This window comes from Castor canadensis, chromosome 14, assembly GCF_047511655.1.
Source record: "Castor canadensis chromosome 14, mCasCan1.hap1v2, whole genome shotgun sequence".
NCBI classification, from domain to species: domain Eukaryota; kingdom Metazoa; phylum Chordata; class Mammalia; order Rodentia; family Castoridae; genus Castor; species Castor canadensis.
Window position 1 is genome coordinate 33922573 of NC_133399.1, and position 72089 is coordinate 33994661.

General features: G+C 36.6%; 5 pseudogenes; 1 reads left to right on the forward strand and 4 right to left on the reverse strand.

Annotated features, from left to right (window-relative positions):
* Positions 1-23736: 23736 nt before the first annotated feature.
* Positions 23737-25484, reverse strand: LOC109679240 (U6 snRNA-associated Sm-like protein LSm5 pseudogene; annotated as a pseudogene).
* A 2224-nt stretch (positions 25485-27708) lies between these two features.
* On the forward strand, positions 27709-28646 carry LOC109679241 (olfactory receptor 7G3-like; annotated as a pseudogene).
* A 5404-nt stretch (positions 28647-34050) lies between these two features.
* On the reverse strand, positions 34051-36033 carry LOC109679242 (N-myc proto-oncogene protein-like; annotated as a pseudogene).
* Positions 36034-50195: 14162 nt separating this feature from the next.
* LOC109679234 (olfactory receptor 7G2-like) lies at positions 50196-51129 on the reverse strand (annotated as a pseudogene).
* A 14973-nt stretch (positions 51130-66102) lies between these two features.
* On the reverse strand, positions 66103-66919 carry LOC109679244 (olfactory receptor 7G2-like; annotated as a pseudogene).
* Positions 66920-72089: the final 5170 nt, after the last annotated feature.

Below are 72089 nucleotides of genomic sequence, written 5' to 3' on the forward strand. Positions count from 1 at the left end.
TTCTGTAATTTTAGAGTTTGAAAATTCATTAGGAATATTATAAAGATAGAAATATTTTAAAAATAGAACAAAGAAACTTCTTGCAATAATTTTAACTGGGGTGAGCAGGGGTTGGATGGGGGAGAGAGGGTGGGAGTGATCTAACTAGTATGTAATATAAGTCTATTTGGAATTGTCACAATGAATGTATCCTAATAAAAAAGTTAATGGTAAAAATGGAAATCACTTTAAGTAACAAAAAATACCCAAAATAAAAAGGGTCTGATAGAGCATCTCTGGTGGTAGAGCACCTGGTTTGCAAGTATGATGTCCCAGTTTCAAACTCAGGTACCACCAAAAAAAAGGTCTTGAAAATTTAGGAATGCGTAATTTTGGAAATCAGGCTTCATAGTGTCCTCCATGAGGTACCCTATTAAAGACATTTTCTTCTCAGTGCCTCCAGGTTGTTGAGCAGATACAAGTATGATAGCTGCATATGTTGTCAGAGACAGTAACCTGAGTGTTCATCCTTTGGTCCACAGACATTTCTTCAAAATCCCAGAGATAACATCTCAGTAATGGCTTTGAATGGTGACCCTCAAAATGATATTTCCACATCTTAATACCCTTGTATTACCAATATGATCACCCACAATTTGAGGGTAAATTGTACTGATTAACACAAGTGGTCTTTGAAGAGAAGTTTATTCCACATTCAGAAGTTGAGTCCTAAATATAATGTCATACATCCTGATAGTGTAGAAAAAGGGAAATTGGTTAATGTAATCACATTTGTCAGTATTACATATATTTGACAAAACACCTAAAATCATACAACCATAATGCATTGTTTATCACCCCTGTAGATACAGATATATGTTTACAATTTGTTACACAAATTTATTTCTTTTTGACATTAATACATTTAAAAGTGATAAATTAATTTTATGTCCGAGGTGTATTTTCATCATCACACTTGTGAATTTCTATCATGTCTACTGATTTGTTTTCAGAGCTCTCTAATGTTAAATAAATTTCTGAAAGTGAAGAGAACTGTAGCTATTTGCTGGTCATGGTCAATAAAACTGAATTAATTTTCTGTTCCTTGTTTCTGGATGAAAATGGAATGTATTTGTACATTTGTGATAATGATTATTATATAAAAGCATATATAGCTTTCTTCACCAATGTCAGAGAGAAATAATTTGTCAAATTCAAACCCATTTCCTCAACCATGTGTCATAAATTTCAGTTTAATGTCTGCTGCTATTTGAGGATATGGAGGATGGCGTAAATTCATCTACCTAGCCATAAGTGAGATTAGTTAAGTTTTTTCTTTATTTTTCTGAAAACTTTAGGTGTTGTAAGTCTATGGCCATGGATCTGGATCTGAACTCTTGAGTTATCTCACATTTCTAAAATAAAGAAAGTCTATGTAGAAGGAAATTAGAAACTACCACCAGTTACAAATATCAAATCAAACTTTATTAAAGACTTAACTATAATACCCAAAGTTCTCAAATATCCATAATTAAATATAGAAGAAATGTTTGCACATTGGCCTGGGCAATCATTTAAAATATGACTGCAAACACAGAGGTTACTGAACAAAAATTTGTAATCTGTTCTACATAAAACTAAAATTCTATTGGTTAGGAAAGTAAGAAATCCACAGAAACAACAGATAAATTATAACATGGAAGGAAATAGTTACAAACTACTCATCTGACCAGGGCTAAATATCCAACATATATAAGGAATATACAAGGTAAGATGTAAAACTCAAATACTTAAATGAAAATGGGCAAATCTTGTTCTTCTTAGCTACTTGGGAGACTTAGATTGGGAGGAACACAGTTCAAGTCCAGTCCAAGAAAAATCATGAAGCTCCTATCTCAACCAATAGCTGGGTGTGGTGGTGTGCACCTGTCACTCCAGCAATGGTGAAAAGTATAAAATAGGAGGAGTGTGGCCCAAACAAGTCAGACCATAAAGTGAGACCCTATCTTGAAAATAACCAAAGAAGAAAGGGCTAAAAGTGTGGCTCTAGTTATAGAGTACCTGCCTAGAAGGTTTGCAATCCAGGGCTCTAATCCCAATACCACCAAAATTTAAATAGAAAGTTTAAATGTACATTTATCAAAATAAGATATAAAAATTGATACTATATAAAACAATATTCAATATCATTCCTTAAGGAAATGAAAACCAAAATCTTGATAAAGAGGTAGGCATGGTGGCACCCTGTTGTTGCAGCTGCTCAGGCAGCGGAGTCAGGAGGGTTGCTTGAATAACCCATTTGGAGGTCAGCATAGGAGGTGTACAAAGATCCTATCCCCAACAAAAATAAATCCAAACCAACACAAAACAAAAATCACAGATTACATATCTTCCCAGTAAGATTAGATGTTACTAAAGGGACAAAAATATGTCAAGTACTATTAAGGATGTAGAGAAATGAAACCTTTATTCAGTGATGGTAATAATATAGGTTAGTATAGCCATTATGGAGAGTAGTAACATTTTTCCTCAGAAAAATAGAACCACCATAGAATCCAGGAATCCAGAATTACAAATGTTTGAGTGCCTACTTAAAGGGTAAAAAAGATCAATATATTGAAAAACAACCAGAGTCCTAAGCTTACTAAAAGATTATTCACAGTAATCAAATATCAACATAGATGTCTACAGGTCCATGAATGAAGGAAGAAATAAATGTGTTGTATAGTTAAAAGACCATAACGTTAACCATAAAAAACATGAAGTCCTGTCATGGGTGATATTATGAACTGGCCTGGAGGACATTTTTTAAGTGAAATCTGTCAGACATAAAATAATGAATAGTATGCTGTCACTCTGAAGAGGAATCTGGGTTGATCTCATAGAAGAGAGACCAGGGAGAATAGTAAAGATGGGTGAGAGGCAATAGTCAGTCAGCAGGTACAACATAATTGTTTGAAAGGGGTCATAATTCTGGTGTTTTAAGGAAAAGTGGAGTGAATGTAATTAGGAGTGGGACAGTGTATATCTCAAAATAGTTGGAAGAGAGAAATGTGAATGGACACATCAAAAAGAAATTATAAAAGATTACGGTGATGGATGTGTTAGATATTCTGTGTCAATCACTTCCCAATGTTCAAAAGAACCATAGAATCATGTTGTGTCACATAAAATACCTAAGTACATTATTTCAATCAAAACTAAATAGATTAACTGAAATGGAACTCTAAGAAGATCTTGGCAAGCAATTTCCATCTAGGTCACAGAGTACTGATTAGCTGAAAAGAAGCACTTTCTTGCCTATGGAGTAGTTTGGCTCCTGTGAACTCACATTTTCATGTTTTTATTTTAGTAAGTGGAATGGTTATCTCTTATTATATGTACTGCTACTGTTCTACTTGTGGTTCATGGAAAATTGATCTTGCTTTATAATCCCATTAATGGTTTTCTATATTTTATTTAATATTTGTTTTGAAGATAATAGGGTAAAAGATCACAATGTGATGTTTTCCTAAATTTACATAATCTATCTAGAAAACTAGAAAACCACATAGAATGAGCCAAACTTATACACATAGGTAAGTACATATGTGAATATATCAAAGTTTTTAATATGAAACATTTTAGATTGAACACCAACATGAATCACCCAACCTATCCAATAAAGATGGCTGAAATCTGTGCAAATATATTGAGTAAATGGGCTCTTCTATATTGTACAGCCTTAGTTGATTTTATAATTGAATGAAAACCTCAATTAAAATATCAGGAATGATAATTCAAACTCATATTCTCAACATTTTAAGGAATCTATTGAAACAATTGAAGAGATGTTTATAAATTGGTAATAATGGCAAGGACAAGATGGTAAACAAGTAGAAGCTTTTGCCATCAGACCAAATGAATGGGTCTGGATACCTAGACATCCAAGATGGGCATTTTTCTTTCTCTCTCTCTGATTTTCTTTTTAGTTCTCTTTTCTCCAAATCTATTCCTTGTAGTCATCCTCCAAGAGCCATGAAACCTTCCTGTTAGTATGCAGTCTTTAACCATTTCTTCTCCTCCCCGTTCCTATCACACATCTCCATTTATACTTCCCTCCTGTCTGCAACTAGAAATACTCTCTAATTCATATTTTCTTCTTTTTCTATTTAGACACCCACAATCTTCCTTCACTCCTTATAAATTTAGTGGATAAAATAGAATGCCAGATCATCTTTTTGATTTGTTTTCCTCATGTTTGTCTTTCTGTTAAATTTTCTTCATTATCTTCCTCATCTCTCCCTCAAGATAATATTAGCTAGATCATTTCTCACTATCCCAGTCCACTTTCTCATTAACCTCTTCTCTTAAGCTCAGGTGCCACCCTTTTCTGTTATTTAAAACTATATACCACATATTAATCACTAGAATTATTCCCCCCTATCTATCTCCCAGTACCACACTTATTACTTTCAGTCATCCTAGATCATGAAAGTAGTGCCAGAAAAACTGGTTACATGCAGAAGGATGAAACTAGATCTCTATCTCTCACCCTGCATGAAAAATTGCCCCGAGTGGATAAAAGATCTTTATATAAGACATGAAACTTTGAGAGTACTATAGCACAAAATAGGGAAAACTGGAAGGTATAAGAAGAGGCAGGTTTTTTTTAGTAGGACCCTAATTGCCCATGAAACAAGAGCAAGAACTGACAAATGGGACTGCATCAAATTAAAACATCCCTGCACATCAAAATAAGAAATTACTAGAATCAAGAGACAACCAACAAACTGGAAGAAGAACTTCACTTTGCTTCAACAAGTAAAGGATTAATATCTAGACTATACAAAGAGCTCAAAAATCTAGAAATCAAAAGAACAATCTAATTATTAAATGTACAAAAGAACTGAAGAGTTTTCAGAAGAAGAAAAACAAATGATTAATGACCACTGGAAGAAATATTCAATATCCTGAGCCACGAAGGAAATTCAAATCAAAACCATACTAAGTTTTCATGATACCCTAGTCATATTGGCCAAACAACTGTAAATATTGGTCAGATATGGAGAAAAGGAACCCTCATAAAATGTTGATGGGAATATAAGCTGATGTAACCACTATGAAAGTCAGCATGGATATTACTCAAAGACTAAAAATAGACACATATTATGACCCCACCATACCTCATGGTCATCTATCCAAAGGAGTATATATTAATATGCAAGAAAATACATGCACACCCATGTGTATAGACTTTATTATGGTGAGGTGCATTCCTTCTATTCCTAATTTTTAAGATTTGTTATTATACAATAATGTTGAATTTCGTCACGTTTTTATCTACATCAATGAGAGACTATGTGACTTTTGTCTTTGAGGATTTGCATATATTAAGCAATCCTTATATTCCTAGAATGAAAACAAGTTGGTCATGGTGTATGAACTTTCAATGTTTTGTTGAATTATTTAATTGAGAATTTTTGTGCCTATGTTAATCAGAGATTGGTCTATAATACTCTATTTTTGTCATGTCCTTGTCTGGTTTTATAATTGTAGTTAAAAAAATCAAGACATTAAAAACTAAACCATGGCAAAAAACAAATGAGCATGAAAATATTCATAATTTTCTAATGCTCCCCAAATGGGAACTTTCTCCCAGGTTTCAAGTCTTTCAGTCCACTAGATGGCAGTGGAAATCAACTCTAGAACAGTGGCAATTCACAGCCTTGTACTCCTTTTCTAGGGGAGTACTTGAAGATCTGAATACATTTTCACTGAAGGCTTCTGAGGTGTGGGCCCTCAACTGACCATTTTTATACTATCTCCCCTATACTTGTAGCTGTTCTCTCTCCCAGTTCCCCAATAATTCATAGTCTGTTGTAGTCTCAGCACAGCCATTTCTAGCATGTCTTCTGTGGTGGCACACCTCTGCTATAGGACAGGAAGTCAAACACAGCATCTCAAGACAAGGATGCATGCCACAACAATTTCATAGATGGAGGTGTGTCTGACAGTAGTATTCTGCCAGTCCTATGGGCTCTATCATTTTTCCCGGTGGGGTTTATATTTAGATGGGCCCAGTGCCTGCATTCCTCCCACCATGTTCTCTGTTGCATTTGAGACTGTGCATTGGATACTCTGCAGTTTCTGTGCACTATGCGATAGTGACTTCTCTGTCCTGTGCCATCTGCCATTGCTTCTTCTCCCTGCTGTAGCCTTTGACCCTGAGGCCAACTATGCTTTGTCTACCCTAGACTACCCACTACTGCTTCTCTGCCATGGCCACATGCCTTGGATTCTCCACTCTAGTCACCCATAGTGGCTTCTCTGCCCAAGGACATATGGCTTCTTTGCCCTGAATGTTGCAGCTTCTAGGTCCCAGATCATGTGAAGCAGGTTAGAATTAAGGAAAATTCGGGAATCTTAGAAAATATGACTTAATTTTGATTTCAGATTGAATCTTTCTCTCTTTCTCTGAGCCTTCTTTTCAATTGCAAATGTATGTAGGTTAGTCACACCTAGCTCAAGGACAAATCAAACCACTCCCAGAAGGCCCAGGAACCACCCTACTCATCAGTTATTGGTTGGGAATCACAAGGTTCTTCCCTACCCATAGATTAGAATAAGTTTTAAAAGCTCCCAGAAAAGAGAAACACACTCTCTTTCCAGCTTCCAAATTGCCTCACCATATCCCATTTTGTAATTCTCTTCACTAACTTTTAATAAACTCCATTTAATTTCATGTGTCCTGCTATGGATTCTTCCATATGGGACACAAAAAATTTGGAAATCTTCTGACCAGAGTCGACACCATTACCAGCCAACATGTGCCCAGCCAACCTAGGAGATAAGGTGAGCATCCAGTCCCTATAATTAAAAGGGTAATTTCCAATCTCTTTTATCATGCTTTTCCCTCTGTCTCTCTGAAACAGTAGCCAAAATAATGAACTGAGCTCTGCCCTCAGAAAATGAAGCTGGGAGGTGCCATTCAATGGGTCCCTGTTGACCAACCATGGGAAGCAGATGTGTCAAAAACCCTACATTTGCCTGCTCTGAACCAGCATGCAGATCACACTCAGGGAACAGGTCATACTAAAATTGTAGTGCCCCACCCCCAATGCACAGGTAGATTATAGCACATCAGCATCTTTCCCCAAATATGCAGCTCAGAGGTGCTGGGATGCACTGCATTATCCTACCTCCATCTTGACCCAGGCATGCAGGGCTCACACACCCCAGGTCTCTGGCACACCAGTGCTGTCACACCCAAGCAACCACTTGGTTCAGGTAAGGCAGACCTACTGTGGTAATGAGTGCTACAGGGCATGCCTTCAATATTCATCCTGGGGCAAGAGGAAAGAATAGGCTGCCCCCCTGAGGCCAGGCCCATCTTTGTCATTCCCTGTCCCACACTTCTGTGCAGAACCTCCACTGAAATTGCTTTTCCCTGGTAACCCAGTCCCAACTATTACTCTTACTCTCCCTGTTCACATGGTATGCAAGGTTTGAAGAAATGCTCATCCCAAGGTCATGTTCCCTATTCTATGGATACATGCCCCAGGCCAACCAGTAAGCAGCTGGCACACTTCACTGATGGAGTTAATGGGGTTAGTAACCAAATTCTAAAGATATTTTCTATGTATATTTTCTTTAAGGAAGTTAAGAAGGGCTGGCAGAGTGGCTTAAATTGTAGAACAACTGCATAGCAAATATGAGACCTTGCGTTCAAATCCCACCTTGTTTGATTTGATTTCCTGTTCTCTTCATTGGGATAATAATTAGGTTAGCCTTGAGCATCAGAAGTCCATTCCAGAATATTCATTCAGGAGTGTAGATATGGCCCTTTGGAAAATGCTTGACTCAAAGACATAGGGTACCTTACCACCTGCTCATGCACAGAGATGTCCACTGTAAGCCAGGTGGAAAGGACCTGCACCTGGAACTTCCTTCATTAAAGAGGAACACCTTGCAGATCTTGGAAGTTCTCTCTCTCTCCATAGAGCAGATTCCCTCTCCTTTCCCCTCTCTCTTTTTGCCATCCAGTATAGAGGAAGCCAACATATTCGGCACTTGGCTGTATCCTAAATACTGGGAGCACTTTGACCCTGCTAACTTAACAAAGAATGACAGAAAGTGTCTTAGTGCCCATAATACTAACTCATATAGGCAGCATGACCTGTATAAAGGAAGATATCTTATCCTTATAACAGATCGCTATTTTGAGCCTATATGTTACATGTAACATGTCTTTGTGTTCCCTCTGAGAACCTTTTGGAGAAACTGTGTGGTCACAGGAAATGCTGCCACCATGATGAAGTTACCACTTGTCAATCCATCTTGCCATTTCCTAAGGATAGGAGACTCATGGGTTATACTATCTTGTCTTTCCCTAGGAAAGTTGTGACTAACCTGCAGTTAGAATTCTCTAAATTGATGAATTAGTTAATGTAGTTTTATACATGTTTTTAATGTATTAATCTGTCAGTGATTGGACATGACCTAGGTGTTTGTTAAGGATCTATTATAAACTACTTAAGACTCTAACTGACTAATCTACTAAAAATAATATCAAAGGGAAGATTCTTTTAAGAGTGCACGCTGAATTAATGTAATGTTTCTGTGTTTCATTGTGTGCATTCTGAGTATGTCTTAGTCTGTCTCCTACCAAAGTACTTGTGGCCACTGAATTTTTACTTCTTTGAGCTCATACATATACATTAAATTGACACTTTTGGCATGCTTAGATGAAAATATCTTTCAGTGTATGTCTTTAGAATGGTTCTTAAACTGCTTTTATTAAGTTCATGTGTAAAACTATTGCCTCAAAATTTATCTAAAGTTCTTATTCTAACTAGGTATAAGTAACTATCGTCTGCTTTGGACTAAGGAAAATTTATAAACAATAATTTTAATCTGTTCCACTCTGTCATGAGTGTAATTTACATTCAACTCTTTTTAAATTAGGTTTATTAACTCCTGTGTTCTTGTAGATTGCTATTATAAAAAGGATAGTTTATTTTTCTTCCTGATCCTTCTATTAAGATATAAGGATTCTAAAAGTGTTTTATTAAAAATAATATCTCAATTTTGGATTTTGTGGAGATTATTTCAAGATACAAATTAAGGCCTTAAACCTTACGAGTTTATAGTAAGTTGACTGTTTTTAAAGTTTACATAAGAAATTTTCTGAGACTAAAATTTGAGGTCAAAGTTAAAGATACTGATATATGTCTAAAAATGGGTTTTCAAGATAACTGACAGGGATTTTTAGTGCTATACATTGTTATAAAAATTACCAAAGGCAAAACAAATGTTTATCCTCCAGATGGAATGATGGGGCCTCAAGTTTTATTGGGGCCTACCAAAAAATGATTAAACCTAAAATACTGGATACTGTATGCCATTAATTCTCAATGACTGAGCCTGTTATCCTTAAGGCTCCAGAGGCAGCATCCTGCTGTATGCCCCAAGCCATCTGTTAATTAACATAGGCAGTCTGGGATGTGATTTCTTATCAACATCTAAGTCAGGGCTCTCAGATATCTGGGCTTCCTAACTTTATGCTTCCTCCCCTAGTTTGTTTCTGTTTCTAATCATTTGAGACATTACTCTTGCTGGCTTATTATTACTATCTTTTCAAAAATGTACTTCTTCCCTCATTCTTCCCACTTTACAAGCTGACTGCAGCCCTAAAACCTGGGATGTGCATGTGCTGCTTGGTTCTTCCCTCACAATCACAAAATCCTGAGCTTTCTGCCCACAACTTCACACCAAATCAAGTGAGGTCCTAGATCACAGGCAAAACTGACCTGTATGCCCTTTGCATCTGTATGCCCTTTTCTTTGAGTCTTCATACATGATAATTTTGGTGGCCTTTGTAAAAGTAATGTCCCAACACACAAATTGAATTCCCATTCCTAGTGTACTAAATGGCATCAATGATAATGAAAATCACCTTATCTTCTAGAAATATATTGTTTCAACTACCCCAAAAGGATACTCTAATAGTGCTTGTACTAGATGGTCCAAAGCACTCTTTTGTATTCTTGCATTGAGAAACGGTTTCTGTATTGGCTCATAGCTTTCATCAGCAAAGTTTTTTGTGATTTGAATTTGATAGTGAATTCTTCTACTGGTTGCAAAATGTCAATATGTTTGTTTTTAACACTCAGCAGGTAGTCTTCCTTTATATTTTTATCTTTTCATGTTATGTGTTGTTTTTGGCATCAATGTGACTCTTTGCCCAGTGTATGATGGATCTAATGTTTTATTGTTTATTGGCAAACATTTCTTAAGTTAAAAAAAAACCTCATTAAACTAAATGAATAAGTACTCTTCATAGCTCATTTGAAATTATTTACATTTCTTGTGCTGTACTTAATCTCCTGCCAGACACAAAAACAAGGTATTTTTCCCATAACACTGAGAAAACTAAGTAAAAATTCTTTTAAATAGTTCTAATAACAGCAGTGCCTTCCATGCATATCAAAATTTTATAAAAACCACTTACAGATTTAAAGGGGTATACTTGTAAACAGCCATAGAACTTTTAACTAAGGTATACTCTATCTAAAAAGGTCTTTGACATTTTTTCTGTTTATGACATTCATATACATATATACAAATGATAAACAATTAAGCACTAAAACAGTGTCTTTTTGGGATTACTGACACTGTCTTCTTTAACATTGGGAAATTTAGGGTTTTTAATTGTCAGTACTATATTGTTAGTACTGTCAACCTGCTACTTAAACTAAACAAAATTCAAGATTTAAACTCTGAAGCTATTACTGGCTCCTTTATATGTAAAGTAAGTTTTATGTTCAAGTATATAAGCCTACCTAAAATGAAGACTTGTGAAAAGACACTGTACCAAGCTGTGTCTTAGTCTTTTTGAAAGTTTGTGTATACATTTCTAATTGTAATATGAGAGGTTTAGTAATACTGCTCACAATTAGAGGCAATTAGTTTGTTATGTTAATTATTAAACTGTTAACCATGGTTATTTTAAGTTTTGTCATTCTGATCCTTCAGGAATATTTATAGACAAACCCATGGAAAAATGCCTCTGAAGAGTACTTATCTGTCAACTGAGTCAGATATTCTTAAGTATTGGGGTCATTTTGCATTTTTAAAATAAAATTTCATAATTGTTGTCTGTTGACACTTTACACCAATTTTAAGATGCCAGTACAACCTCTATGGGACAGACAATAAGACATAATTAAGCCCACCTTAAGAACCATTTTTATAAGTCTCATTATTGCTTAATTGGACCAGAAATTTCATGTTTGAACTCACTTCTGATCTGTTTCCACCGTGGGACAAATCTGACTTTCCTGAAGAAAGCTGCTCCTGGTGAAGAGAGACCAATCTGTGAAACTGACAGAATCTTCAGATGCAGCTGTTCAGAGAAACAGTTTAAAAGGCTACACAAATGATGAGATTTCGTCCAGATCTATTTAGAGTTAATTATGCCAACTCTATAAAGGTAAGCAAAGCTGAGAGACTTTTAAAAAGGGGTTCTTACACATGTGCTATCTGATAGTAAAGCCTTCTAGGCTTCTGGCAAAAGGCAAACTCATGTCTTTGGTCAAGGCCTTCTGTTTCAGCAAAGGCAATACAAGCATTTCTAGTAGCTCCAGATCTTTCCTTTTAATATTCATAATTGTTTACTCTCACTTTTGTACTCTAGTTTCAATGATATCTAACTTCTACTTAGACACCCTATTTTCTTTCTGTACAGGACTGACTGTGATTGATGTTGCCCTCTAATTACAAGCACCTGTCCCCTAATGTAGATATTACCTTAAAGTAATCCTTCATTGCCCACTATAGTGGCACTCCAAACAAAGGGCCATCCAATAGTTTAGGAACAGCTACAATTGTAGAAACCTATAGGAAAATTAAACAGAAAACTCTCTATTACTTTTATAAATGAAAATTTAGATTCTTTATCCTTCCTGCTACTCCTGGCAGGCCTCCTTCTGATGTTTCTATCTATGTTTATTTTCTAAACCAGATTTGTCTCTTCCAGGATAGAGGCCATTAAGACACCAATTATGAGTTAACAGGGCTACTGAACTCTGCAGATGAACCAGATGACCATGAGCAACCTTGATGGTTCCAGACAATAATTCAAAAAACAAGACTCAAATTCTGTCAAAGGAGCCCCAAGGGAAACAAATGGGAGAGACAATGTTCAGTTTGCAGTTTGGTCTGCTGTCCCTGGTCAGCTCAAAGCAGATTCAGAAGGACACCAGCCCCTCAGTAATCTCAAAATGATGTTTTACGGGATATTGTCTCTCAGGTGGAAGTTGAGGCAGTTCAGGATTCTTAGAAAATATGACTTAAGATTGTATTTCAGGTTGAACATTCCTCTCTTTCTCTGAGCCTTCTTTAAAACTGCAGATGTGTGTAGGTTATTCACACCCTTCCACAAAGACAACTCAAACCACCCTCAGCTGACCAAGGGACCACGAATGCTTCTCATCACTCATCAATTATTGGTTGGGAATCACCAGATTCTTCCCTTATCATAGGTAGGCACAAGTTTTAATAGCACCTGGAAAATAGAAAGATGCTGTCTGTTTCCAGCTTACAAATGGACCCACCATGTCTCCATGTCTCCTTTTCTAATTCCATTCCTTAACTTTTTTTGTTGTTTTGTTTTGATTTTTTGCAGTACTGGGGTTTGAACTGAGGGCCTCATACTTGCTAGCCAGGCTCTCTACCACTTGAGCCACTCCACCAGCCCATTCCCTAACTTTTAACAAACTCCATTTATGCACATGTGTCCTGTCCTGGATTCTTCCATGTGAGACACAAGGAATTTGGAAATCTTCTGAACAGAGACTGCACCATTGCCATAAACACATGGACCTGTGTGATTGGCGATTACCATAATGTTTGTGAGATATTTATGGATTCAAACCTAGTTTGCTCCCAGCACCAACCTGCACAGTGGTTTTATAAGAAACCTCTTACCAGGTTTAAGAGTCTTCTGTTAAAATCCTTAAGGGTAATTTACGTGTGGGATCTCATTATTTTCAGATGAATATATTTTGCTTCCTCCTTTCCTAATTGCATCACTTTTTTTTACCTTAATTTATTGCTGAACTAAGATCACAAGAACTATATTTGATAGGAGTGGATATAGTGGATGCTGTTCTCTCATTTTTTATTTTAATGAAAATGCTTCCAGTTTTTCCTCATTCAGTTTTTCTCTACTAAGTATAACATTGGATGTAGAATTTTCATAATCCATTATTATGGGGATGTATGATCCTTTTATTCCTAGTTGCTTTGGTACTTTTATCACATTTACTATTGCATGCTCATGTGCTCCTCCTCTCCCTTCAGTTTCACAGCAAATGTTTTGGCTCAGACTTCTGGAGACACAAGAAAGTGTTTGGATGTCATTTATTAACCATATTTTCTCTCCAGCTGTTCTCTCTCTCTCTCTCTCTCTTTCTCTCTCTCCTTCTTCTCTTGAGTCATGGTCTCTCTAAGTTGTCCATGCTAGCCTCAAACTTTCCATCTGTACCTTGGAGGTAAAAGCTCTTTTATCATTTTTTATTGGTGTATACTAATTGTCTAAAGAAATTTCATTGTACAATTCCCATACATACAGAAAATGTGCTTTGATCAAATTAAACCTTTCTATTACTTTCTTATTTCCCTTTGCATCTTTTTAATTTTAATAAGTGTTGTCATTCTACTGAAATAGAGATTTTCTAGGAAACTGCAATTTCTTTAAAAAGGGTTGGTGTTTTAAAGAGAGCACCTAAAAATGGCCAAATCTCTACTGACAGTGCAGATGCTGGCTCTTGACTGACACGCCACAGAACTGAGGAAGGAGGAGTATGATAATCAATTATCAAGATTATTATCTTTATCCATGAGATCTACAACTGTGCTTTCAACCATATGATGACCAAAAGCATTTAAATCTAGAGCTAAAACACTTGTAATTGCTAGACAGTTGTATGCCTCTTACCTAGCATATCCAATACCCTGATTTTTATCCCAAGTACTGTAAAAATAAAATCATATGTTCTGAAAATCTGTATAATTTTTTTCTTTTAATTATTTCATAACAAATGCTGTACAGTAATGTTTACACAGCATTTATATTATACTAGCTATTATAAGTCATCTATAGATGACAAATTAATGGTAAGATTACCATTAAGACAAATCATATACAAATAATATACTATTTTATATAGGAGGTCTGAGTTCCAGCAGATATTTTTATCTTTAGTGGGTCCATAGAGCAATCCCACCAAAATAACTAGGGATGAATATAAGCCCAAGTTAAATTTCTACAGAACCTGTTTCTTATAAAAATTTTTCACGTATAACAAAATGTTTCATTTTGTTCTGTGATTTTGGTTGATTCTGACAATTTTGAATGAGTTTATTTTAGCATTTTCTCATTAATTGTTTTAGTAGGAGAGTGATTTCCCAAGGCCTTTAGTGTTACACTATTTTCATTTGTTTGTGGTGGTACTGGGGACTGATCTCAGGTCTTGTGCTTGCATTGTGCTATACCACATGAACCATGTCTAAAGTTTTCACTTAGTTATTTTTTAGACAGATCTCACTATGTTGTCCATACAGCTGTGGAAATCTTGGATTCAAGAAAATGTCATTTTTAAGCCTTGCAACTCTCTGGAACTAGAGCTGATTGCTAACATGTGTGGCTCACCATCTCATTACAGAATTTGAACTCCCACCTGCTTACTTTTGCTTTATCCATTGGTAACTGGTGACAATCGGATTGCTGACTTTAACACCACATGTGGACTATCTCCAAAGGATCAAAATCAAGTTTTCACAGTTTTGTGGTAGTTTTTTTTGTACATTGCACAGGTCCTACTACCCATGCCTGGCCAATTATGAACGGCATGATGAAATCTTGTGCCAACAAACTCTGTCCTGTCCGGATACAAATCATCCCATTGTCCAGCCTATCTGTATTGTATATCATACCCATCTATATTTGATTAAATACTGTTGTATCACAGTGCTTGTATTCAAATGATTCTTATTTTGCATAAAAATGTTCAAGATTAGTGATATGCCAACATGCTTCCTTTAAATACAGAGGTGAAAGTTTATTATTACATTATTTGTATAGGAAAGAATATAGTGTATATAAGTTTGGTGCTATCAGCTTTATGCATTCACTTGGCATATTGTAACTTGTCTTTTGCAGTTGGAGGAGATAAGACTACTTAAGCACTGTGTTTTTTGCAAAATGTTACTTTATCACAATATATGTAGATGGACTGTTTCTCCTTATGGCCCACAAATCACAACCTATTCAAGATAGAGTGGAAAAAGAAAGACTCAATGGCAACATGAAGGTCAGAGTCACATGGAATAATTTCCTATTCTCCACATTTCCAATGTGGTATTTCAGTTTATTTGAAGTTATACCTTAAAACAAAGTTTTAAGGTTGATTGAGGCAAATTTACCATCCTTATTTCTTCCACAGTAAGCAAAAGAGTCTCTAAATGTAATTAATTTGAAGAAATTCACAACAGTAACACTAATACTTTTTAAGGAGAAACCTTGAAGTAAATATATTAACAAGTTTAAGTGATGTGCACTAAGTGTTTAGAATGCAAATCAAAATAGAAAATTGTATATTGAATATCTGAAGTGTAAGTCTATGGTGTCTGGCTCCCCTGATTTTAGACCAATGGAGGTGCAGGACACCATGGTCTGCCAATGTGTGGAAAATGATGCTACTCAACTATAATGACAGCAAAGGAGCAAACAAGAACATAGGAATGGACTAGAAACAAGATATTGCTCAATCCAGACACATCATAATCAAAACATTCAGCACACAAAACAAAGAAAAAATATTGAAAGCTGCAGAAGAGAAAAGACAAATCACATATAAGGCAAACCCACTAGAATAACAGCAGAGTTCTCAACTCAGACTCTAAATGCAAGAAGGTCATGGAAAGAAATACTTCAGGCCCTGAAAGAGAGCAACTCTCAATGTAGACTACTCTGTCCAGTAAAACTACCCTTCCTAATTGAAGGAGAAAATAAAACCTTCCACTGCAAGGAAAAGCTAAAGCAATTCAAGATTACCCAGCTAGCAGTACAGATTAAAGGACTTTTACATACAGAAGAAAAAATGTGAGACCAGAAGACTTAAGAAAGAACAAACCCATTTGAGCAAGCAGACCAGTAAACAAGGAATAGGTAAAACTAAACAACAGGGGAATGAAGATGAAACAACAGACACCTCTCAATATTAACTGAATATAAATGACTTCAGTGCCTCAATGAAAAGATATAGAATAGCAAACAGGTCTTAAAAAAACAAGACCCAATCATACGTGGCTTACAAGAGATTCATCTCACTTAAAAAATAAACACTGGCTTAGAGTCAAAAGATATAAAGAGGTTTTCCAAGAAAATGGACCCCATAAAGAGGAAGGAGTAGCTATACTCATATCTGACAAAGTAGACTTCAGACTAAAATCAGACAGAAGAGATAATAAAACATCACTTCTTATTAATAAAGGAACAATTCATCAAGAGTAAATATCAATCCTTAACATACATGCACCAAACACAGGGGTACCCATACACATTAAACAAAATCTAATGGACCTAAAAGCACACATAGACCCTAACATAGTGACAGTGGGAGACCCGAGTACACCACTATCACTAATAGATAGGTCATCCAGGAAAAAGATCAAGAAAAACTTCAGAGCTACTCCACACATAAAACCAAATAAACATGGTAGATATCTAGAGAGTATTTCACCAATCAGGCAATACACATTCTTTTCTGTACTTCATTGAACTTTTTCCAAAGTAGATCATATTTTAGATCTACTTCCAAAGTAGATCACACAAAACCAGTCTCAACAAATTCAAGAAAATTAAAATAACCCCCCCTGCATCATATCAGATCACAATAGAATAAAACTAGACCTGAACAACAAAAGAAACCACAGAAAATATTCAAACACTTGGAGACTGAACAACACAAAGCTAAAAATATCTGGGTGTAACCAAAGAAATACAGGAACAAATCAAAAAATTCCCAGAATTCAATGAAAATGAAAATGCAACCTACCAGAGTCTGTGGGACACAGCAAAGGTTAAAGGGAAAGTTTATAGTTAAAGTGCTATTTATTAAAAAAAAGAACCTCTTATATAAACAACCTAGTGATGCAACTTAAGATACTAGAAAAACAGAAAAAAAGGCCCCAAAACCCAAAACCACCAGAGAGAAATAGTAAAGATTAGGGCTGAGATCAATGAGACAGAGAACAACAACAAAAAGCTATATGAAGAATCAATGAAACAAAAAGTTGGCTCATTGAAAAGATTAATAAGATTGACAACTGCTTAGCTAACAAGACAAAATACAGGACAGAAAAGACTCAAATTAACAAAGTCAAAAATGAAAAAGGAAACATAACCACAAATACTAATAAAATCCAGAAAATCATGAAAGAGTGCTTTGAAAACTTACATTCAAGTAAACTGGAAAATCTAGATGAAATGCAAAATTCCCCAAGCATATTACCAAACAAAATTAAACCAAGAAGATATTAAACACCTTAATAATTCTACAACAATCAATGAAATTGAAGCAGTAATAGTCTGAAGCAGTAATAATCTCCCTTCAAAGAAGAGTCCAGGACCTGATAGATTCACAACTGAATTTTAACAATCCTTTAAAGAACTAACACCAATACTCAAAGTTTTCCAGGAAATAGAAAGGGCTTCATTCTATGAAGCCAGCATTTTAATCATTCCAAATTACAATAAAGATGCAACCAGAAAGGAGAATCATAGACCAATATCTTTAATGAATATAGATACAAATATAGCAAACAGAATTTAGCAGCATGTCAAAAAGATCATACACCATGACCAAGTCAATTTCATTCCGAGTATGCAAGGATGATTCAACATAGGTAAATCCATAAAAGTAATACAGCATATAAACTGAAGCAATGATAAAAATCACCTGATCCTCTCAATAGATCCAGAAAAAGCCTTTGACAAAATCCAACGTGCTTTCATGATAAAAATCTTTGAAGAAACTAGGAATTGAAGGAATGGTCCTCAATATAATAAAGGCCACATGTAACAAATCTAGAGCCAACATCATCCCAAATGAAAAGCAACTGAAACCATTGCCATTAATGTCAGGAATGTGACAGGGATGTCCACTTTCTCTACTTCTAGTCAATATAGCTTTGGAATTCTAAGCCAGACCAATAAGACAAAAGCAAAAATGAAAGGGATGCAAATAGGGATGGAAGAAGTCAAACTACCCCTATTTGCAGATTACATTATCCTATACCTAACAGACCCTAAAAATTCCACAAAAAAGCTACTAGATATCATAAATTAACGTAAAGAAATCAGTAACCTTCCTATGTACTGACAACAAACTGGCTGAGAAAAAAATCAGAGAAATAATATGACTTATAATAATCTCAAAAAAATAAACTACCTAGCAATAAAATTAATGAAGGAAACAAAGACCTTCTTAATAAGAACTGTAAGCTAGTGAAGAGACAAATAGAATAACACATCATAAAATGGAAAGACTTTCCATGCTCGTGGATTGGTAGAACCAACACTGTGAAAGTGGTCATACTTACCAAAAGCAATCTACATGTGTACCACAATCCTTACCAAAATTCCAATGACATCTGCACAGAAATAGAAAAGTCAATCCTGAAATTCACATGGAAACACAAAAAACCTAAAATAGCCAAAGCAATTCTGAGCAAAAAGTCCAATGGTGCACTCATCACAGTATACAACTTCAAACTATACTACAGAACCATAACAGTAAAAATAGCATGGTGTTAGCACAAAATACACAGGAAGACCAATGGATCAGAGCAGAATACCCAGACATAAACCCACGCATTTACAGCCAACTGACCTTCGACAAAGGAGCCCAAAACACATGATGGAGAAAAGCCAGTCTCTTTAACAAATGCTGCTAGAAAACCGTATATCCACATGTGGAAGACAAAAACTAGATGTCTGTCTTTCCCTCTCTACCAAAATCAACTCAAAGTGGATCAAAGACCTTAATATAAGGCCTGAAATGTTAACAAAAAACTGTAGGAATGAATAGGAACTACACGGGTCAGATAAGTGTAGTGAACGTCTTCCTAAACACAATGCAAAAGGCTCAGCATCTGAGAGAAAAAATTAACAAATGGGACTTCATCTAACTAAATTGGTTCTGCACATCAAAGGAAATACACACCAGACTTCAGAGGCAGCCTACAGAATGGGAGAAATTCTTTGCCAGATACTCATCTGATATGGGACTAAAATCAAAAAACTCAACAGCAATAGAATCAATACCCCAATGAAAAATGGGCACATGAATTAAACAGGGAATTCTTAAAGGAAAAGATACAAATGGCTAGTAAACACATGAAGAGGTGTTCAACTTCTTATAAAAGAGGTACAACTCAAAACAACACTTAGATTTCATTTCACTCCAGTTAGAATGCCATAAACAAGGGCAATAACAACATCAAATGTTGGTGAGGATGCAGTAAAACAGGAACACTTATACATTTTGTGGGAATGCAAATTACTATAGCCATTATGGAAAGCAGTGTGGATATTTCTCAGAGAGTTAAAGATAGAACTGACATGTGACCTATTGATACTGCTCCTTGGCATCGACCCAAAGGAATATAAGATAGGCACAATCAAGACACCTGTACACCGATGTTCACTGCAGCACTATTCACAATAGCCAAGCTTTGGAAGCAACTCAGGTGCGCTATGACTGATGAATGGATGAAGAACATGTAGTATATTTTACACAATGGCATATTACTCAGCCATAGGAATAAGACATGTGTTTTGAAAGTAAATGGATGAAATTGGAGGACATCAAGTTAAGTGAACTAAGTCAACCTCAGAAACACAAAGGCTATATGATTTCTCTCATAACTGGAAGATAGATCCAAAGATACATGTAAACACAAAAACAAGCATGATCATATATATACAAACTCAGATGTAGAATATGTTTGAAATACTTAGAACTACTGTATGGAACTAGGAGAAAGAGGGAAATGAAAAGAGAATGATAGAACATTGTATCACATAACATAAGATGTGAAGGTAGAGGATCCAAGGATGTGCACTGAAAGCTGTTGAAAAATTAGTGGTGTGAGGTAAAGGGGTAAGAGAGGGTAATGAGAGAGGTTGAATGGACCAAAGCAAAGTATGTCCACAGTGGACATACTTTGGGACACCCCTTTGAACATCAACTCCTAATAAAAATTTGTAATAAAATACATAAACAAAAATGAAAATATAGTCTATGGGTAGATGCTACATGGTGGAAGAAGCTTGTGTGTGGAAGAAACTGCTCACAACGTTGCAGCCAGGAAGCAAAGAGAAAGAGACTAAGAGGCTTGGGACAAGACATAGCCCCTAGGGCATGCCTTATGGATGCACTCTCTTCAACTAGATTACAACTCCTAAATTCACATAATCTCCAAAATGCCCATAAAATTACAAACCCATCAGTGTATAAGTTTAGATAACTTCAGAGCCCTTATGATCCAATTATGTCTTCAAAACTTCATCTCTGAACAAGGCTGTATTGAGGACCAAACCTTCAACATATAAGCTGTGGGGTATATGTCATATCCAAACTATACAAGTGTTCATGTCTATTTTTCATTCAAACCCTTAGTTGCTCCAGGTAACCAAAACATTGGTGACTTTCACTGGCATCTATTTCCTGTGACAACTTAGCCAGTTCATGAAGGTCCTATAAGACAAAAAATTTTAGAGTCACTGTGGACTTCTTCCATGTTATGGTATCTGCCCTTGAGTCTTTATTTCTTGGGGGCTTTACAGAACAAATCTGCTTACCTGGCCCTTCACTGGTAATGTCTGATTCAGAACAAGATGTAATTTTGTCTAAGAAGAATCTGTCCAGCTCCCTTGAGTATACATCAAATAATGAGATTTACCCGGAGGTAAAAGGAAATGTGGTAGGAAGAGAATAAGACACTGTGTTCTCCTATGGTCAAGGCACCAGTCATGCAGGAGTTCCTACCTTCTGAGATATGTGCATCTAAAGGATTTTTCCTTGGGAAGGAAATCACAGTGCACCCAGGACTAATGAGCACATTTCATAATTGATCATTCAGGGTTAAAGAGACTACAACTGCTCGGCCTATTTAATGGGCAGCCATCCTGAGATCAGTAAAAGCACACATGATCTTCCACGCAGAAATGATACCTCTTGCACAGGAGCTCATTTCCTTCTTGGTCCACCTGTCCTTCCAGGGGAAACATCTGCCATCTTCATCTCTCAATTTCAAGAGAGAAGTTAGAAACACCCTAACTGATGTCTTGAAGGTAAACAGAAGTTTCTTGAAAACTCCTTTACAAATTTGCACTGTTTAATAATCTCTTTCTCTCTTTCCTTCCCTTCCCTTTTTTTATCCTTTCCCTTCTCTTCCTCCTATACTATCTGTTTGTCATTGACATTTTTATTTCTGTTCTTCATTTTCTATCCTCCCTTCTTCCTTCCCTCTCCCTCTCTCCCTTCCTTCTTTCCTTCCTTCCTTCCCTCCTTGAAACCCGTAAAGTAAAAGAATGATCACATGCATTAAGTTGAATGTGAGACTCCAAATTAAGTTTTTGCCCCTTCATGGTATATTTACTTTTTAATCATCTTTCATTATAGTCAGATCATATTCTATCTTCCAAACTGCAGACACTTTATTCATCTGAGTATGAATTAGCCCTTTCAAAAAGTACATAATAATTATCTAGTTTCCTTCATGCTTTTATCTGCCAATGGGGTAGAATTAATTCAGTTTTCAACTTAACCATTTCTGGTCCCAGATTTCATCCTTTGAAACCACGACCATCCTTGATTTTTGGAAATATGTTGGAGAGCTGCAATTATAAGTAGTAGTTGAGCCTTTTTGTAGCACACACAAAGTCCTGAGTTTTATCCCCAGCATCATATATTTAAAATGATGCATACAAATGATTTTTATCTATGGAGTGTAATGGGATGATTCAATACATATGACCATTATGTAAATTTATCTGTATACTTACCCTAAGTATCATCTGATCTTCTTTACATATTTTTGAAATAAGGGAATCAAAGATTACTCCTGAGCTCTCTTTTCATGGCACAGAATACATTTATCTTCACAGTCCTCCTACTGTGCAACTGGAACACTATTGCTTGACTGTGAAGACTCTAAGAGTTAAGAGTCCATGTAGACCCAGTGAGCTCCCTTTCCAGTCCTACTGTGTATTTTAGAACTCCAAATGAAGTAGCAGGAAACACTCTAAAGTAATGCAAAACACCATGAGCAATAAAATACAAAAGGTGAAGTTACATTCCAGATTTAGCCATTTAATTCTGCCAGTCAGATCAACATACTTTAATTTTTTTAAAATTTGTTTTAAAAATAGTAACACACAAAAGCCCTCTTAATTGTTTATTCCCAATCTTGCATTCCCAGGAGTCATGAGTCTTTGGAATTTGGAGACAATCCACCATCCTTGGTTTAATGCTATTATGACATGTAAATATAATATATAAAAATTATAGACAATGCAAATGTCTACTGATAAGTGAATATTTGTTAACATTAGTGCAGACCTGATTGAATCAATATTGGGCACTACAGGAAATGAGGTGTTAAGTCACAAACAAATGTAAATTCTGAATTAAAAATACAGTATGATATCAAGTAAAAGCTTATGGATATGTCATAGCTCACTTTAAGGCCTCAAGGAGATTGATACATGCAACATCCACTATCATAGTTATCCCTGGGGAGAGAAGGATTGTGATTTGAAGAATAAACTGCAAAAATGATGATTTGAACAATTATATTAATTTGTAAAACAGGACTCAAGTATATTACAGTATTTGATTTGATGATGTTGACTCGTGTTTAAGCACTTCATTGCCACTTTTTTGTACATTTCAGGATGCTTCAAATATTGCATTATATCAAGACAAACAGATAATTATTTTAAAGGGTATTTTATTTATAAAATCTTCACACTGCTATTGCTACCATTTTGTAAAATTCTTTTTTCATAATATTTTTAATTTAATTTTATACATATAGAACTATTTTAAAGATTCATTTAGAATGCTAAAACGTTTAGTATAATAGCATGTAATTTTCTCAGAGAAGACCAGGCACCTTTGCATGTCACAGATCTGTATCACAATAGGGAATTCATAATTGGATCAATAACAATCCATGTCTTGTTCAAGTGGCCCATGATTTATAATCACTTATCTTGTTCCAGGTGATGTCAACTCTTGCTCAAGGCCTCAGCTGTGAAAAACAGGTGTTGGGGTATTGTCTCACTGAACTATTCAATAGCACAAATGTGGTGGTGCCATGTTGTCACCCCAACCATGATGCCCTGTTACAGAAATTCTTTAGCTACACTTCCAAGAACAGCAGATAGATCTCATATTGTTACTATATTACAGTTTTCACTTATAAAACTGAAAAGGTGTTTTCTTCAGATTTCAAAGAACAAAGTCTTCTTTTTCCCAGGATAATCAAAATTACTTACAAAAAGGGCATATAATGGATTTTTGAAACATTCCATTTAAAAGGAATCTTCTCTTTATAGTATTTAAATACTAAATTGAAAAACAGAATTCTCTGTTGCTACTACAAAGCAAAAGAGAATTTTAGCATAAGTGAAACATCCATTCATACTTCAGGCCATTCTCCAGGAACCAGTACCATTATATTATCTCCATTTAGCAAAATCTGATCTAATTCACTCATTTTTTCTTCTGGTGTGGTTTCAAACTCTGACATTGCCAATCACCACATTAACAAGTCATTAATTAAATCCTTGAAATGTACTCAAAATTTCTTTGTCATTATGTGAGTTCTTAATCCTATATATTTGTCCATAAGCTCTAGTGTAAGGAACTGTGGGTAGGTAACAACTTTAGATTCCATGGCTACCCCAGAAATGGCCTGAATTATGTCAGTTCTTCATTGCATCTTTTTCTGGTTCCAGGATCTGTTTCTCAGGAATGTGGCTAAGTCATAGGATATAGGAGAGGCTTAGAGCCAGTCCTGAGCTGGTCCATACTGGAATTCTCCAGAGCTCAGTGCTGAGGTTCCATGATCATCTAAATCAAGAAATGAGGTAGCTAAACCAGAAAAATAGTAGCCAGGGTCTTATCTACATCAAACTCTCCACATTATTTTTCTAGCATTATATGTGATACAAGTTGAAGGCATAAATTAAGAAAAAATAAAGTAGAGACAAATGCTAGCGAATTCAATGGGATTTACATTTGTTCTCACAAACTGTAATAAAGGGAAGGTGATACAAGAAGAAAAAGGAACAAGTAGTTCTATCTAGATCATGAGTTTACCCAGGAAACTTAATCATAATGACTCCCAATAAGTACTTATTATTATCAAATAGTCATCCCTATCTTTTTAAACTGCTATTCATATGGTCGAGGAATGATGAACAGAAGTGTGCATGTGTATTTTAGAAATCATCTGTAAGGAAAAGTAAAGATTTTCTATGAATGTTTTATAATATCATCAAAACATAAAGAAAATACTACACAAGATGTTCTGAGGCATTTTTAAATTTTATGGCCCTAAGGAAGAAACGCACGGCTCATGCATGCTAGACAAGCACTCTAACATTGATTTATATCCCCAACCCTGTACTCAGGTTTCATTTGTTCATACTGTGAAAAGTATGCCAAAAACATTGCAATATTTTCAGATTGACTGTTGTTGGGAGAGAAGGAAAGTTGAATGAAATATACCTGGACAATCCAGGTATATTCAACTTTCCTTCTCTCCCAACAAGAGTCAATCTGAAAATATGCCTAAATTGCCTAAATATCAAGGTTAATTGAGACATATTTTCTCTATGACTCTAAAAATAACACACATAAGATGATTGTTATTTCATTTGGTTTGATTATTGACCCCTTATTTATAATTCTCTTTTTCCAAAATTCTGTTAGGGGAAAAGTGCTTCATTTAGCTGCAGAGAAGGGAATTTTAGCCTTCAAAAATGAAGGGAAATTCACAGCAACATACTTTCCCATCTTTCTCTCTCTGTCTTTCTCTCTCTCTCTCTCTCTCTCTCTCTCTCTCTCTGTCTTTCTCTGGTGGAGTAGAACCATTGGGCCTGTATTCATTAAAGACAACCATATTTGAACAAAAATCTCACCCATTAAAGATTAATACAAGACTTCATTTGATCTTAACCACAGATCCTGAAGCTATACCCTGTCTAATCCCATCACCAACTATGCTGTCATCTGATGTGGGTCATCTACACTACCATGACCCAGTGAATGTGCTTGGGATATTGTTCACTAGGAAGTCATTAAAGTATGTCAAAGGAAAAGATGGAACCTAAGAAATGTCATAGGAAGCTGAGTTCTGGGTTGGTGAAGACAGTACCTCATAATGGCTCAATGTACTAGAACTAAGGTCAGGCATTCTGATGCCAAGTCATGGCTCTGTCCCCATTTTCAGTATCTTTATGCAGGTTGCTAAATCACCCAGTGTCCAGTGTCCTCACTGATAAATGAGTGAGAGTGATGCCTTTCCTTCAGGTATTATGAAAGGATTGAAGTACCTAACATTTTAAGTATCTACATTATTGCTTAACATATGATGACAGTTAATATTGCCTTTACATTTTTTACAAGATTGGTTAGTCTAAAGGCAAATGGAAATTTTAGGAGGACTCAATTGTTAAATATGAAAAAGAAGGTAACTTGTGGGCAGGACTTACTACTAATAATGAAGGAAAAACTGGTTCTGGATCTTAAACAGGAAATGCATAAGATGACCATAAAATATCCGTCACATTAGGCCAAGGGAGAAGTGGGAATGCCAGCCTCCTTTCAGAAAGCAGGAGAAGAATTGAGGAGGTTGAAATGGGTAAAGGAAGGACAGTTTGAGAAGATGAAAAACTGCAGTGCAATACATCGAATGTATTTAAAAGTTCTGTTCATCTTTGGATGATTATCAAATACAAACTATTATTTTTATTATGAATTTTAAATAAGTATATAATAATGATATGCTGTAACATATTTATATTACATAATATATTATACAAGACAATAGTAATTAAATATATGTCAATATAATTCTTGACATATAATAATGGCAATTTATCATTACTATTATTTTGCAGAACTAGAGGTTGAATAAAGGACCTGACACATACTGAGCAAGTATTTTACTACTGAGCTACACCCACAACCTTATAATTCCTTATAAGTGATCAAGATGGATTCATCCCTTCTATAGGAAGTCCACCATAAGGTGAACACTTATTTAATTAAGGAAAGTTCCATGTTGGTACATATTTCAACCTGCAAATGAGGAAAGAATCAGAGTGTTGGCATTTTGTATCTCAATAATTAGTGTGCCTGATAATAATTAATAAACAAAGCAAGTAGGACATATGCATTTCCATAAGAAAATATTTAATTATACTAGCCAAATATTGAACTTAAGTCTAATAAAATTTCTACAACAGAAGTTGTAAAAATATTTGTAAAGTGTCACATGGTAAATATTTCAGTCTTTGATCCATATTACTTCTAGACAACTGTTCAACTCTGCTTTTGTAGCATAAAAGCAAGCATAAAAATACATAATGGATGGGCTGTGGCTATTTAATCATTATTTACAAAACAAACATGAGCAGGATTCAGCCCCAAAACTGTTTTCTCAATCTGTATGCAAGAGTATAGAAATAATAATATTGTTATAGACTTATATCCTTAAAGACATAAGGGAAAGGAAAATTGCTATAGTTTGAATATGGAATGCCCCCAAAGGCCCATATTTAAATGGCAAAGTCATCTGCTTAAACTGTTGGGAAATGGCAGAAACTTTAAAAAGGTGGTCCTGATGGAGGTATCCACGGCATTTCAAACCATGCCCTCAAATGGAATTTTGGGATCCTACCCTCTTCCCCTCTTTCATTCTCCAGCTATAATTGGAGAAGTCTTGCTCCGCCATGACTTCCACCCATGATGAGCCCCCAAAAACGAAGACAATGGCACCAACCCATCATGGCCTGGAAACATTAGCCAAAATAACACTTTGTCTTATAAGTTTATTACTCAGGTATTTGCTATAGTGACACAAACCACAATAGCAATAATGTTTCTTTCTATTGTATTTTCTGTAGGTGCCTGTATTTGAAAAAGAACAAGTGGGACATAAAATCTTGGGGACTATAGCTAACAACAATGAATTGTGATGTTTAAATGTCTACAAGACAGGTTCTTTTATTTTATCATGTGGCCTTTTATCTTGCAAACAGCAAATTTTGAACAAAGTATTGATATATGTATCAGGTGGCAGGCAGATAATTACCCTAATTTGATAATTGTACAATGTACCCATGTATGACAGTACAGCATTCTACCTCATAAATATATACAATTATGTGTCAATTAAAATATAAATACAGAAATAATTGGGACAGGGTAGTGGACTGAGGGAGTAAGTGCTGAATGAAATGCAAAGCAAGAATAGGAAAGGAGAGAAAGAAGGATAGGACAGAAAGTGTACCTGCTTTGATTTCACAGCATAGACAGGATTAAGAAGGTTTTCCTAGAGTTATTTCTTATAACCTTAATCTTTTCTGTCAGAGTGATCAACATGAGTCCAGAAAATCTCTCAGACACTACAATATTCCTTCTCCTGGGACTCTCAGAGAATCCAGACCTGTATCCCATCATCTTTGGACTTTTCCTGTCCATGTATGTGGTCACTGTGCTTGGGAACCTGCTCATCATCCTGGCTGTCGGCTCTGATTCCGATCTCCACACTCCCATGTACTTCTTCCTCTGTAACCTGTACTTGGCTGACATCTGTTTCATCTCCACCACAGTCCCAAACATGATTGTGGACATTCAAATTCACAGCAGAGTCATCTCCTATGTAGGATGCCTGACACAGTTATTTATTTACACCATTTTTAGAAATACAGATAATATGCTTCTGACTGTAATGGCCTACAACCAGTTTGTGGCCATCTGTCACCCACTGAGGAGGTACTTTGTCATCAGGAACCTGAATGTCTGTGTGCTCCTGGTTCTTCTATCACTCTTCATTAGTGTCCTGGCTGCCCTGCTTCATTCTTTCATGGCACTGTGGCTGTCCTTCTGCACTGACCTGGTAATTCCCCACTTTCTCTGTGAACTGGTTGATATTCTCAGGCTTGCTTGTTCTGATATCCTCATTAATAATATCCTGGTGTATTTGTTGACCATCTAGTTGGGGATTGCTACCTTCTCTAGCATAATTTTCTCTTACACTCAAATTGTGTCCTCTGTCCTGAAAATTCCATCAGTGGGTGGAAAGCATAAAGTTTTTCCAACTATGGGTCACATTTATTAGTTGTTTCTTTGTTCTATGGGACAGGTTTTGGGGTTTACTTGATTTCTACTGGTACCCACTCCTCCAGGAAAAGTGCCATTGCCTCAGTGATGTAGACCATGGTCACCCCGATGAACCCTTTCATTTACAGCCTGAGAAACAAGGACATGATGAGAGCTGTGTGGAGCCTCATCTCTAGAGTGACACCTTTCCACTGATGCATCAGCTGCTTTGGACTTACACCACTGATGTTGCCAGCCTGAAATAGGTAAAGAGTGATTCAGAAAGCCTGATCAAAGTCCTTGAGTATGTGAGACCAAGGATCATATTTTTAAAGTGACAATTGGAAGATCAGTTCAGACATGTTAAAATTCTACCTGTGCTATACCATAACTATGCTACTATTTACTATTTCAATTCTAAAGACAGAATTGTCACATTAGTTCAAATATAATCATGCAAGAGAATAATAATATTTTTGCCAATGATGGAACATGTATGCAACAGAATTAAAAAAAGATTATAATGATGCTGAAAATTTTGTTGATTAATGATACTGACAGCTGTGGTAATATATGTTTTAGTCTATTAAATGTTTCTGGTGATTATGTAAGCAAATCTACTGTACAAATCTTTGGTACGAAAATATGTATGTAAAATTTTATATACCACAGTGTTGATAATAAATGGTTATTAATGGTTCCTGTACTTAATATACTATATATTTTATTTTATCTTCTTCTTTTTCTTATGGATTTATGCATGATGAATCATCCTTACATCCCTGGAATGAAATGAACTTGTTTATGGTGTATGATCTTTTTCATGTATTAATGAATTCTACTTGCCAGATTTTGGCAAAAATCTTTATGCCTGTATTCATTAAAGATATTGGTCTATAATACTCTTTACTGGTTGCATCTTTGTTGGACTTTAGAATGAATATAATTCTGGCTTCAGTGAATGAGTTTGGTAGTGTTCCTTTCCTTTCTATTTCCTGGAAAATTTTGAGCATTTGAGTTAGTTCTTCTTTAAAATTTTGGTAAAATTCAACTATGAATCCATCAGGTCCTAAACTATTTTTTAAGGAGGCAATTTATTACTGCTTCAATTTCACAAACGTGAAATAAGACTATTTAGACATTTAATACATTCTTTGCTCAATGTTGCTTGATTACATGCATCTAGGAATTTGTTTATTTCATCTACATTTTCCAGTTTACTTGGAAAATGTTTCCAAAGTACTCTGTAATAAGTCTCTGGATTTCATTAGTATTTGTGTTTATGTCCCCTTTTCTTCTCTGATTTTATTAATTTGGGTTTTTCCACTCCTCTGTATTGTCATGTTAGCTAAGGGTTTGTTGTTCATGTTAACCTTATAAGAACCAACTTTTTCTTTCATTGATTCCTTATCTAGTAGTTTGGGCCTTGATCTCATTGATCTCAGCCCAGATCTTTATTATTTCTCCTCATCTGTTGGAATGAGTTTAGTAGTTTCTTGTACTTCTGGGATATTAAGGTGCATCCTTAGTTTATTTATTTGAGAGACTTATGATCTTTAAAGTAGACATTTATAACTATAAACTTTCCCCTTACCACTCAAGACAGAATGAGTTGTCTTGCTTCTACTGGTCACATGCATTCCTTGGTTTTTCCTTTCTTCAAAGTGCATTGTTTCAATACTACTTCTGTTACCATCGTTGCTTCTTTTATCTAGACCAATCTTTCTCTGCCTCCTTCTTACAAAGACAGTTGTAATTTCATCCAGGGTCTACACTATCTGGGAAAATCCTCCCACCTTTATTCATTAATCACAACGGAGAAGGTTTTTTCTGGCATTTTTTGTTGATTTATTTATAATTTTTACAGTTCTGTGGTTTGTACTGGGGTATGAAATGTGGGCCTTGCACTTACTAGGTAAGGGCCCTACCACTTGAGCCATGACCCAAGCTTTTGCTTTATTTTTAATTGAATTTCATTTTTTAAGACAAGGTCTTGCTGTGTAGTCTATGCTGGCTTCAAACTCACCATCCTCCTTCCTCAGACCACCCAAGTCTGGATCTACACAAATTCCACTATGCTCAGCACATTTTGCTTTTTAAACTTACATTCACAGGTTCTGATTTAGGATATTAATGGTCCATGTTCCATTTTTCATCCAAACATACTTCCCAGAATTGATTATGTGCAATTGAATTTTGTTTCTTCTCCACCTATTAAGTTATGTTGGAATCTAACCAAAGCTAATGACTGTATGGACAAATCTGCAGATTATAGGACTTCTTTGATCCTGTGATTGAATCAACATCTTAATAAAGTATGAGAAAACACAGTTTTAAGTAACAGTTCCTTAAAGTGATGGAAACTGTGCACTGAAAGTATTGTGATAGAATTGAAAGAGTAATTGATAAAATGTGAAATAAAGATTAACTGCCCCATCTATAGTTTTTGAACTCAGTATTCATCAAAGAAACTGTATTATAAAATTTTGTGCAAAATGTAAACTGAAATTTATGGTACATACTTGTAATCCTAGTACTTGGAAGGTGGAGGCAAGAGGAACTCGAGATAAAGGACTGTGTGCTACATAGTGAACTTCAGATCAGCCTGAACATAGCAAGACACTGTTTCAAAAAAACCAAGGGCTGGGTATGTAACTCATTAGTAGAACACTTCCAAAGAATATGCAAGGCTCTAGCTTCCATATAAAAAATTGCACCAAAAGTAAAGAGAGTGAGAGAGAGAAAAAGAGAGAGGGAGAGAGAGAGAGGAAGGGAGAGAGAGAGAGAGAGAGTAAAGAAGAAGAAGAAGAGGAGAAATGGAGAGGGGGAGGAGAAAGGGAATCCTACCTGAATAAGAGCAGATTTCTCACAAAAATTCTAACTGTAAGGAGGGATATAAATATTAGGATATAAATATCTCTAATGTATTTGTCAATTTGGAATGCCAAAATTTTGGGCAAGACTAAGGATCCCTGGTTAAAATTTTTAATTCTTTTTTTAATCTATTTGTTACTACATATTAGTGGTATAGGGAGTTTCATTGTGACATTTACATATGTGCTTACAATGTATCTTGATTAGATTAACTCCCTCCACCAATCTCCTTCATATCCCATTCCCCCTTCTTAGAAAAATTTCAACAGGTTTCATTGCTCTATTTTCATACACGTATATTTTCATACATAAGTTTGGATTTGCAATCCCTACTCAGTGATAGTGGTAATTATTTCATGGATCTTTTGTCTATTTTTATGTCTTCTTTTGAAAAATGTCTATTTAAAACTTTCTATTCACCCATTTTGGGTGGCACTGGGGTGAGAACCCAGGGCTTTTGCACTTGCTAGGTAGCATTCTACCACTAATGCCACAGTTACAGCCATTTTTTTTCTAGTTTTGAGAGATGGACTCACTTTTTGCAGAGGCTAGCCTAGACTGGGAACATTCTATTTTTTTTTTACATTTTATTAGCATATATTAGTTGTCACAACTGGTTTCATTTTGACATTTACATAAGTGCACATATTGTATCTTAAGTAGATTCACCTCCTCCATTATTCTCACTCATCCCCCTTCCCTTTTCTTTGAACAATTACAACAAGATTCATTGTTTTATTTTCATACACATATACAAATTACATTGTCCATAGTCACCCTCCTTCACTCTCTCCATTTACCATCCCCTGCTCACTGGTACAAACATCCCAGATAGGACCTGTTTTAGCTTCTTGTCTTCATTTTTAAGTGTGTATTGATTATTTAAGGGGATTTTGCCATGGTATTTCACACATGCATATATTGGGCTTTAATCAGATTACCTCTCTTGGTTACTTTCTCAATTGCCCTGTTCCCCTATTACTCAACAGCTTTTGCTGCATTTTGTTACACTATCTTCATACACAGGTGTAATGTATTTACATATTATTCATTCTATATAACTATTGTTCCCTTTTCCTTTTCCTCTACTGCTTCCCTCTATATCCCTCAGATTAACATACAATTGCAAACATGCTCTCTCACTGTGTATATATCCTTTTTTATGCTTACCATCATCACAGGGATGACAGGTTCAAGCAACCATTCCCAGCTATTGGTTGACATGGGTCTTGCAAATTTTTTGGTCACATAGGCCTTGAATTTCAGTCCTCCCAATCAGCATCCCAAGTAGTTAGGATTACAGGCATGAGCCTCTGTATTGGCCATGTTTAGTGGGTTATTTGGGTTTTAAATCTTCAGTTATATGTTCTTTATATATTCTGGATGTGTAACCCTGAGCAGAGGTAGACTTTGAAACTATTTTCTTTCATCCTGTAATTTGTCTCTTGTTTCTGTTGTTTTCTTTCCCATCTAGAAACATTTTGCTTCATGCAGTCTGTTTTATCAATTTCTGCCTTTATACCCTCTGTGTTTAGGGTCATATCCAAAAGGCATTGCCCAGGACAATGCCTAAAAGATTTCAGCTGTTTCCTTGCACAGATTTCCTTATGTTGGGTCTTACATATAAGGCTTCAACCCATTTTACTTGATATTTATAAGTGGTGATATTTAGTTTCTAGTTTACTTCTATATAAAGTTACTTCAACTGAGGAATATGGAAGAAGTTGAGAGTTCACCACTGCCTAAACCCATGACTTTGTACTTAAAACTCCTGAAAGTTTCAGAAAACCCACAATTAAACAAATAAAGAAGCTAACTTACGGCTCAGCGAATGAATTTATGACATTTTCTATAACACTGAATAGCAACAGCCAGTTAACTGTATTCAAGACTTGAGACATGAATGGTGACTGGTGAGGTCAAGTGTGAACCAGACAAAAATCATGATTATATTAGCCTGAGAAAACTGTGTCATGCAGAGAAATGTGAGTGTGAATGCATAGATCACTGTGAGGAGTTTTGCTATAAAGGGAAGGGAGACTGAGACTAAAGATGGAGCAGGGTAAGAAGCCTGGGGACATTTTTTTATTCAGGGGAAATTCACAAATATTTGAAGTCAGAATATCAGACTATGATTCGGGTTCACCTGTGATATTCCTGGGTAAGAAATACTGAATTGTCAATATGAGCCCACTAATGTCCTTGTTATGTAGCCTCTGTTGATTTTGCTTGTAGCAAATGGCATTGCCCAGGACAATGCCCAAAACATTTCTTCCATGTTTTCTTCTGGAAGTTTCATAGCTCTGAGTTGTACATTTAAGCTTTTGATCCAGTATGATTTGATATTTATATCTGGTGGCATTCAGTTTCTAGTTTCTTTCTAAAGCAAGTTAAGGAGATTGGATTCCTCATGGTCCAGAATGCTAGATTCTTACACCACTACATTTTTCTCAATAGTAAGTAACATAATGAACAGATATGTTTTAATTTGTTTTTTCTCCATCACTTAATTGCTGTTTATTTTCATAAACATGAAGTATTTCAAAGTGCTATAAGATGCAGCACTAAATATATACATTTTGAAGAAATTAAACACAGAACTTTGCATTTACCCAGTTCTATGCACCAAACATGAACAAATACATTAACAGGAAGAAAACAGGCTAGGAAAAAGGCATATATATAGTAAATTTCTTTACAAAAGTTTCTTAGTTCAAAAAGTGATAAAGTAATATCTACTCAAAACTTTCACAACTCATTTTCATACCAAAATATAAGTATCAAATTTAGTTATGTATCAACATCATACTAAAGTATACAGACAGTGTAGGAATTAGTACAGTACATAACAGAGATTAACAATATATCTGTATACAGACATGCTCCTCAAACATTGAGGTATCATTACAGTACTTAGGTGTGAATGTCCAGTCTAATACTGGCCACAAGAGCCACCTCTTCCATTCATTACCCAGGATGTAATGAATGCAAAAGTCGGGTGTGTCAATGGTATTTACAGAAATGTTCCCAGGGGCATCAAATGGCAAAGCCCCTTAAGTGGCTGGCATCCGCTAGAACTTAGGCACCTTTGGAAAAAGGAATGACTCTCCAGTTGTTTGGAAACTCCCAACACGAACAAGGTGACTTCCACAGCCCCAGAGGCTCTCAACTGTCACAAACTTCCACAGCTGTCACAGGAGATGAAGTGGAGAAGCCACCCATCATGAGGCTCTCTCCAAGCTCCTGGCAGAACCCCCTACCCAGATCCAAACTCCACAGGGGACAGATTGGAAAAGTAAACCAACATTCTTAATGTCAACACAATGTTTCAAAAAAAAATCAAAATGTGCAAAGTGGCAGTGACTGTCCATTTGGGAAACGTTTAACAAGTCCAAACGTGTTCGATCCTTTTTAACGACTGCTGTTGTCTGGCCTGCAGTTTTTCCTTTTACAGCAGAAGCTGCTGCTCCTCGGCCTGCAGCTCATGCACGTACTGGGTGGCCTTTTTCAAGATGACCACCTTGGCGGCCTTCTCGTTCTTCACCAGCTCCAGCACTTGGTCCCTGAGCATGAGGAAGCTGGACCGCAGGTCATTGCAGGGCTGGCGCTCCAGAATGTTGTGGTTGAGGTGACGCTCGCTGTCCTCTGAGTCTGAGTTTCAGGGGCTCAGGCTCTTAGCATTTAGGGGGATGACGCTCTTGAGGGGACGAGGGGACACCTCACTCTTGATATTCTTCTGTGGAGGCGCATCCTCGCTCTCCACATAGGACGAGGGCGTGGCGTAGTTGTGCTGCTGGTGGATGGGGACGCTGGACTGTGCACGCCCCAGGCACAGGGCTGCGTTCTGGGTCGCAAGGTGATGGTGAACGTGGTAACAGCCTTGTTGTTGGAGGAGGAACAACGCTTCTCCAAGGTGACCACATCGATTTCCTCTTCTTCGTCTTCCTCCTCGTCCTCATCATCTGAGTCGCTCAGTGTGTCCTCTCCGGAGGTGCTGAGGACCTTGTGGTCACCACCGCTAGCCGGGCGGCCACCTGCGCGTGGAGGGGCAGCCACCGGGGTAGCGCCGGGGCGGTGGCACCGGTTACAGCAGAGCCGGCCGCAGGGTTACGGCAGGAACGACAGGCACAGGCGGCTGCTCGCGCTTGTTCAATGGGAAGGGGAAGACCACGGTGGGGTCCACGCACTCGGCGGCCGGGAGGGCGAGCTTGGCTGGCAAGGCGGCCCCGGAGCGACCGGAACCCGCCGTCGCGCCGTGCGCGCAGCCCGCAGGGCTGGTGACGCCGGCTCCTGGGACCCGGGTGACTGGGAACCCGCGGCGGTGTTGAAGCTTCTCGCTCACGGCGCGCTCCAGCTTTTCGCGGGCGGAGAAGCCGCTCCACATACAGTCCTGCAGATGACCAGGTTGGGGGTGAGGCCGCCCAGTCCCTCCACACCGAACGCGTCCTCCTCGGCCGGGTCGCCCCACAGGTCGGCCTTGGACAGCAGCATCTCGTTGGCCCAGTTCGAGGGCTCCAGGCTGTCCTCTGGGAAGGCGCGGCCGGGGGCAGCGGGGGCGTGGGCAGCAGCTCACACTTCTTCCTGATGTCCTCCCCCAGGGGGGTCGAGTTGGGGCCGCCGAAGTAGAAGTCATCTTCGTCCGGGTAGAAGCAGGGCTGCAGGGTGTCAACTCGAGGTCTGGGTTCTTGCAGATCATTCCAGTCATGGTGGACGCGGTGCAGCTCAGCATCAGCTCGCGCACTGCCGGCGACTGAGCGCTTCTTTCTGCTCCGCTCTTTTTAATATGGGGGGGTGCTTCATTCCCGTGGGGGGCGCGAAGGGCGGGGGCCCGCGCCAATCTCCAACACTCCCCCGGACTGCCGGGGATCCTGAGGCAATGCTGAGCTGGGGTCTCCGGGTGGGCTGTGGGGGCGGGGGCAGTCTGTGCGCGCTTGCACCTGGCTAGCTCTCGCTAGGCTCCAACCCAGTTCCCAGAAGCCCCCTGCATCCACCAAGCCCGTCCAGACAGATGACTGTCACTGGCTGCACTTTGAAGCTTTGGGGATATTGTTAACTCGATATGTTTTAATTTGCCTTGAACACTAACATTATTTCTAGCTTTACAAAGTTTTACACATACTTTTCTGAACATCCTTCCTTTGCTTGGGTTCCATCAATGATGAGCCTCAAAGAGGATTAATTTGGTAATTTTTGTGTACACTCATAAGGTATTCAGTTGTAGATGTAGATGTTAGCATAGCATTTACAAATATATGTTACCATATCTACAGACTAATTTCCACTTGATATTCTAGTTAGGGCCATAAGATTTGCATTCTGTAGTTAATACTACTGTGGGTCAAAGGAGTGGGCGCTCATACAGTGTGAAGTTATTGGTGAGACGTGTTGCACAGGTATCAGACTGACACATGATGCCAGAGGCAGAAATTGGGGTATCATCTCCTGGATTGCTGATATCTAATTTTTCCATGGATTATCCACAATATGTCACTGCAGTGGAAAGAATTGTGGGCTTCAACATATGACCCATTAATTTGTGTTATCCTACATGATAAATGGATGAATGTTTTGGCTAGGAGGTTTGTGGAGGATAACTTTGCCTGGATTATGTGGGTGTGATATGAATCACTTGTTTCTTTATAAGACAAATAGAAGGGGAGAAGACACTAAGAGATTAAGAGATGAAATAGGCAATTGAATCATGGATGAAATTGGAAAGATATAGCAGGTATTTGATTCCCAGGATTTCATCAATTTTGCCTATAAAACTGTCATTTCATATCCCCTATGGAGATAAACCTGCACAAGAATGTATATGCTTGTATTTGGTCTTGGTAAACTTTTAACTTGTTGACTTCTATGTCTTCTTTTTATTTTCATCATTATGCTTCTGAAACCTCATATGGTTGTGCTCATCAATTATTTACTTATATTCAGAATTGATACTTTCATTTTGTGTATGGTGACATTCAAAATAAGGATCCTTTTTGCTGGTGATGAAATTTGGTGTTTTTCTACTACTGTGAAAAAAATGTTAGGATATGTCTATGAAGGAAAGCATAGGCTGCTTTATACTAAAGGTGGAATTATTGTGTATAACAGAGCAGATTATCATATTTGGGTGCTTTTAAAGACTTTTTCTTAGTGGTTGAACACATTTAAATTCTGATTAAATGGTCCTCCACATCACTACCTTAAGATTTTCACTTTCCCTGCCACTCTAACAGGTACAAAATAGCATATAATTAATTTCCATTTCTTTCATCGTGAGGTTTAGATTCATTTCCCATATTTTCCTTGTCTCATCATTACACTTATGATATTTACATTGAGTATCTTATCTGCTTTTCACAAGTTCATCATAGTTTTCATATCATTGCAATAGAGGATTTTTGCATTATATATATATATATATATATATGTATATGTATATATGACCAATTTGTTCTTTAGGGGCATGTCTCCTTTCACATATGCTTATAATACTTAGCTGATGAACATAAATGCTTTATTTTCACATGGTTTAAGTTGTCAGTATTTTCTCTCTTGGTCTTTGTTCAGTAAGTCTTGAAAATGAAATATCTCTTGTCTTGCTGAAGTATTTACTGCCTTTTGCAATTGACACTGAAACCACATGAAATGCATTTGCCTTTAAGGTGAGATGGGAATGGAATACCATATTTTTAATTGCTTAGCACCTTTTATTAAATAACCATCTATGTACACATTGTGAATGTCAATCAAAAACAAAGAAACTGTCCATTTATGTGTTGATTCAACTGTTTTTCTATACGTAGCATTGATGGATGGTTCCTTGCACTAATTTCAAATGTCTTTATGCTTGTAGCTCCTTAGTCATTTAAAAGTATATTTGTGATGGTCACAAAACGCACTAAATGCTTGTTTATTTTTTGTTTGGTTTATAATCACAAATGTACTTTTTACCATACATTATGAGCTTTTCTTTTTCTGATAATTTGCATATTTTATATTAATATTGATAACCAAGATTCTTAATTTCAATCTATGAACTGTATATATGTGTGTTTTATATGAATGCTCCTACTAACCCTACTAACGAGTTGGGGAAACTTAGTAGTGAAAATCTAGAAAGGAAGTGAATTTTTGCTTAAATGATTCCTCCATTTTGATTATAGATAATAAATAAAAAGCCATTGTTTGTACTATGCAAAACCAGGTTAAAGTTAAACCGGGCCCTACATAAAACTAACTGTAAGTTATTACATTTTATAGTACATTTTCTATGATACTATTTGAATTTACAAGAAATATATATATTCATTTATCTATGTCTAGTCCCTATTTTGATTTGAAACATGGTAAAAGTTTCCTGACATTGTTTTCATTACTCTGAAGATACCTAGGGAAAGAGAACTAAAATCCATTGCAGAGGGAAGCTGCATGTATGTGTGAAATACCCTTCTAAGGAGCAAGAACAGACAGAAGTAAAGGGAAAAGGATGTCATCCATTGAAAACTCTTTAGTTCTCCTTGCTTAGTGTGTAGTTACATTACTGATCGACTCCTGAAACTTCAAGTTTCCAAGGTGATTTCTTCTGTTGGGAACTTTTTGAGAGGCAAATGTTTTCTGATGTATATGAAGTCATTCAAGACCAGCATGCCCATTTGTACATAGTACTTATTAACTAATGCTAGTTATAGTCATAGTTCTGAAGATTCATCTTTTTTCTCGTAATTTCTCCCACTTGAAGAGATTTTTTTTTCTACTAACACCTAGTGCCCTAATATTTCTCTGAAAATAAGAAAAATATAGGAAAAACCTCTCCAGATCTCTCTTTTCCAACTTCAGTGTCATTTCTCTTCTCTCTTTGGGAGGTAATATTTTAAAGAGATATTTGTACCCTCACTTATAGCTCCCAATCTGCCATATTTTTCTGAGATGTATCCAACATGTGTTAGGCTTCATTTCCCATTTAGCAGGTTCACATTCACCCTCACCAATCATCAGTCATGTAGGTGTCTTCTCTTCAATTCAACTTTCTGACATCTGCAGATTGATGATCTGCAAAACATCACAAACCCATCCACCAATTCAGGATGAACTTGGTGAAGCTATACCTTGCAGGATTTTTTAAATGGCTCAGGTTTCCAAGTCCACAGTCACGAGTCCAGGCAGTGCTGAACTCTTGACTTCACCCATGTTTCTCAAATTAAGAAGCTGGATCTCCACCATTGGCAATTAAACTCCCCTTAAAACACTGTAGCCTTATTGTGGTTTGGATTTGCATGGAGGGCAGAACAACTCTTGTATGTGTTGCTGGTATCAGTAGGGATGGAGGTGGGGAAAGAGTATAGGTTAGTGGATATGATGCAAACACTTTGTACACATGTATGAAAATGGAAAACTGAGACCTGTTGAAACTATTCCAGGAATAGCAGGACAGGGGATAAAGGAGAATGATGGAGGAGGTGAACTCAACCATGAAATATTTAATATATTGTAATATCTTTTATAAATGTCACAATGTACCCCCAACACAACAATAATAAAAAATTATATATATACAAATATATAAAATTCCTTAGTCTTATTACATGGAAGTAATTTCTTGTTCATGGTGATAATTACATACCATCCCTCTGCCTCTGTAATGTTTTGATTTTTCTCTGTGGTACTTGAAAATCTTTGTCTTACTTTTGCATATTCTACTTCTTTTTGTGATAGTTGAAAAAAATTGTTCCCGTTTTTTAAGCCTATTGACATCTTTGCATATATTGTCTATTGTTCCTGTTTTTCAAAGTTCAGCATGCTAAAATGATTGTAATTTTGTATTGTCATAAACTTCAAATTAGGGCTGGTACGGTGGCTCAGGAAGTAAGAGTGCCTGCCTAGCAAGTGTGAGGCCCTGAGTTCAAACCACAGTGCCACCAAAAAAAAAAAAACCACATATACTTTATATTCTATGACTTTTATATTTTATATTCCATATCTTTTGAATTGTAAATTAATATAGAAAGATATGACATGAGGTAAGTGAACAAACAAATGACAATATTGAATTCCTTAAATAAAAAGTGTTTTTAAATGACTGCTAAAATGAACATCCAACTTCATATATTAAATGATAGCTGAAATTTGATGAGCTCCACTGAGAATTGCCTTACCAGCCTAATACAGTTTTTGTAATTAAGGTAACATCACAATTTGAAATGGGGGGGCCTTTATATTTATTTTGTCTTCAAATCCTGAGACTCTGTCTTTCTTTTGTTCCATTCTGCTGGAGTGGTTTTCAACTGTACTTTTTATTTGACTTCAGGAGCTTTTATTTCCAGGGTTTCATCTAGATTTCTTGAGACCTTCTATACCTTTGTTAAACTACCCTTTCACATCTTGTTTTGCCTTCTTTATTTCATTGTTCTAATATCTTCCTTGGTTTCATTCTGATATTTGTTTGTACCTTCTCTGAGTTCATCTAGTTGCTTCTTTGTCTTTCATCTTTTTCTTTATATTCTTTTGGAATTCATTGAATTGTATTTTTATGTCCTCTTTAAGCTCCTTAACTATTTTTATCATCATTCTTTTGAAGTCAGAAGCTGAGTTTTCATCCCTTTCATTGTCCACCAAATATATTGTGTTATTGTTGATTCTGAGGAGTTGTAGTTCCCTGCCTTCTTCTATTTCCCATGCTTGTATTTTGAGATTTACTCATGTGTTTTTGCATAGTTGGTTTGGGGTTTTAGTCACCTGTACTATTTCCCTTGACTTAATTTCTATTTTTCTAGCTAGACTCATTGTTAGCAAAGTGGATGTAGTGTTTCTGTTCACTGACCTGGGGATATAATTTATTGAACACAAATTCAGTGGCAAACAAGTTATTTACATTATATATATATATATATCATATAAATATATATATATCATATAAATATATATATATATATAATGCTAAGATATATATATATCTGTAAATAGAAAATTGGGGGAAATTAAAGTTGTTTGTATAGTGGTTAAAACTTAGATTTTAAAAGTAATGGGAGTGGAAGAGGACATGAGAAAGAAGGAGGAATTGGGCACAGAAGCAGTGTGAGGTGTGGGGTGTTATAGTGTAATAAGACCCTAATGTGTGTAGAGGTATAGTGAAGTCATTATGAATGAGGATGCTATTGACTGGGATTGCAGAGGGATGGAAAGGATGGGAGCCATGTATAAAATTGGTAAAATAACTACTCATTAAGTGCTTTGTAAGGAAAGTGGGTGGAAGGGTGGAAGAGAAGAGAAAGATAAGGAAGAAAAAAGAAAAAAGGAGAAAGAAAAAGATGGAGTAAATGAAAGTTAGACCAAATTTCAACAAAATGAAAAAATAATTAAAAAGTATTTTTTTCTTTAATGTCTGATTTTTTTCCCTGTTGTGTAGTAGAGTGGGCTTCCCTTATGTTCAATGAGCACATTGGGTGCTCCCCTCCATATTCTGGTTCTCAGGTTTTAGATCAGTTCTCAATTCAGGTGGTATACCTTTAGACAGTGGCTTTCTCTGGATCTCTGTCCCTCCTCAGGACAGATATGATGGGCTGGGTGGCAATTGGAGGTGCCCCTCCTTATTGAGTTGATTTGGGGTATTTCACTCAGGTTGTTTAGTCAGAGGCTCTTCTTGGAAGGCAAGAGGGCAAAATATTCAGCTTTCTTGGAAAAAAACCTTTTCCAAGGTTGTCCAGAATAGATTATAAATACCTATCTCTGGTATCAGAGATCAGTAAGCAAGTGGGCCTGGGCTAAGGACAGCAGTGTGTTGTTTCACAACGACACTTCTTTTTCCTTTTCCCCACAGCCTGAAGATCCCCAGGCACTTGCAGAGCTTCTCTCACAGTCCCATGTGTCAATTTTTAGCACTTGTATGGTCTTTCATGCCTACTCTAGTCCAATAAAAAAAGAAAAGGAAAACAGATAAACAAACCACTCCAGCCAGTGGTGCAGCTGCACTCTCTTGACTGGGGCTGTTCTGCATTTTAAAAATATTTATTTAATGATAAATGCATTAAGAAAATGTGATTTACATTAAGATAGATTTTTATATGTATTGGAGTTTTATTTAGTCATAAGGAAGAATGAAACTATGTTGTTTGAAGGTAAATGGAAGGAATTGGAGGACATAAGTTTAGTGAAATAAGCCAGAGTTAGAAAGACATTGGCCATTTGTTCTCTCTCATATGTGGCAGATAGATCAAAAGATAAAACATATACATGAAAGTAAACATCATATGTACAATATTGTATGTAGAACTTATTTGTAATAATGGAACTACACTATAGCACTTGGGAGAGGAGGAAAAGTTAAAGAGAACGACAGTCGGCAATACTGAAATGCATTATATCTCTGCAGGTAGAGGACATAAAGATGTATTCTAAACAAAACTGCTTTTTATTTCAAGGAGAGCCAAGGACTCTTACAAGTGTTCTGAAACACAAGTTTAGGTTAATCAATGGAAGAGCGTTGCAGTGAGTGTTAATTACCAGACCTAATGAAGAAACCAATGACTTCAAAACACTGCTGTCCCAATTCCAACCAAAACAAGTCTTACATGGGACTGAAGGAACTGACTACAATGATTTTGTGATTTTTTACTTGAAATGTGCCTTTTTTATTTTATGATTTCTTTTCCAGCTCTAAAGAAACATTTTCTTTATCTCTTACTCTAGGCAGAGTAATTACAAAGTTACCTTTACTTAAACCGTTAAAAAGAATAGCAACCTGAAGTATCCTGATTTTAAACCATCAGGTTTTTGTGATAGTACTGTTTTTGTTCCCACTTTATCAAAATCAGCTGTTCAACACACCCAGTGGAACGCTTAGTCTATCTTGCAGAATGCAATGCTTCCCAGTTAGGTATTTAAGTAAAATCAGTTGCAATTTTGTTTGCTAACCTTGGAAAACCAAGAAATATGCTTATGAAAAATGTGATTTGTGGTATTGTTAAATCCTAAAGGCTACATCGTGGTGCTGTCACATAGGAATAACCTGTTAGTTTAGTTTTTCTTTTAAGTTATGTACTGAAAGCCATTGAATAATGGGGGCTGAGTGGGAGGAAAGGTGTAAGATAAAGCAACAGAGGGTGTTACACTAACCAAAGTTAAGTGTATTCACAGCTGGGATACATCAAGAAACCCCTTAAGCATCGAGTTTGGAATTATAAATCAAAGGCAGTCTGTAAAATAGGTACAGGGGTTACAGGTGGGAGAGGAAAGGATAATGAATGAATAAGGTGAGGGAATATGGTTGATGGGCTTCCTATGCATACATGAAATAGAACAATGAAACTCCTTGCAATTGCTTTAAGTGGGGTGGGGAGGGAGATGTGGGGGGAGATAGTAGGGACAATCTAAATAATGTACAATGAAGGGCGATTGGAAATTGGGACATGAATCTCCCCTATACAATGAATATATAATAATGGATATATATAAGTAAATAAATTAAAGGTTTATTTAAAGCTCGATCATTTTAGACATGATCTGCCTATATACTGATGACCTCTTATTTAGCAGTCTATGCAGATCACCTACCCTTGCTGCTCAAATATCAGGTTATCTTTCAGGCTGGGAGAGCCTGGTGTTTTGAGACTATTAGCAAAATGCCATTTTGGAACTCCTCCCACCCAGCTTTCTACAGATAAATGCCATTTTCAAATATTACTCATGCTGGTAAATAGACACTGGCACAGTACAATAATGAGTACTTAGATAGTGCTTTTGCTAATTCCTCACTTAAGTCCACAAATTCATTAAAATCAGAACAAAAGCCTGACAACCCCTCCTTCATTTTCCATCCATCTTCTTCCCTTTAACTTTGGGTCACACATGTACTGAATTCTGCACATAAGTTGTCTGTTAATAACTGGTGATACATAACCTATGTCATCTCCCTTCAAGGCTGAAGACATAGTAGTGACTTGGAGTCACTGAACCCATTTCCTGTCTCAAAAACATGGAGAATTGAAAATAATGAATAACTGGTAAGTTCACACCATGATTGATCCTAAAAATAATGATGAGAATGACAAGACTAGAATTCTCGAAGTTTGACCTTTAATCAGGATAAAAGACGTGCATTTACAAAATTGTATAGGTATTATCTACAATGATATAAAATACACTAGAGTCATATGAAAAAGACAGGTTTTGTGTGTTTTAGTGGTACTGGGAATTGAACTCAGGGCCTTGCACTTGTTAGGCAAGTGCTCTACCACCTGAGCAACACCCACAGTCCTTTTTGCTTTATTTTATTTTATTTCTTTACTTTTTGTTAGCATATGTTAGTTATACAGTGAGGATTAATTGTGACAATTACTTATGTGCTTATAATGTATTTAATTAGATTTTACCCCTCCACCATTCTCCCTCATTCCCCCTGCCCCTTTCCTGAAACATTTCAACAGGTTTCAATATTCTATCTTCATACACATATGGAAAGTACATCGACCATTATTCATCTCATTCACACTCTGTTTTTCCTGTCCCTTCACACTGGTATCCTCCCCTGCACAACACCCATTTTAACTTCCTGTCTTTTGTTGCCCTTTGGTGGTATTAGGGTTTGAACTCAGGATCTCACACTTGCTAGGCAGGTACTCTACCACTTGAGTCACTCCCTCATTTTTATGTTTATATTAATTGTTCAAATGGTTTTTCACCATGGTTTTTCACACATGCATATATTTCACTTTAATCTTTCTCTATAACCCTACTCCATTAATATTCAACAGTTTTCAGTGCATTTTGCAATACCTGTTCATTCATACATGCAATATAGTTCAATATGACTCAGTCTATAATTCTCTTTGCCTCCCCCTAGTACCATCATAAAGACCCACTATTAAATTATATTTTCTCTCATTCTATCTTACTCTCTCTCTCTCCTTGTTTGTCTCTCTATGTATATGTATATAAACATATATACACACACTACACATACATATAAACACATACACATGTATGTATATGCATATATAGTACTAGCTATGATCATATATGCATTTATGTATACATTTATTTTTTACATATAAGTTAGATATATGAAAGAAATGTGACTTTTTGTCTTTCCAAACCTGGCTTAATTTTCTTAGCAGGATAATCTCCAGTTCCATTCATTTACCTGGCAGAGTGGCTCATGTGGAAGAGTGCTTGCCTACTTTGTTTTGCATATAGGGTCTCACATTTTTGCCTGTACCAGCCTGTACTAAATTCCTCATATTTCTCCTTCCCTCACAGCTGGGCTGACAGATACATGAGACCATGTCTAGTTACTGGTAGAGATGGAGTCTCACTAACTTTTTGCCTTGGCTGGCCTAGAATCCTACCCTTCTGAGTAGCTAAGATTACTGGAATGAGCAAACACACTAGGACAAAAAAGAGAGGTTTTTAGGCAGAAATGATCAAACACTGACAATCAAATATTGGCAGCATCATCAATCCAATTTTTGTCTCCATGGTTAATATGCCTACTTTTATTTCTCACTGATTTCTCCCTTACAGTCTGTCTTAGAAGAAATGTGATTATATTTACAACACACCCACATAACCAAGGAAAGCTTTTCTGAAAAATCCCATTTTCCTAACAAACAACATCCACCCAGTTTTTTTTGTAAATAATCACGTGTTAATGGGACCAATTTTAGACATATTCGCAACCTACTACTCAGTCCACTTACAGAAATGTATTCTAAATAATCTGTGGAAGAACCTCATTTTCAATGAGAAAAAAAGAAGGGCCTTTTGTTTTCTTTCTACGAAATCATGTTTGGGTGTGACTCCTGTTTTTTCTTGCAATCATCTGTGAAACTAATGGAGAATCATTGCTAAGTTAGGCTGCCTTTGTACACCTGAATGGAGCTCATCTGCTATTCTGCTATATTCATTACCTCTGGAGTCCCTGAAATGTAACTGACTTCATTACTGATTACACTAATGTTAGGATTTCTTTTCATTATAAGGATTGAAGTCACCTTTGCTGATCAGTTCCAAATATCACTCAATCATTGCAAAGCACTCATATGATCTAGTTACAAAAAATTTTACAAATGATGAACCTGATTATGGTGGATGCTAAAATTGTGTATGGTTTATCAGTAACAGGTCTCAGTGAGCATTACAGGTATGATTGCCCACTTTTTGCTTACATTAGGACTATCACTATGATGAAATTCTCATGACCCTCATCATACAATCACATGGAATGTATTTGCTACATAAGACAAGAAATTTCTTTAAATCTTATCCCCAGTATGTTCACCTTCTCAATTTACTTTCCTCTGAGTTTGTGCCTCCAAAAAATGCTAAATTGCTTGCCTCTGTTTGGGATCAGCTTCTGTGGAACCTGAGCCAACAAATAATGTCAGAGAATCATAAGTGCAACCTCACAGAAATGGACATGCAGCCATGTCAAGTTCAGGCCAAGATACAATGTGCCTGGTCACTACAGTAGTTGTGCATGAAGAAGAATACTGCATTTTAATTCAACAAGGATGCTGTCACTTAGACTTAGCACAGAAACCCAAGTCCTACGCAAATTACACATCACAGAAGAGAAGCTACCCTACTGATTAGTTTCCTCAAGGGTTTCTTCATGTCCCTGTTCTGAAGACTGTAGCAGGAGTTCAGCATTTGGGGGACACTAAATATTTCCTAGGAGAGTAAGTAATTTTGGAACCAATATATAAAAACATGACCTATAAAAAAAACTGAAATATGAGGAACACAGATAGAAAAGGTTTTACACTTTCCTCCTGATCCTGGCATTCACAAACAGAGTACATGGAAGGCACATAAAAGAAAATTTTTCATAGAGAGGAACACCAACAAATACAGAAGTTACAATATTTATCAGGATGTTAAAGATGAGACAAGTTTGTTAGTCTGAGCAAGCTCAGAGACGGAGTAGGGGATTTTAGATCTGTGCAGGATAGAAGCAAAACCATTAGACAATATGGCCTGGTGTCCACAATGCCAATAAACAGAGAGAACAGAACCAGCACAAAAAAGAGGCAGGTATTCAGGTTGACTGTGTATGCAAGCTGTCATTAGCCACCACTGCAAGGAGACAATTTTCCGTACATACAAAAATTATGACACTACAGACCTTTGAGAAGCATCCTATGTAAGTGATACTGTTATCCTGTGTTTGCATTTTCACCAGCATATTTGGGATTGGGATTGTGCTTAAACAGATGTCATTAAAAGACAAACTGCAGAAAAAGAAGTACATAGAGGTATGGAGATGGGAATCAGAGTTGACAGCCCTGATGATGAGCAGGTTCCCACGATGATGACCAGGTACATGGACAGAAACAGATTGAAGATGAGCTATTGTAATTTTGGGCATTCTGTCAGTGCCAAGAGAAAGAATTCTAAAATAGCTATTTGTTTTACAGCCTTTGTGTTATTAATTAATCTGATGGGAAGAATGAGGTGAAAATGCAAGAAACTATGTGGACCTTCAGTGGTAGCAATTTGAAACATGTTAGAAAACCCCTGTGCATGACCAGGTATAATATTACATGACTACAATCTCAGGTACTTGGAAGCAGAAATAGGAGGATTGCAGTTTGAAGACAGCAAGAGCCAAAATGTTAACAAGATCCTTTCTTTAAAAAAAATCCATCCTCATGAAGATCTGAGTTCAAACCTCAAACTCCAGGACTACCAAAGAAAGATAGAAAATTATTATGATCAAAAGAACTAAAATCAAACTTAACAGAACTTTGTGAGTGGGCTGAAGCCCAGAGGATCTTCCAAGGAATATTTTTTCCAACATTTATGTATTATTTATATTTTATTGACTTTTTACATATATCTGTGGTACAATGTGCTGTTTTTATTCTTGTACCAAGTGGGTAGTAATCACCTCTGGTTAATTAGCATGTCCATCCAATTAACTTTTATCAGTTCTTTGTTGTGAGTACATAAAAATTTCTCTTCTCTATTTTGATATTTAAAATATATCAAATTTGATTATACACACCATGCTTTTCTTTAAAACACCTGAACTTATTACTACTCTCAAAAGATAACCTGTTGACTGACTGCTTTCTCTCCTCCCTCCCTCTTATGCTCTGCAGTCTCTGGTAACCATTCCTCTGCTCTCCACTTCTATGAGATCCACTTAGATTTCCCTTACATTGCAGCACTAATAATGGTAACCAAGTTATGGAATCAGCCTAGATGGCCAGATATGTATGAATAATTAAAATATGCTATATGTGCACAAGTAGTATTCATCAATAAACAGAAATTAACTTTTATACTTTACAGAAAGTTGATGGAACTGGAGGTCATCAGGTTAAGCAAAATAAGCCTATCTCAGAAAGACAAATACCCTGTTTTCTGTCATATCTGGCACCCTCACCTAAACACAAATGGAAAGATATGAATGTACAAGGGAACTTTTATAGGGCATATTAATAGAAAGGTGGAGGGAGATCAGAGATGTCAATGTTCCTTGTATACATGTATGAAAATTTCAAAATGAAATCTATTATTTTGCAAAACAAAAGAGAAATAGAGGGGTAAATGCAATCAAGGAACATTATATGAATGTATGGTAATGTCATAAGGAAAATCCTTACTTAGCAATTAATATACAGTAATTTAAAAATAAGATAAAGATAAAAAATTAAAAAAAAATTGTTCCCCAAGCCAATGTCATAAAGGGATCTTCCTATTTTTCCTGGTAATAATTCTATAGTTTGGTGTTTTACTTTAAGTCTGTATTCCATGTTGAGCTAATTTAATATTTGGGGATCACAATTCATTCTTCTACAGGAGCCTACTTAACTTGAGAGATATGGATGAACGAAAGAGTGGATCACTGCCTACAGTGATTCTTTTAGAACTCATGTGTATCTTAAATGAATGTCAGAATCTGTGGATGATCTCTGTAGTGTGACTAGTCCTCTGACTCACAGCCAGAGTAACTTCAACTTGAAACAAGCAGCCATTTAGTTGTGCTTTGTGCCAGACTGAAGCACACAGATGTCATAATAAGATATCTAAATAAGATAAATCCAAGTTAACCAGACAATATGCCCACTAGATTGTCAAGGTAGCTGAAAACTTTTTACAAAGTTGTGGAATGCCAGGGCTATCTAAAGGGTAGGTAACTCGCTCAATATCTTAATAAAACTCTTTGAAACTACACAAAGGAGGAAATTTGTACCCCTATAGCAAATAACTTCCATCCTAAGAGAAAAACTACCTTCCATTTTCATTAGGAGACAAAACAGAGAATATTCAATCCACTTGATCCACAATATCAGAAAAATAGCTACCCAAATTTCACCAGTATCAGAAAAAATATACTTTTACTGTCACCACACTTAAAAAAAGCATTGTAAATAAATATACAGCTGCTGAGTTCAAAAAATAAGTCTAATTACTCTGATGATGAAAATAACAACAAAGAGATAAAAATCACCAATACTTTTGAACTTTGTCAATATCAAAAGAAAGAAAGCTGATGTAATTAATTGTCCAGACACCAGAAAATGGGTGACAATAATGCATTGAAAACCAAAACGTGAGTTTTGGGAACAAATATATACAATAATGGCAATCCAAACTAAACACATTGATTCAATGCTTCTCACTCCATAAGAATATGTGAAATTACATTTGAGACCCATTCAGATAATCAGGGATGAGATAAATTTCTGCAAAAACCCTTTTGAACCCAAGTAGCACCCACCCTCTGCACATATAAATTCATGTTCACAAGTGACAGGGATCAGGATATAGAAATATCATTTGTCAGTCACCACTCAACTCCTGACAGAGACATCTTCTATATAACTCTGAGAAGAGCTCTATTCACCATGTCACTTTAACTCATTCTAAAAATCAAGTCACAAACCAATGATGCATTCAAAGAAAAGGTATCCCAATCATGAGATTTCTCAAAGCACTTTTCATTTCCTTGTTCCTCAAACTGTAGCTAAAAGGGTTCAGCATTTAAGGAATGAAAACATACATCACTGAAGCCACTACATTCTTACTGGCAGAGTCAGTAACTGCAGAACTCAAGTATACTCCAAATCCTGTTCCATAGACTAAGGACACAACTGAGAGGTGAGACCCACAGGTGGAAAATGCTTTATACCATCCCTCCACTGATGGAATTTTCAAAACAGAGAAGACAATTTGGATGTAAGAAAAAATAATCCCAGCAAGAGGAATACCAAAAAATGACACCCACTGAATATACCAAGATTTTATTGATGAGGGTGTCAGAACAGGCAAGCTTGATGACCTGAGCAAGTTCACAGAAGAAGTGGTGGATTCCCAGGTTTGTGCAGAAAGACAACAGCAACAGCATCAGACTGTGAAGAAGGGAGTGCACAGTGCTAATGATCAGAGAGAAGAGAATTAACAAGACACAGAAGCAGGGATTCATGATGACTGTGTACCTCAGGGAGTGACAAATGGCCACATACTGATCATAGGCCATAATTGCAAGGAGACAATTCTCTAAACCAGCAAAAATCAAAGCACAGCACGCCTGGGTAAGGCATCCTGTGTAACTGATCTTATGATCTCGTGCTTGAATGCTCACCAGTATTTTAGGAATTGTAGTTGTACTTGTAGAGATATCTATGAAGGACAATTTTGAGAGGAAGAAGTACATGGGGGTACACAGGTTTGAGTCAGAGCTGACAGCCAGGATGATAAGAAGGTTCCCGATGACAGTTACCAGGTATGTGGCTAAAAACAAGCTGAAGATGACAGGCTGCAGGTCTGGATCATCTGTCAGTCCCAGGAGAAGGAATTTTGAAGTGTCTGACTGGTTTATGGGTTCCATGTTGCTGGTGAATCTTATTCAAAAGATTTGGTGAAAAAGTAAATAAATGCTTTCTAGACAAGCAGCAACTATATCACATGATGATGACTTGGTAGAAATGAAAATTCTTGGTATCACTCTTGCTTCACTGATGTTAAAAACTGGTCTGGGAACCAGAAATCTGTAATTTACCAGACTTTCCAGATGATTTCCACATCTCTAAAGATTAAGAGCCAGTTCTGTTAAAAAAGAAAAAAGTAGAGACAAGAAAAAGACCTACTCTTGTACCTTGTGCACCCAATAGAACATTCAGTTCTTCTCTGTGCTTACTGTTTCTCTTCATTCCTCTTGTAGTTCCACTCCTCTAATTTCTACTCCCTTTATTAGACACCAATACTTTTCATGCATTGCATCAAGTTCTGAAACTGTAACAAAGAATAAGGTATAAGATTTACATCAGAATTACTCCCTTCCATGAAACACAAATGAAAGTGGTGATAAACACATTAAGTCTCTCTTTGTATCCTTAGTCTCTAACCTGGCATGCCGCAGAATCATCTGAAGAGCTTCTCAAGTTACAGATGACTTAATTCATGACACCAGTGCCTTGGGACCACTGGATCATGCCAGGGACACATTTGCAGGATGGTTCAGAGTTCTTATTGTGTGATTGCTGACTTCACTGTCTTGACCACTTCTGCTAATGCCTCTACACGTAGAAAATCAAAATTTCCAAGTGATCATGAATGTCTAATATTTTCCCTTTAGATCTTAATAATTTGTTCCTGAACAGAGTCTCACATTTCTCCCCATTTCTAGTTAGGTCCACTTATACAAATCAAGTTAAAAGCAACAGGTAGAGGGAACCCTCACAGGTGGACATTAACAAGGATAATAAAATGTTGCCTTTAAACTTGAAGCTCACTGAACTCTCCCTGGGAATGCAATCAATCTACTTTAGCAGATAATTCTAAGAAGCTGAGTAACGATGCTGATGACTTTCTCTGTCACACCCTAAGGGGACTTATTCCCATGGTGTGGGTAACATACCATTAAATGAAATAAACAGCAAAGAAATAGCTAAATGAGTGAAAGAATGAATTGCAGAAGCTCCTATGAAAGCAGAAAGAAATAAAATCCATTTTTAGGTCTTCAGATAACAGAGACTTTCAAGATAACATCATCAGCCTTCCTAACAAGAGAGTCCCTTGGGAACAATGGTTTTGACTCCTGAGGAGACAGGAGCAGCTATGACAGCAATAGTGACTTGGTGTAATTATTAAGCTCACAGACTCTGAATTTATTCCAGGCATGAGCTTTATCAACTAGAAGGATCCTCAACTGAATGAGAAGCCTGGGTGTTCTCATTTACATAATGGGGTCTGCTGGAAGGATGTGTTAATTAGCTGCAGCATGGTAATCCTTTCACAATATCTATGTCCCCAACCATCACATTGCATTTCAGAAATATATATATAATTTTTATTAGTGCAATTATACCTCAATAAAATTGGGTGAAAACCCTCATGAGAACATTTCAATCATGTGCACAGCAGACTCTCAGCTTAATAAATAGCACAGGGCACTTTCAGCCCTCAGAAAAATAACTGACTCTAGCAGGTGAGGAAAGATAGATAGAAGTTCTCCGCCATAATAATGCTCATTTCAGGGAAGAGTTAAGTGCTGAGCTACCTTTGGGAGTCTTGGTTATGTATGAAAGTAAGGAATGATACATCAAGAATACAAATGTGCATTTGGCCTGAACATAGGATAATAATAGCAATGAAAATGAATTAAATGAAAAATGCATTACAGATAGAAATCACAAAAACTGTGACTACCACAGCTATGAAATAATTGTGTAAAAAACACTATTTCAAAATTCTTTATTAATTTTGAGCTTATCAATTACATACATTTTAATTATAGGTTAGGAGATTAGGCATGCACGATTGAAATCACAGAGAATTATGAAGGGCTGGTAGTCATCTTTGCCATCCTTGCTTTAGATATTATTAGTTCCAGAAATAGTAGAGGCAAATTTGAAGTTTGCCCATATCATATACTTGCCTTAACTTGGTACTTCCTCCCAGAGGAAGTGTCACTAACATGATAATATGATGTACATTATTCTATTCACATTTCAGGACGTTGGTGTCATTCCTTCAAATAATAATATTTGTGAAGTATGATAATTTGAGAACTTTATATAAATAGTATCTTATAATATGCATTAAAATTATATTCTTACACAATTTTTTCTTATTAATATTGTTATATGTAGTCCTCCATCAATATTAACTAGTAGATTATTTCACTATATTGTCACAACACAATTTAGTCCTGCATTTCCTGGTAGGTATCTGGCTTACTGTTTTTAACACCTGGATAGATGATTAGACAGATAAGTAGACAAACAGATAGATACACACACACATACATACACAGACACATAGATACATGGACAGATACATAGATGAAAGATATCTACATACATACATATGACTACAAACAGAACATTCATCCATGCACGGAGGACACTATCACATTCAAGTTAGCATGAACTTGGAAATGGAGAAAGACAACTGGCAACAGAACTCAAAAATAGAAAAGAGATACACTTATGACCTTATTTTTCCTGTTAAAAGACATGAAGTGCAGCAGTATGTCCACAATTTTAACACTGAAATAAGGTGAGAGTTGTTGTTGTGATGACGACTTTCTTTTTAAAATTATTATCATATTATTGTCATACTGGAGGTATATTTAAACATATGCAAAAGTTCTTACAATATATCGTAGTTGAATTCACCCCCTCCACCATTCCCCTTTAGGCTCCTCTCCCCATTCCTGTAGTAGTCTCAACTGGTCTCATTTTTCCATTTTCAAATATGAGTACACAATATTTCCCATTTTCACTCTCCTACACCCTTTTCTTATATCCTCCCCCTCCTACTGATGCTAACCCCCAGACAGGACCTGTTTTACTTTCTTCTTCTCTGTTTTTGTGAAAAGGAATTTTTGTTTATTTAAGATAGCTCTACAGGGAGTTTCATTGTGACACCTCCATTTATTTATGTATTATAGCCTGAACTGGTTAAACTCTTTCTCCTCTATTTTCCTCTTTCTATATTTGTTCCCTTCTTATAGTGATTTCAACAGATTCAAAAATTCCATAGTCATTATTTTGGAGAGGTTGTTGTTTTATTTGGGGTGGGGCTATTGTTTTGCTGGGTGGGAGTAATTGTGGCATTTACAAATTTTCTTATAATACATCAATTGTATCATACTTAAATTCACCCCCTCACCATTCTTCTTTGGTACCTCCTTCCCCCTTTTCTGGTAAAAATTCTGTATTCATTCTTGTATAGAAAGTACGTTAACCATATTCACCTTCTTAACTTCCTTCTTTTACCCTCCCTCTCCATTTTGTGACCTCCCCTTAACCTGTTTTTCATAATATTGTTTGTGTTTGTAGTGTGTCTGTCCCACACATATGAAATTAAACATGGGGCCTTACTCTTTCTTGTTAATTTCATGGTCTCTGTTGTTTCTCTGTATAATAGTTTATAATTTTAGAACACAAAACAGCTGCTTTATGAATGATGCATCTCTGAAATCCAGCTCCTTGCCAAGAGCCTCCAATCCTCCCTATGGGATGGGACAAAGCTTTCTGCCAAATGATGTATCGAAAGTAGGAGGAACAAAGGAGCAACTGAGGGCTGTTCACTGAATTCTGTGACCACTCAAATTCAAGTGTTCAATTCTTTATCCTCTGCACCTCAAAAATATGAAGATAGTTCATTGAAAAGTTACTTAAGTGAATGTGATCATTAGGATGAAAGTTAATGCAGTGTGACTGTGTCTCAATAAGCAATTAGGACACAGACATACACAGAGTGATGACCCTGTGAAGACAGAGCCAGATGACAGCCATCTAAATTCAAAGAGATAAAAAGATAGACCTCAGAAGAAAATAACAATGTTGACAAACTATTACCTTCTAGCCTTCAGAACTGTGACAAAATAACTTTTTTTTGCTAAGCCACCCAGTATGTGTTACTTTGTTTTAGCAACCACTGACCAGAATGCCTCCCCAACACTTTCCCCAGAAATTCAAATAAATTTGAGTATTATAATATAGTTACTATGTCTGAGAAGGGTACATTTCTTCTAAGACTAAATGGATCCTGTCCTCATAATGAATATGAGACCAACAGAATGTACACTGTGTGTACATCCATACAAACATGCAAGAGGATGTGTCAGAAACCTGGCTTTAAGAAAGGAATCTCATGGGAGACCTGCTTCTCATCACCTTGTGCATATTGTTTCCTCACTGATTACCCCAGATGAAACTATAACAAAACACTTCATTGGCTAACCACTAATGAGAAGATCTTAACTCATCTGGCCTGCCTCACTGTGTATCATGCTCACCATCTCGCCTGAAATCAGAAGAAGGATGTGTTCCCTGCCCTGGCAGGCATTGACGGAGGCAGCAGGATCCTGGACAAGAAAAACCACTGCTGGATGAGCCCCAGGAGTTGCTTCCTGACTGGGGCAGGGACGTGGAGCAACATGGGCACAAGTTGACTCTATAGACACTGCAACCCTGGGCACTCACGATCCAAAACAACTCATTACAGTAGCAGTTTTAATATTAATCTCATCCCAAGAGGGCATATCCTTAAAGACCTAGAAGATAAAAGAGAATAATTCCAATGGCTGATTTCCCCTCACCAGAGTTTAAGTATACCTCATCCAGTTCTCTCCATTGATTCTGCTCGCCTCCATTTCTTAGACCTTGCACAATTATGCATGGCAATTTTCTAATAAATTATGATCATCTGTTTTTGCTATAAACAAAAGCATCTCTACTTATGCCATAATAATACAAAGATACATTTTAGATTCAAAACTACATATTATCCATGTGATTATATGTAATATAATTATGTATATGACAAATACTGTGGAAGTCTCTTCTGAATTGACATTGAATATTTTCTTAACACTAAATTTTGATCTCTGGAGTATGCACTGAAGGTTTTAAGCTAGTTTCTTTGATCACTGCTGCCTGAAAAAAAATAGACATTTTTGTGCAGGAGTTTTACATTTTAAGTAAGCTCTTTTTTCTATTGTTGTTTTTGTTCCTTTTGACTTGGCAGTCATACCTAAAAAATCATTGCCATTATCAAATATCCATTAATAAATGAATGGTGTATTTATAGAATGAAATATTACTCCAACATAAAAATGAAAAAAATCCTGTCACATACTGCAACATGGAAGAACCTTGAGGATATTAAAATAAACAAGTAACAAAAAGACAAATATATTGTGTTTTCATAAGTAGACAATTTATAGAAAGAAAAATACAATGATGGTTACTAGGTGCTGTGATTAAGGAAAAATGGGGAGTTGTGTCATGAGTATAGTTTCAGTTTTGCAAAAATGAAAAGTTCTGGAAATCTGTTTGACCATAATATGAATATATTTAACAGTATTGAATGTGTATTTTAAAATGGTTGCTCAAACCAGGCGCCAGTGTCCCACACCTGTAATCCTAGCTACTCAGAAGGATCACAGTTCAAAGCCATCCCAGGCAAATAGTTCCCAAGACTCTATCTTGAAAAAATCCATCAAAAAACGGGCTGGTAGAGTGGTTCAAGGTGTAAGCCCTGAGTTCAAGTCCTAGTACGGCAAAAAAGGTTGCTTATGATGGTAATTTTTACATCTCAGACTTCAGAGCACCTGCAGAATGAGAGGGAGGAGGAAGAAGAGGAAGATCAGGAGATGGAAAAGAAGGTCAGTGACCAAGTTTTCTTTTTCCAAGTGACATGTATGAGCCCCTGCCTGGATGATTTTCATGACATTATTTTTTGAAAGCCAATTTTAGACTCTGAAGTGGTTTCAAGGCAGTTCACTTTATTGTCTCTGATTCAGCAGAGACACAGGAGCTGGAACAGCATCTGGGGACCCAAAGTTAACTTTCTTCCTTAAGGCTTATGTCACAGTCTGGCCTGTGGTTACATCTGGTGGGGAGGGATGGGGATGCAGTCACTGGAATTCCTGGGCCCCATCTCTTGCACACCGACCTTCAGACTTTGGCCTTTTGTTTTTTAAGTAAGCATCTCCAGAATCAGAACAAGAAGTCTTGCTTAGTAGATACTTGTGTGAATATTTTACATTCAGACAGTGAATGTATGAAGTGGTGAAGGAAAATGCATGTGGAGTTTCTTGTCTACCTCCTCCAGGCAGTCCAGGTGCATCTCCATGTCATGTGGATGATGCCCTCAGTGAAACTCAGAGGTGGGTGGCTTGTCCTTAGGACCTGAACCTCACCTTCCTCCTGAAAGTCTTTCCAAGTAATACCCAAGCCTTTCCTCTGCACCAAACATAACCATTCTCAGCATACCCCATACTCAGCCACTTTCAAAGGAAACAGTTGTCTTGCCCTGTGTTCCTTGTCTGGGCTGCAGGGCCCCACCAGAAACTTCCTGCCCCAATCCTGTTCCTTGCCAGACACTTGGACTTGGGAGGAGAAATGATTCCAAGTCACTGGGAAGTACTGTGAGTAAGTCTTACCCAACAAGGGCCAAGGAATTACAATCAGTCTCTAATTGGATGTAGTTTGTCCCCAAAGGTTCATATGTTTGAATTTTGGTCGCCATTGTGGCAGAATTGAGGTGGTGGGAACTTTAAGAGGGAGAGCCTAGTGGAAGGCAATTATGCCATGGGGTCCCTGTCCTCATGACTTGCTTTTAGCTGTCTGGTGGGACTTCTAGCTCTCGTGGAATTAGATTAGTCCTATGAGAGTGAGTGGCTGTAAATCAATGACCCACCATGCCCTGGCCCCTTCTGCCCACCACTGTATCTGTTTCTGCTTCTCCATCATGTTGTCATGCAATCAAGGGGGCCCTTGTAAGGACACTAGTGGCTGTTTGGACCCTCCAGCCACTAGAATTGTGAGCAAAATAAACCTCTTTATAAACTAAAAAAGAAAAGATGTTAATTTTTATGGGATATAACTTTGTGGTATATGTATTCATCACAACTAAAATCTTTCTAACTTTTAAAAGACTACCTTTTAAAAAGAAAAGAAAATCATGAAATAACACAGGGGAAGAACATGGAAAAAGCCAAATCCAACCTTTAGTCTGCCTGAATCACAAGAGGGATCCAGAGCACAAGAACTATATTTACTTTCTTTCTGGTGTCCACGATTGGACCAGAATCTTGCTTATGGTAGGCAAGTGCTCTAACACTGAGCCATATCCCCAGCTATTTACTTAGTTTAATTATCCCGGGAAATTTAATTCTATGACTTAGGACTTCCACCTATGGCAGTAATGCTCTTGCATTCATAATGTTTAATTATCTTCCATTAGGCCATGGTTTCAGAGCCTTGCTGATATGACACGTAGTGCTGGATTATTAATTCTCTGACATGGAGCGTTGTCCATCTTATACATTATAGGATGTTTAGTGGCATCACTAGCCACCACCTACCACATGTAACTAGCACTGCCTTAAGTTGTGACAACAAAAATGTCTCCAGACACTAATACGTCATCTGTTGGGGGGACAAAATGATCCTGGTTGAAAGACCTGCTATTTTGGGCTGTTGTTTCCTCAATTCACAGGAAGCTTTACATTCAGGATGCTTTTCATATTTTAATGTAAAAAACTACATATTCATTTATTTTTCATATCTCTTTTCCAATAGCATATATTAATTGAACAAAATAGTGGGTCTCATTATATCTTCAAAAACATGCATATAATATACATTGATCACATCCATTCCCATTGCCCACTCTTCCCCTCTACACCCTCCCACTTGTCCACTTTTTCCAAACAGCCCTCCTTCTATTTTTGTGTCTTTTTTCTAAATCTAGAGTCTGCATATGAGAGAAAACATGATATTTGTCTTCTGAACCTGGCCTTTTTTACTTATGTTGATCTTCAGTTCAAAGAATTTTCTTGCAAATGACAAAACTTCATGCCTCTTTATGTCACTCACATTTATTTAAATGATGGGAAATACCTTAGAGAGGCTGCCTTACAACTTCATAGTGGCCCTCATCTGAGCTGATGATGCCTATCCAAGGCTGAAACAGAGGTGAATTTCCACTCCAAATCAAGAATTCTTACCAACTGGGGCTCTAAACAACAGGTGGTTCTTCTATAAGGAAAGATTCACCCATAGAATGGTCACATCCCATCCCAGAGTTTAATGCTGGAGGCTGAATGACCCTTCAAAGCTGAAGGTACAAGAATCAAAGTTTTCTAACCCTGTCAAGGTCTTCTATTCCAAGATATCTATGTCTCCCCCCACCAGCAGGGAGCAAATCCTGACAAAAATGACTTTAAAGCCTTTAACCCCCACAGAAACGGAATGATGAATTGCATAGCGGATTTGAAGGAAGGCAGCAGTCACTACTTCCATTTTTCTCTCTCTTTCTGGTTCTATTTTTGCCTCTTTAAACTTTTCCTCTCAAAAACATCTCTCTCTCTCTCTCTCTCTCAGTCTCTCTCTCTGTACCTCTCCTTCTTCTGTAGTCCCTTTGAATCCCAGGACTAACAGGATTTATGGTAAATATCTTCTTACAAGGGTCACATCTACCTGCTAGACAGCAATGGCTTTTTTGTCATCATGAGGACTTTCATGACATAATGATCATCCTAGACCCCAGTTTAACCAAGACTGATTAGCTATGCATGCTTCCTGCCATATCCTCATACAATCTGGAAGCTCATGTCACTACACCAAGATGGACTTGTGATCATTGACTCAATTTTTCTGTTCTTCCCAATGTGGCTGTGTTCACTATATTGCCTTCACTTCTCTTCACCACTATTCATCTCTCCAAATGGCATATTGGGATGGGTGTACAAGTCTAGTCTGTTGGGACTTCTACAGCCTAGGGTTAAGACCTAAAATACTGATAACAATGACTAGGGTTCCATTTTAGGAAGTGAGAAAAGACTTCATACATTCACACTGAATGTGATTTTAAAAAACTCAAGCTTATCAATGCATCTCTGAAGTAAGAGAAGAAATACCTACACTTGTAGATTGGAGCAGTATTTCTCTTCCCATTATCAGAGCAGGTAGCACTCCATAGTATGAAGAAAAAAGAAGAAAATGAGGGAAACTGAAGGAAGGAAGAAGGAAGAAAGAAAGAAAGGAGGGAGTAAGGCAGGGAGGGAAGGAGGGAGGGAGGGAGGGAAAGAAAAAAGAAAAAAGGAAAAGAATGGAAAACTAGAAAGAATTACTTGATGACACTACACTGGTGCTAATTCAAGGAGGTTCAGTCTCTATGTAGATCTTGCTCTTATTTCTCAGTACAAGGGCATTCCAGCTCGCAGTGTGGCTAGACTCTAGAATTTCCCACAATACTTTTGAAAATCTCAGTATGTGAGCACCACACTAGACAATTAAGTGTCTATTCTCTGGTGCTCAATTCCTGGTAGTATATTTTTAGATTCCTTAAGGATTTCCTTCTGATTTGCAGCCAGCGTTCTGATACTCTTTTAATAGGTTCTGCCATAAGAATAACAGATAAGACCTAAATTGAAGTAAACTCAAATTAACAATGAGTTCACATGGGAGACAGTTTTCCCAACCAAAGGAAACTGAGTTTCCCAGCAGAAGAAATCTATTTTCTACTGCCGTCCATGATTGTTTTGACAGCTTCCTTTAGTTTCAAAGAAAAAAAAAGGAAGGAGACAGGGAACAGACTGCCAAGATCACATCAACAAGCAAAAGAAGAAAAATCACAAGAACATGCAAACAGGTGAAAACAATTTTTACAATGTCCAACACCCATTCACAATAAAATCTCCCAGTAAACTAGAAACAGAAGTAACTTTCTCAACTTGGAGATTGTCAGACATGGCTGTGGATGCCTAGAATACCAGCTACTAGGGAGGCAGAGATTGGTAGGATTGTGATTAGATGTCAGCCTGGGCAAAGAGTTAATAAGATCCCATCTCAACACAGCAATTAATTGAGGTGGCACTTGTCTGTGGTCCCAGATACACAGGAATCATAGGAAGAAGGATCAAGATCCAAGACCATCTCCAGGCAAAAATGTGAGAAACCAACTAAAGCAAAAAAGGACTGGGGACATGGTTCAACTGGCAGAATACCTTCCTAGTAAGCATGAGATCCTGAGTTTAAACCCCAGTACTATCAAAAAAAAATGCCTACCAAACTTTCCTACAGCAAACATCATACCTAATGGTGAAAATATAACTTTTCTATAGGATAAAATGGCAAGGGCATCACCTCCATTCATTTCAATATCACACTGAAACTCACAGAGATTTAATGATGTGACAAGAAAAGGAAACAAAGGCTTACTGAGCCTTCTGGTAGGAAGAATTAAAACTGTCTTTGCTTACAGATGACATGATTTTCTATGTAGAAAATCCAAAAAATTATGTAGAAACATCTTCTAGAAGTAATAAATGATTATTGGAAGGTTTCAGGATACAAAGTTAATACACAAAAGTCAATTACATTCCATATACCAATAAGGAAGAAGCAGAAAAAAAGTAAGGACATAATACAAGAACATCCATCAGAATATGATTTTTAGATATAAATCTAGCAAAATATTTTCAAGGTGTATGGTGAGGAAGCAACTGGACATCCACATGCAAAAGGAGTCTACAAACAAACTCATTACATAATAAAATGAAACACATTTTTGACCTAAATATAAAGCACAAAACTATAACACTAAGAAAAACACAGGAAAAAATCCAAATGACCCTCTTATTTGACAATAAATTTTAGGGACCATACCAAAGTCACAACCCATGAAATAATTGATAAGATGGACTCCATTAAAACCTAAAGTTTCAGCTCTACAAAGGATATTGTCCACAGAGGGAAGAGACAAGCTATCAACTGAGAGCAAGTATTTTCAATCTTTCTAATAAAGAAATGTAACTAAAATATATAAAGAAATCTTAAAACTCAACAATGAGACAATAACTGGATTTATAAATGAGCCAATGACCTTAACAGCATAATAACTTTTCCTTAATTAAAAACAAAATTCTTTAATAAAGAGCAGTAAGTGCATATACGATGTGATTCCACATATATACACTAATCTATTGTAGAGAAATGCAAGTCAATGTTTATCTGAAGGTTGGAACCAGAGGTTATGACAGAGGAACATGAGGAACTGGCAAGCAGAGGGTATGTCTTTTGTTTTGACTGTGGTGATACTTTTATGGATTCCACCTCCCCTCACCACTGTAGAATGGCTATCATCAAGAACAAAACAACAACAAATGCTGACAAGGATGTGGGAAAAAAGGAACCCTCATACACTGTTGGTGACAATGTAAATTAGTACAATCACTATGTCAAACAGTATGGAGGCTCCCCAGATAACTAAAAATGAAACTGCCATATCATCCAGCAATACCACCCCTATAGATGTACTCAAAGGAATGTAAGTCAGTTTATAATAAAAGCACCTGTGCACCCATGTTTATACAATCATCATTCACAATAGTCAAGCTTTGAAAACAGCCAAGATGCCCCACTACTGATGAATGCATTAAAAATGTGTCATTTATATACAATGGAATTTATTCAGCCATAAAGAAGAATGAAATTTTGTCATCTGCAGGTAAATGGATGGACTGGAGAACATCATCTTAAGTGATGTTCAGAAAACCAAAGGCTGCATGTTTTCTCTCACATATGGCATATTGACTCAACAAAAATACAAGCAATATTAGGCAAAACAGGTTACACTAAGGGGAGGTCACATTCTTGAAATCACCAGAAGAAGGGGACTAGGGGAGAAAGGAGAAAAACAGAGGGGATTAACCAATTCATGCTAAAATATATATACGGATGAAGATGTCACAATGAAAACACCCCACGAAGCTTTCTTAAACAAATGGAAATGAAAATGCCATTTTTTTTACAAAAAGAGAGAACAGGAAGGCAAAATAGATCCTGTTTTGGGTGGAGTACTAGTGAGAGGGGGAGGATATAAAGAAAGGATGTCAGAGGATGAATATAGTGGAAATATTCTACACAGGTGTATGTAAATGAGACCTGTTGATACTATTCCAGGAATGGGAGGAGGTAGGATAAAGGAGAATGATGGAGGAGGTTAATTCAACTACAGTAATTTGTAAGACCTTTTGCAAATGTAACAATGTATCCACAACATAACAATAACAAAAATAAAGTATAAAAATCATTTACAAGATTCAATTTCCTTTTTAAAAATCTGTATGTATTGAAACAAATGAAACTGTATATCAACTCAGAGTCCTCACAATACAGAGAAGAAAATTTTTTTATGTGACTTTAAAATATTGTGACCTGACTGTACATAATGAGTGGAATACATTCTAAACTTGTTTTTTAAAACACCCAAAAGAAATATCAGCAATGAATAATGATATTTTGGTTCAAAGGCTGATATTGTTTTTCTGAGCCTATTATAGGGGAAATAAAATATAACATGCTAGAAAATACAGCATAACATATATGATCATTGGGAACTGAAAATTTCAGAATGAAGAAAGGAATTACAAGTGAAAGAGCAAGGCAATAAATTGCAAACCTGTAATCCCTATCCTAAATTGAAATGAATTGAATGAACATTTGATGTATTTTATCTTTAAAACTAATTATTTCCTACCTTTTTCTATTAAAAAGCCTGGAAACAATAAGCAAGTAATATCACTTATGATTATATTTATATTATGATTTTAAAATATCATTTTCTAATATGGATCTTTGAAGGCTTATTGTAGATAAGTTTGGGGTACCTTATTATGTCAGATGTCACTAAAAAAGCCTATTGAAGTCACATCACAATGAATTAGGGGCCCTGGGGATTTGGCTCAAGTGGTAGAACACCTGCATAGCAAGCACGAGGATATGATTTTGAACCTAGTACCAACAAAAAAATAGAATAAATAAAAATAAAATTTAAGAAGTCTTCAGGGGCAAACTTGACAGATCCTTCTTTTTTTATTTTTTTAGTTTTTTTTCCTTCTTCCTTGTCTAATTCTATTTGTTTTCCAGGGTCACCTCCCGTATCAGTGATCTGCACCCAAGCGACAGATCCTTCTTGACAAAATACCAGATAATATGAACATGAAAAGGACTTATGACTATAATAAAAACACATTTAAAGTTTAAAATCCACAAGTTAATATTATAAAAAAGAAAAAGACACTACTTGGTCACATTTGGGACACGACTTTAACAAAGTCTTTAATTTGAAGCCAATAAATGAGGGGGGAAAAATCTGAAGATTCAAGCATTAATTCTGACTTATCTATATAAACAGTCACTCAAGCTTAGCATAAAGCTAATGAAGTTTCTTTTGATAGAAATATTCTAGCAAACAAATGAAGATCTAATAGAATGTCCCCATTTTGCATCCATCATGATCATAGATCTAGGTAATGATTACCAATGGATATTAATGTCATAGTAAGAGGAGCAATAAAAACACTCATTATTAAGCAAAGTTCACAACACAACTAACAGTATATATTTTCCTTTCTCTCATGGTGAAAGATCTGGACTTAGCTCTAAGTCCATAGACTGAACATGTTTCTTTTTTAAAAATTCACAAATAAAAGCAAATCACATTTGACTGAAATTTTGAAAGTGTGTAATGTAACTACTACTTAAACAAATCACTAAACATTTTGTATGTGTGAAATATGCTCCCTCCACTTCCTCTGATTCATAGTCCTCACAAGGGTCCTTCAACATAGACTCAGCTTCCTTCTATACTAGATTCAAGTTCTCTCTCCCTAGGTATTTTAAAGCTTTACCATATACCAGGAAGTTGTTCACCATATGTCAAATAATAATGTGATATAGGTATAGAAACATGCATATGCACAATACGTAATATATTCAAGCAATAATATGGTCAATGCACTATTTAAAATGCAACCATTTAGGGCTAGTTCTGTGCATCATTCATTGATATTTGAGCCTTGTTTGCATATACAAAGAGCAGTTCCAATTTTTTTCAGATTTATTATCTATAATAAAACAGATTAAGCTTTTCACAGACATTTCACTTTCTTTTGAGAATTTTACTACCAGATTGTTCTAACTTCATAACAGCAGCATAAATACATACACAAGCATATTAGAGGTCATGGATAGATATTGCTGACCTTCCTACTAATATTGTTGTAGAAAATTTCAAATTATCAGAAAAGCAGTTAACTTATAGTACAATGTATTTTGTGGTTGTAACTAAAAAAAAGCCTTCAACATTTTTGCATTATAACAAAAGATATACTTTTAGCTGGCCAAGTTGCAGTGTTTATAAAGATAAGTAAGATTATCAACCAGAAAGGACAATACAAACATCAAGACAAAAATGAACAGTTACTTTCTGTTTGAGTTGGCATCACAATGAGTGAATTAATGAATTATTTAACAAAAGAAAAATAAATGAATTCAATTTCTGTCTCACATCAAACACAACATTCATTCCAGGTGGTATTAGCCTCAACTGTAGAAGTCAAGACCATAACTCCTTTATCAAGGCAATAGAAGTATCAATATAAGCCCTAAAGAGCAAAGACCAGGACATATTAAACCATGTTATATACTATAACACACATTGGGGTCACATATACGATGAAATTCCCATGATCTTTGCCATACACTCACCTGGAAAATAGTCTCTACATGAGACAAGAGCTTTGTTTAAACTCTATTCCTGCTATGTACACTTTTTCAGCACCACAATAAAGTCATGAATTAGATCCTCTGTTACAGGAAGAGCTTCTGAGGAACTGGAGCAAAGAAAACATGTTTATTGAATCATGTGTGAAACCTCAGAGCTTGGAAATATAGCAATGTCATGTTCCGACTCAATTACAACACACGTGCCATTACAGTACTTATGACATAGAAAAATGTGGCATTTTCACTTAACAAAGAAAAAGCAAAGTAAATTACATATCAGAGAAGTTATCCTCCTGATGAGTTTCCTCAATGTCCCCCTTCATATCCCTGTTCCTCAGACTATAGTTAAAGGGGCTCAGCATTTGAGGAAGCACAACATACATCACTGAAGCCACTGCAGTTTTCCTGGGTGACTCAGTAAATGTGGAGCCAATGTAAACCCCCAAAACAGAACCATAGAACAAGGAAACAACTGACAAGTGAGACCCATTTTGATGCTGGCATTTGCAAAATAGAAGACACAATGTAAACATGAGAGAAAATTATTCCCAAAAAAATAACACCACCTAATATGCAAGCAGGAACATACATCAGGAGGTTGTGAGTGAGGGTGTTAGAACAGGAGAGTTGGATAATCTGAATAAGCTCATAAAAGAAGTGAGGGAATTCCAGATCTGTGCAGAAGGACATGTGCAGCACCATCAGACTGTTCAGCAGGCCATTGACAATGCTAAAGAACAGAGAGAGGAGGACTAGCAGGAAACATAGGCAAGGGTTCATCATGACTGTGTATCTTAAGGGGTGACAAGTGGCTACATAGCAGTCATAAGCCATCACTGCAAGGAGACTGTTTTCTAAGAATCCAAAAGCTGTGATGAAGCAGACCTGAGCAAGGCAGCCTGAGTAAGAAATGCCCTGAACCTGTGTTTGGATGCTCACCAGCATCTTTTGTACTGTGGTTGTGACTAAACAGATGTCATTAAAAGACAGATTGGAGAGAAAGAAGTACATCGGGGTGTGGAGGTGGGAGTCAGAGCTGACAATCAGGATGATGAGCAGGTTTCCCAAGATGGTGACCAGGTACATGGACAGGAACAGGCTGAAGATGAGAGGCTACAATTTTGGATCATCTGTTAGTCCCAGAAGAAGGAAATCTGACACAGCTGTTTGGTTCATAGCTTTCATTGTTGTGAATGATTCTGATGGAAAAAATAGAAGGAAGGATAGCAACATGTATGCACCACCAGTTGAAGTACTTTAGAATATGTTAGAAAACCCAGTGCAGCACCATATTGGTGTATTCCTATAATCCCAGGTACTTAGAGGGGCTGTGGAGTTAGGAGGATAGCAGTTTCAGGCTAGACCAGACAAGAAACTTAGTGAAACACTATCTCAAAAAGCAAGACAAGCATGACAGGTCACACTTCTAATACCAGCTACTTGGGGAAGGGAGATTGGATAAAGGAGGATCATAGTTCAATGCCAACCCAGGCAAAAAAAGTAAGAACCTATCTGAAAATAAACTAAAGCAAAAAAAGTTTGGGGGCACGGCTCAAGTGGTAGAGCACTTGTCTAGCAAGCACAAAGCCCTCAGTTCAAACACCAAACAAGAGGAAGTAGAAGCAGGAGAATGAGTTGGGCAAGAGAAGGAGGAAATGAACTGTGGATACCTTGACCCTTAGACTTTAGCCTCCAGAAATGTGGTAACACAAATTCTGTTTCTAAGCCACAGAATTGTGGTACTTAGTTACAGGGACCATGGAAACTATGATATTGTCCAAGTCAGTTACCTATTGCCACCACAAGAATACATGTAAATGTCAGAACATTCTGTAAAGTTCATCATGTTAGAAAAAGTGGCAGGTTTCCATTCATATGGAGATGGACTCTGTCCTTTTGGAGAACATGGAACTAGCATTAAAATGCTGAGTGTGTGTCAGTGCAAACATATATGAGAACATTACAGGAGGACACACATGTGATAGAGACATGGGAGACATGTTTCTCTTAGGCATATCTTCTCCTCACTACTTTTTGGTATGAAATTCTAGTAAAACACCTGCCCACATTTCAAAGCATATCCTAAGGGATTTTAGTTACCTCGTTTGCCTTTAAGAGCAAAGATGCATACACTAGGCATACACATCATTTGATAGATGTAAATGATAATTCATGTTGGATTTCATGTTAAAAACATTTGTATTCAAGAGCTTCAACACTGTCACATGTTTATTAACATATCTTTCACCCTGTTAACTCATTCTATATGAAGTTATAATTTCTAAGATACAGTATTTGAAATATATTGCAAGACAGCATTGTGATATATTTATTCACCATTTAACCCTCCCACTCACTTTTGAAGATAGGAGTAGCAGATGACATTTAGAAAGACATAAAATTGTGGGCTGACTCAGTAATAGATCCTCTGCCCAGCATACGCAAAGACCTAGGTTCAATCTATTGAGCTGCCAAAAAACAAAAACCAAAAAGGAGACACAGCCATCAAAACAATTTCAGTTTTCCCAGGAATCATAAAGAGAATAATAACATGAAAATGTAAGAGAAAATTATCCTGTCAGGAGCCGATGGCTCACATCTATCATTCCAGGTATGTGAAGTCTGTAAGTAGGAGGATCATGGCTCCTGGTTAGCCAGGAAAAAAGTTTTTGAAACCCCATCTAAAAGGACAAAAATCTGGGTGTGTTGGTACATGCCTGTCATCACAGCTACCACAGGTAATATGAAACAGGAGGATTGTGGTCTTTGCCAGCCTGAGCCAACAGCAAGACACTATCTCAATAATAATGAGAGAAAAAATACTGGAGGCATAACTCAAATGATAGATCACCTGCTTAGCAAGCATGAAATCTGATTTTAAATCCTGCCACCACCAAAAGGGGAGGCAGCTGAGGGAGAGAGTGTTTTTGAGTCATACATTTAAGTATATATCCCATTTTGAGTTGATATTTGTAACCAGTGATATTTACAGATCTTATTTCATTCTTCTTCTTAGAGCCTCTTTACTTCATAAACATGGGTGAACTCAAGAACTGATCACTGCCTTCACCCATGACTGTGACCCAAGTGTTGGCTTAGGACATGAATTTGTGCCATTCTCCATATCATTGAACATCAGAAGTCAGGAAGCTGAATGCAGAACTATATACCTGGCTGGTGATTGGTAAGGGCAGTTGTGAATTTAACCAGTAAGAAATCAGGCTAACACCTAAATGGCTAGATCTCAGATATAAAGGGAGAAGAATGGAACAGATAATAGAGAGGTAAACATTGAAGAGTTTTTCTAGAAAGGGAGAAAAGAATAAGATTGTGGCTAGATCACAGTACACTGTCTGGAGAGTGTTTTTTCATTTAGAAGCTATTCATATATATCTGAAGTAAGGATGTCAGAAATTGTGGGTAATTTTTGTATTGTGACTAGTCCTCGGACTGATTGCCTAAATAACTCCATGAAGCAGCTACCTATGGTGGGAGAGTAGATGGAGAGGTCAGCAGCACCCCTGGGAAGTGCAAGGAGGGCATACATATAAACCCCAGACGTTACCAGAGTCTGAGCCTTGCCTTTGAGACTCTGGTTACTTTAGATGTTCTGATGTTAGGTGGTGCACTAGTAGAGTTTCTGCTGTGGTCATAGAGCCATATAATTAGTAGAAATGCACGTAGTGGGGAGAAGTAAGTAAAGCCTATTAAAACTCATTCTCAATCATTCAAATTGGAGTTGTCTTAGCCATTCTTTGGGCTTTTGACCTCATCCCAGTTTCAGCAACATAGCTCTGAACCTCACAACTCTTTTGTCCATGATATCATTGTATAAGTGGGTTTCATTTTGGTATTTCCATACATGCAAATGATGGATTTTGATGAAATTCACCTCTTCTACTACTCATTTGCACCCTCCCTCTCCTCTGCTTTAATAAATTTAATGAATTTCATTATTATATTTTCATAAATCCATATAATATACTTCACCTCAACATCAATCTCACATTTATGCTCACAGCCTCTTGTTGAACCTCCCTCTAACAAAGTTCCTCCTTTTGCACACTTGTCATTTGGATATCCAGTTTTCCCAACACCACTTGTTTAAAGGACTTAAATTTGTGGCGCTTTTGCCAAATATCTGATTGCTGTAAATACATGATTGCTGTATTTTGTGGATTCTCTATTCTATTCCAGGGGTCAAGCTGTCTTACTTTAGTTAACATAAATTAACTATCCAAAGGGGTTTAATGGTGATATTTATATCCATGAATACAATATGCTTTGATCAAATTCACCCCCTGTTACATTTTATTATCCCCTCAGCCCTCTTTTGAAGGAATTTTAACAGGTTTTCTTACTCTATTTTCACAAGTGTATAATGTACCTTGATCATATTTTTGCAGCTGTCACCCTTTCCTTTCACCATAAACTTAGTTCCACCCAAATAAAGTCCTTGATTTAAACTCAAAGAAGACAGCTCTTTAGGCCTGGATAAAATTCACTTAACTACCTTGAACCACCACTTCATTAGAACAAGGTTAGAAACGCCGAACATCAGCAAGATTCCACCAATTTTCTGTTGAGAGTTACACCTGTAAAAGAGCCACAAAGGCACTATTACATTACAAGATCTTCAGTTCTCTGACCACAGAGGTCAAACCCATATGTGCCAGCATCAAAATAACCCACATTCTGGGTGGGTGAATGTAGATTCACAAGACCTAGTTCTGTTGTTACTGTTTCTTTGATGAGAAATTATGTGAAGATTAAATGATTATCTTTAAATCAATATGTTGCACGTATTTTTCCCTAAACAGAGGAAAGGTAAAACATACAGGAATTTTGGAGCAAAGAAGAAAATAAAAACAATATGTTAGTGTGTCCAATGCTGAATCTTGGAATGAGGAAGTCACAGTCTCCCAACACGTGTATCCAGGCTGCAGGTGCATATGCTAGAGGAGAGGGATAGAAAAACTATGCAAGGAGAAACAGTGCTTTGAAGAAAGTACATCTGGACCGATAATAACTGTTAGAGTTGAGGGACTTAAGATATTATATTAATACAGATAGCAGCAATATCACACTTGATCAGTATAATATCCTTTTTATGAAACATTATCAAAATACATGTTGGAGGAAATCAACTTGAGTTGGAGAAATTCTTAACTCTTTTTCCAATTTCTATTATTGGATGTTAATTGTGCAAAATAATGAGTTTTATTTCAGGATTTTCATGCACATATATACGGAATTTTGATCATATTTTCCCTCCATTCCCCACTCATCTGTCACCCTCCCCCCATCCCACCCCTCTTCCTAAGTGATCTTCCTTCTACGTTTTAGTTTATTTTCTAGATTCTAAATATGAAAGAAAACATGCAATATTTCACTTTTTGAGTCTGCCTTATTTCACTGAACATGGAAAACTCCAGTTCCACTCATTTTCCAGCCAATGACATGATTTTTTCCTTCATCATGGGTGAACACTACTTGGTACTGGCATACTCATATTATGTAATACTTTTCCCATCACCTTTTTGTGTTCTGATCTACCTCAATTGCTATTCAAATATGGGCTCACCTCCTCCCTCTACTGGATTCAGCACCTTGTGCAATATGGTAATTTTGAAGATGCCTCCATAGTAACATATGATATTCTAAAGAATTACATCATGTTGAACTGAAAAGCAAATTTAAATCTATCTCCTCCTGCATAAATAAAAATAATAATATAGGATGTACTTCACAATATAGATATTAATGTCTAATTCTATGTATAGCCCAGAAAAAAGATCCTTTTTTTAACATTCTATTCAGGTGTTTAAATAGATTATGTTGAAAGCTATTAATATTAAACTGTTAAAAATATTTATCTGCATTGAATGAGGACTATGAGTGCTAAGCAAGTTTCATTATCATTTCAGAATTTAACTACCAAGTTTTCACAGATTCATTCTGTTAGGCTAAATACATATGTTTGCTAAACCTTGAAAATGATACTCATTTTATTAGAGGTCATAGGTGGAAATTAGGAGTATTTGTTATCAACATTATTGAAAATTATTGGAAAACTTGTTAACCTGTGTTACAAGGTGCCATTTGCATTTGTAACAGAAAATGTTGGAGATTGTTACCCTGCAAATATAGTTGCTTTCTGATCATTCATTTTTTAAACTGTGTTTTGGTTTTTTGTGATGAGGTCTCACAATATTGCTCAGTCTGGTCTCAAACTCGTGTGCTCATTTGATCCTGC